Source organism: Strongylocentrotus purpuratus, unplaced genomic scaffold, assembly GCF_000002235.5.
Source record: "Strongylocentrotus purpuratus isolate Spur 01 unplaced genomic scaffold, Spur_5.0 spur5_scaffold_2, whole genome shotgun sequence".
Taxonomy (NCBI): domain Eukaryota; kingdom Metazoa; phylum Echinodermata; class Echinoidea; order Camarodonta; family Strongylocentrotidae; genus Strongylocentrotus; species Strongylocentrotus purpuratus.
In genome coordinates this window covers 10,888,004-10,960,092 of record NW_022145605.1, presented here as the reverse complement: position 1 = coordinate 10,960,092, position 72,089 = coordinate 10,888,004, and the positions used below count along the sequence as shown (strand labels likewise).

Genomic DNA, 72,089 nt, shown 5'->3' with positions numbered 1-72,089 from the left:
ACGTTCGTTGGTTTAAAAAATCTAAAATTTCTTGATTTCAGCAGGAATTATAAACCTCTTGATATATCCGATGATGCCTTTGATGAAACCAGTTCGTTAGAAAAGATCACAATGAAAGATTTGGTCGAATTCACCATGACTGGTTCTTTCAGAAACATGAATCATCTAGTATTCCTCGATATGTCCTATCTTCATAGTCGCTTAAAAATTATTTCTCGTGGCCAATTTAGTCATACGTCGGCGCTGAGGACTCTAGACATGTGCAAAACGTACATCAATGCCGAAGATCTAGTCCAATTTGAAAGTAATAGATCACTTTTTTCAGGACTGGTCTCGTTGCACAAACTAAACCTGCAGAATAACTTATTCAAGAATTTACACCAGGTTCCTAACGCATTTGACACACTTTGGAATCTTCATGAGCTAGATCTGTTTAACTGTCGCATACAACAAATTAACCCGGGGATATTTAGGAATCTCACGTCACTAACATATCTCTCGTTGGCCGCAAACAATATAAGAATCATTCCCGGGAAAGCTTTTCAGGATTTACAGAATGTACGTATCCTGAAACTAAATTCTAACTCTATTACAGTTATCGAGAAGCAATTATTTTCTAGAACTCAAAGTCTCTAGAATCTATACCTCCAGAGTAATCAAATATCCACGATAGAACCTTTCACATTAATACCAACAAGTCTAAAGGTGTTAAACATTGCGAAAAATCCCTTCACATGTATCTGCCAACTTGCGTGGTTCAGAAAATGGCTGGACAAGGTGAATACAATTTTTTTTCAAAGAAATGAGACTCGTTGCTCTAGTACTTCCTTCAAATCGCTAAAAGATCAGACCATCTGGTCGTTCCATCCTAAAGATTACTGCGGAGTCAATATCTATCTTATTGTTGGTGTATCTTTAGCAATCGCGACTGTTCTGTCTCTAAGTGTCCTCGTGTACCAAAAGCGATGGTGGCTGAACCACAAACTATTTCTCTTAAAGTTGGCCATCCTTGGTTATCAAGAAATCATTGAAAATCAAGATCCTGCGGACTACGAATATCAGCTTAACCTCATGTTCCGTGAAGATGATGAGTGGTGGATTAACGACTGCATGAAACCATTCCTGCAGGGGAGGATGCCACACCTGGAGCATATCGTTTTCGGGGATAGCGGTCTTCATCCAGCGTCTTTCTATTTAAACGCCATCTATGACGTCATCGAGAACAGCTACAAGACGGTGTTGTTGCTTAGCAACCAGTCAGTGGAGGATACCTGGTTCATGACCAAACTCCGTATGGCCGTGGAGCATATGAATGACACCAAGTTGGAGAAGATCATCCTCTTATTTCTAGAGGACATCGATGATGACCACCTACCGTATCTTGTACGGCTGTTGCTGAGTCGGAACAAACCTTACTTGCTGTGGGTGGATGATGATGAAGATGCACAAGAATTCTTCTGGGCAAAGTTTGAGAAGAGCATGAGGGCTAACAGGGAAATGAATAATGTAATTCCAGTTTAGTAACATATTAAAAAACGTAGCGTATTACACTTTGTAAAAGATAGCGTGTCGTGACGCGTGGTTATAACTAGACGTGCGTTAAAGAAAAAAAATCTTCGAGTCGAGATTAGTGTATAATTATAATATGTTGGCGAATCCAACGTGACATGCGTCTTTATAGTTATGTTTGTCTCATACAATTTCAGTCAAAACTTTGAACATACTTGTAAGTTGTCAAGTGTTAAACTAGTATTGAAAAAAAGCACACACTTCAAACCCCCCCCCCCCCGCATCAAGATGATGATTTATTTGTGGAAGTGAAGTAGTTCGTTCTTTGTCAAGAATATAAAGAGAACATCGTTAGGGTTAAAATGAGAATTTGACCCCAACACACGCATACACATCACATACACGCATGCATCTCCCAAACTCACACATACAGAGCATAACTTTCAAATAATATTTTCAGTTCTGTGGTCAGGTATAATCACTGCATGCTTCTAAAAAGATAATGTATATTGATTCGTAATCGAGGTAATAAAGATTTCTCTATGATTAACGAATTGAATAGAGAAACTGTATAATATCATTTTGGGTCTTTTCTGATAATGAAAAGGTATTATTTATGATCTACTCTTGAAAAGAATTAATGAAGAATGCAGTCTAGACATTTGTATTAAGCGCTATATAAAAGCTTATTATTATTATTATTATTATTCGATATAAGAGCCAATTGAAATTTATTTAACAAACGTTCTTTTGCTCAGTGGTAGAGCACTGGTCTCGTAACCAGAAGGGGGCCAAAGGATCGAAACCAAATCGATGCAAAGGTTTTACTCGTTGTCGATGTATGAAGTAAGAGAAATAAAGGCCATCAAATGACGAAGTTATTCTATTTTTCTCTCTCTCTCTCTCTCACACACAGACACACACACCCTTCTCTATTGATCACCCCCTCTCTCTTATCCCTTTATGCTATGTGATGGGAGGAGGCAAATCGATTGCCTTCACATGAGAAAGAATAATGTTAGATGAAATGTATTGCAATGTACACACCCTACGAAGTTTCAGGATCGTCAGTCTCGATCCTGATGACAATACTTGGTTGCATAACAATTATGTAGCTTTCAATCTCCATTTTGTACAATAAGAAATTAAATCATGAACTTTACATTTCAACACGACAATCTGTATTTGTATTGCACTAATATGCATCTTGTTGTATACAATTTTATACATTTTTGTTTTCTTTCTTTAATAACTGTGTTTCCAATCATTGGATAATGTCATTTTGGGATTCTGGGTAAATCTATAAATTTTCACCCATGTCTCTAATCGCTGGTTATTTTATAAAATGTCAAATTATTTAATATCCATGTATTATATATATTTTATGTTGGCTTATTTCATTGTTATTCTGTATGTCAGGACCAATGTGAAAAACAGCTTTGTCATCATGTATAAATATTTTTGAATAAATGAATAGATCAATCAATATTCCGTGTTGATTTAACAGTACAACTTTTCCTGTAAAGAACTCTATTTTTGAGAATTTTTTTTATAATCACGGACTTATGAAATTATGAAATATTTATGAAATATTGTTTTCTCATTAAGTTTATCCCCGTTTCCCCGTTTTGCCTTCACTTTTTAATCTGTAAATAGTTTGTTAATGTACAATTCTCACAATAAATCCAATATTTGCTATTGGTTTAGTTAGAGTAATTATGTTGTTCTTCAAGTATATGTCATAAAAACCCATGAATGCATTCTCACAAAAAAAATTGTAAATATGCATGTATACCCATACGTACATACACAAGTACTGTGATGCGATATTTCGATATTCGAATAATCTTTAATCAGATGTTGATCCCGATATATTGATTTCTTGTCTCACTCCCATTGAACTTAATTAAAATATACAAAATGATAATATCAACGTTATTTTTATACATTTTAATGCCCGTAGTCTCTCTAGTAACTTTGAAAATATTCACATTTGGGGGAATACACTTTCACCAAAATTCTCTGTTATTGCTATATCAGAAACTTCGATTTTTGATACCCATATTGTTCCTTTTTGTTTTAATAGATGGTTTCATTTGTATACATTCAGGAAGAGGAGGTGGTGTTGCATTATTTGTACTGTTCGCACAGAAATATTCGATTCGTAAGATGATTATGTGAATATTTATGTATAGATCTTATGTTTGGATTGAACTTTAATTATACAAGGTGTTTTTTTTTTACAGAAAACCTAACTCTGTTATTTTGATTTTTTTTACAGTGTTATAATGATGCACTTGGTACTTTATCGCATGAAAATGTTGTTATAGCCGATGATTTGAATAAAGATCTTCTTAAATTGAATAATGCTCAAGTGATTATTTCTGACGCTTGTAAATTTGTAAATATGAACCCCTCGTTTGGGCTTCAAAATTTAAATACAATCCTAACTCGAATTACAGGTAATATTGATAATATGTTTACTATTAAGTGGAACTATATGTTCTGACAAGTCAGATCTATTAACTATATTATCGTTATTTGAGTTAGTTAAATAATTTAACAATAATAACCTTATAATCTCATGATCGTAAAATCACCAATAATCTGTCAATGCATTGAGAAGGGGGTTAAATAATATAGATTGGTCATGTTTGTGTATGTATTACGATGCAAAACAAATGTATAATGTTTTTTTAATTATCTTGTTAAGTAGATTATATGATAAATATTTACCTCTTGTACCTAATAAATTTAAAAGACCTGGATATTTATTAAGAAGATTTGAGAAGAAAATAAATTGTACAAAACATTTATTCGCAATAGGTCTCCTGGAAATGAATATAAGTTTAAATCATACCGAAATAGAGCAAATAATTTATTAAAGCAAAACATTTTTATTATTGTGCTCAATTTGGGGGAAATGAACGGTGATGTTAATGGTACAAGAAAAATTATGAAGACTTTATTGAACAAAAGAATAACATCATTGTCTTCGTATTTTGTAAATAATGATGAATTGATACAGAATGAACGAACTATCGCAAATGAATTTATTTCGTATTTTAGTTCTTGTTGTTCTACTTTGCATTATAATATTGCTCGAATTGATTCTTTGTCCCATACTGATTATTTGTGCGATCCTGTATCTGAAACATTATATTTTCATGCTAAAACTGAAAATGGATTGTTTGAAGTTTGTAAATTATTTAAAAAAACACTTGTTCGTGTGGCTATGATAATATAAGTTGTAAACACTATGAATATGACGGACAAAGAAAGAGGACAAAATATACAGTTCCTCATTCTACCCTGAACAATTGTTGTGGTGGACAAAACAACATCCCTTCACTGCTATTATGTAAAAATGTGTAGAACAGTTGAATATGCATGTGACACCTGTTCTACACATTTTTGCATAATAGCAGGGAAGGGATGTTCCTTCGTCTACCTGAAGAACTGTATATTTTGTCCTCTTTCTTTGTCCGTCATATTCATAGTGAAAGTATTTAAAAAGATAATTTATTCAATAACTAAACCTTTGTAATATTCTTAATAATTTGTTATCAAGTGGTATTTTTCCTGGCAAATTAAAGATTGCAAAAATTATACCTGTCCATAAAAAAGATGATTGTCATTTCAAAAATTATCGACTGATATCTTTATTGCCTTGTATATCCAAACTATTAGAAAAATGTGTTCATAAATTTCTATCTAAAAATGATGTACCTTCTGATTGTCAATTTTATGATACTATCCATGATTTAATTGATTTACAGGATGAAATAACTCAAGCAATTGAACATAATTTCTGTATTGGAATATATTCATGGATCTATCGAAAGCTTTCAATATTGTTGATCATTCAATTCTTTTGTCAAAATTGTGTTTTTATGGAATACGTGGGATCCCATTTAATTGTTTAAAAGATTATTTACACAATCGTCTCCAATATACTGTGTTTAAATATTCTATAACCGATTTTCTGTTATGAAATGTGGAGTTCCCTAAGGGTCTATCCTATGTCCCTTGTTGTTCTTAATACATATTATTGATCTATTTAGATCCTCTGAAAACTTAGAATTTGTGATGTACGCCGATGACTCTTATGTTAAATCAATCGTATACTAGTAATGTGAAACGTAATTTTAATGAAGAAGTGAATAACGTGGTTAAGTGGCTTAAAGCTAAAAGATTGATTCTTAATCTGAAAACCAACTATTGTATATTTCATTAAAAAAACATACTGTTTCAAATTAATTTAGTAACAAGCCTATATCACTTCGAATTGACTTGACTTGACTTAAGCCGTCCACACCATCACTGGGATCTCAGTCTTTTTGTGGCAACCCTGTCGATGATGGTTTCTTCCATATTTAGTTGTGTTCGTATGTGTGTGTTCCTTAGCCTGTCAAATCTGGTCACACCCATGATTCTCCTGAGGCATGCCATCTCAAAAGTGTGAAGTCTATTTCCGTCGATCTTCTTTAATGTCCATGTTTCTGCACCATATAACAGAATAGACAACACCAGGACTTTGTACAGTTCTACCTTTGTTGAGCAGCGTATATCTTTTGATGTCCGGATTTTCTTGAGTGCTTGGAATGCTCCTATTGCCTTCCCAATGCGGTGCTTTACCTCTTCCGAGCAGGATCCTGTCTGGCTTATTGTTCCTACCAGGTACGTGAACTTATCTACTTGTTTTAGCTGTTCTCCTACAACGTTTATATTCAATAGTTGAGGTTGTTTGCTTATGGCTTGTAATTCTGTTTTGGTAATGTTTATTTTCAGTCCAAAGTTTGAGATGCTATGATGTACTAGGTCATCTATTGTTTGGAGGTCTCTGTCATTGTCAGCTATAAGGACTACGTCATCAGCAAATCTTAGGTTGGTGATCAGCTGTCCCTGTACTCTTACGCCGATCTTGGTGTCATGTATTGCGTAAAGCATCACAGCTTTGAGTAAGATGTTAAAAAGTTTTCGGGAAAGGGCACATCCATGGCGTACCCCAACTGTGGTTTTAAACCAGTCGGTCAGTTCACCATTCACTCTGACTGCATTGTTTGATTGTTGGTAGAGTGCTTGAAGTAGGTGTGTGTATTTTGATATATATCCGAATTAATTATGTATATATATATATCTAAGAAAGAAGTTGTTAATTCTCTTGGTAAATTGTAGATATTTTGTTGGGATGCACACATAATAATGTTATATTAAGTAAAGTGTCAAACTGTATAGATATATTGCATAAATTAAAGACTTGTGTAACTTTCTCGATATTAATTACACTATATAATTTATTCACATTGTTTCATTATTCATATTGTATTGTTATTTGGGGAAACTCAAGTCGAATGAAAATGAACACTCTTTATAAGTTACAGAAAAGTTTACAGTTATACATTTCATTCTGGTCCATTATTCTTAAGATGTAAGTGCTTGAATCTTTTCGATTTGTTTATATATCACAAAACATTAGTTGGCTTCAATTTTGTCTCTTATTGCTTACATGTAAGGTAGCTGCACTGTTTTCATTTACTAATGAAATTCAAGCTTAAAATAATACATTTGTAAATCATTTCACTTTAATATGGAAAGTAAAAACAACTTTTGCCAAAAATATCTGTTAGAAATGCCTCACATTCCATTTGGAATAGTTTACCACAGTGCACGCGATGTTTTAAACTTCATACGAAGAAGAAGAGATATATAGTAATGTGATTGCAGACCAACTGGGAGAGTCGGAGGGAAAGAAAAAAGGTAGAAAGCGACGCAAAGTAGAAGTGTGTGTGCACATTAAAGAGATAGAGAGAGAGAGAGAGAGGGAGAGAGAGAAGGGGAGAGGGTGGGGATCACTGAGAGCCCCTGAATAAAGTGTACTCGGACCGAGACTACAATTAAAGTGCGTTGAATACTAGACTACGATCCCTAAGCGAATGAGTGTCTTGACTGGGCATCAGTACATGTATAAGAGGAAAAGGTCTTCATTTTTCATAATTATAAATCAGAATAATTTTCCTGGAAAAAAATGTTTTATACCTGGTTTACTGTGCTTATTCTACCGTCTTATCAAAGAAGGATATTATACGACGAATGAACTATCTATAGTAAATTAATAACAGCGATATGTTTTGGCTGTTTTTCCTAATAACGTGTATTATAGTTAGATCATACATGTAAAGGTGTTTCTAAGCTTACAATTATAATATATACTACAATTCACATTGCATACACACACTGCATTTACAATGTTCCCATTCATACCGAAACATTGCCACACACATACAAATCAATTTGCTCCGCTCATTTGTTTAGAACACAATTTGTTTATATAAAGTATCCAGTCACTGGTTCAATTTAACTAATATTTCCACTTTTTTTACTCAGCTTATTTTCAAGAGGCACTTGATACTCTGCTTAGCATAAAGGATTTGAAGAGTAATGATACGACATGCATGCTATATATTCTTGTATGATATATCTGTCATGGGGCATTGAGTGGAAATATGACTCCTTTCTGTATTCTTCATTTAAAAATGAGGAGATAATTTTATACCAAAACCACACACCAACATGGAATGAATATTTGAGAAAGAGAGAAGAGAGGGACAGAGAGGCAAAAATAAGAAGACTAAACGTGGTAGAATGAAGGAGAAAGAAAGAGAATATGCATGGGAGATAGAGAAAGAAAGAGCAATAGAAGAGAAATGGAGATAGACATTAAGAGCACCGAATCAATAATTATTTGATAATCAGGTATATAAGCTTTAATAGGTTTACAGGATAAAATAACTTTAGCAATTGAGACACAGAAGATTTTTTTTTCTGTTGGGGACCGGGGGGAAATTCAATGGATTATTGAAAATTTATTGCATTTTCTTTGTTTTGTTTTATTTGTGAGAACTGCTGCCCCCTACCCAAGCTCTCGCTGCGTACAGTCATGGTTCAATGGCCAAGCAATGGTCTCGTTACTGTGAGGCCCCAGGATCAAAACCGTGTCGATGTGCCATATTAGTGCCCTTTTGTGGGGCATTAATCGTCATTACTGTCATTTATGACTTAAAGGCGTAGGTCCCCTAGTTGATAAGCATAGTAGCATACACATGCTTTAGCAGTCACGCAAAACAAACACTGGAAAATTATTATTCAATAAATTCTGAGAATTTATACTATTATCTACATTTATTAGGAATAAATCATTGTCAAAATAATTCCATAAATTGGGGTAAAAGAAATAATCCACCTATATGAGCGACAGTATAGTTTGGATTTACAAGGTACTAAAGATATCAATCGATCATTTTTGAATAAATGTCAATCATCTTTTTTTATGGAGAGGTTTAATTTTTGCAATCTTTGATATACCAGGAAAAATACCACTTGTTAACAAATTATTAAAAATATTCCAAAGGTTAAGGTTTCGAACAATCGAATCATCTGTTGAAATACTTTACAACTTATATTATCAAATATCCACACAAATAAGTGTTCTTTTAATAATTTTACAAACAATTCATTTTCAGTCATATCATTAAAATATAAGGTTTCCGATACAGAATCACACAAATAATCAGTTTGGGACAACAAATCCTTTCGAGCAAAATTTGCATGCAAAGTAAAAGGAAATAAATTCATTTGCGATAGTTTGTTCATTCTGTATAAATTTAGCATTATTTACAAAATACTAAGGCAATGAGGGCATTCATTTATTCAATAAAGTATTGATAATTTTCCATGTACCCTTACCATTATATTCCATATCCCAAAATTGAGCACAATAAGGCCAAAAATAAAAAGTTGTTGTATTGCCCTTTGCGACTGACCCACAAATTTGAAAATCTACGGTCGGCAATTTTTTTTTTTTTTTTTTTTTTAAACCGCTTTTTAGATTTCTTTTTATTAATGAATACAAAAATATGTATTTTGTTTGTTTAAATTGGAATAAATGCATAAAATCAAATTATTCCCAAATTCTCACTCGTCTTCTGCCCTAGTTTCAAATAAATTCAAAATCCTACTAGCGTAGACCCCGGCCTCTTTTACGTGTTTATAGTACTGCACCAGCTAGAAAACTGATAAATATCAGCCAAAAGAGGGCGAGGAAAAAAAACAACAAAAAAAAACATCCTAAACTGAAAAATTGTTTTAAAAAAAATCTCTTCCGACCGACCGACCCATGTTTTGGCACCTGAAGGTAATACAAAAAGTTTTTATTTTAGGCCTAATAACGTTTCTTTGCCTTCTTTAATGAACTATTTACTATATTTCGATATGATTTAAACTTATGTTCATTTCTATAAGATCTATTACGAATAAATGTTTCATACAATTTATATTTCTTCTCAATACTCCTTAATAAATATCCAGTTACCAATGGCTAAGGTATATTAGTTCTTTTATAATTATTAAGTACAAGAGGTGAATAATTATCATAAAATCTACTTAAGAGAGTAAATACATTATACATTTGTTCTGCACTGTAATACATATACAAACATGACCAATCTATATCGTTTTAACCCCCTCTCAATAAAGTGACAGATTTCTTGGTGATTTTACGAACGTGAGACTATTAGATTATTATTGTTACTGTATTTAACTAACTCAAATAACTACAACATAGTTAATATTTCAACAATGTCAGTATTTACAGTTCCACTCGTGCATTTGCAATTTGTTACAACTTTGAAGCCCGAACGAGGCGTTTATATTTACAAATTTACAAGCGTCAGAAACTATCACTTAAACATTATTTAATTTAAGAAGATCTTATTAAAACCAACGGTTATAACAACATGCCCATGCGATAAATTACCAAATGCATCATTATAAAACTGTAAAACATTCTCAATAACAGAGTTAGGTTTTCTGTTAATAACACCTTTTGTATAATTAAAGGTAAGTATAAACATAAGATCTACTATATATATTCACAGAATCATCTTAAGAATCAAATAAATCAGTGCGAACAGTAGAAATAAAGCAAACACTACCTCCTCTACCGATTACTCTATCTGAATGTATAACAGTATAACCATCTACATGAAAAGGAACGATAGGAATACCACGAATCCAAGTTTCTGATAAAGCAATAACAGAGAATTTTGGTGAAAGTGTATCCAAAAATATGTGAATATATTCAAAGTTTCTAGCGAGACTACGGGCAGTATGTATAACACTAACGTTGATATTATAATTTTGTATATTTAAATAAAATTCAGTGGGAGTGAGACAAGAGCAATCATAATGCGAATCCAAAATCAATATATCGGGATTAACATCGGTCAATAGATTACTTATTCATTAAAAAATATCGAATCAAAGTTCTTTTGCATGTGCGTAGAAAAATATATAAAATACACATTTACACATGTGTTATGTGTGAGTGCATTCATGGGTTTTATGACATATATTTAAAGAACGACTAAAATTACTTTAACTGAACCAATAGAAAATAATTGATTCATTGTGAAATTTTTCATTAACAAACTATTTACAGGTTAAAAAGTGAAGACAAAAAAAAGAAGAAACAAAAGCGGAGGTAAACTTAAAGAGAAGGTTGAGTTCTGGGAAGAGGTGAAAACTAACTTGTGAACGTTAATCATTGCTAGTATGCAAATGTGGAAGACGATCAGATAAAACATGTTCCCTGAAAAGCATGGCTCTTCAAATGCCTTCATATTATAAATATGGCATGTAACATCGTAAAAATCGGGACGGATTTTTACTTCACGTGTTTGTGTAATCCCATATACATCTTTCTGTGTACAGTGCTTGTAACTTTACCAAGACTTGGTCAAATTTCTTATCATTTTGATGATTCCAGAAAATTGCAATACACACGAATACTTATATGCTAAATGATCAACCTTTTCTGATCGGTTCCACACCGTTTCTTTCATAATGCAATCCCATGACCAGAACTCAACTTTATCTCTAATGAGAAAACAACATTTCATAATATTTCATAATTCCATGTGTCCGTGATTATGAAAATCTTCTCAAAAATAGAGGTCTTTACAGGAGATATTGTACGGTAAAAACCGACAAGAAATAGAAGTTTATACAACAAGACGAATATAAGTGCAATATAAGTACAGATTATATTTCATGTTGAAATGTTAAGTTCATAATTTGATTTCTTATTGTACAAAATGGAGTTTGAGAGCTACATGCTATCAAGTATTGTCATCGGAATTGACTATCCTGAAATTTCATAGGGTGTGTAAATTACAAGAAATTTCATCTGACATTCTTTTTTCTCATGTGAAGGCAATCGATCGGACCCCTCCCGTCACATAGCATAAAGGGGTAAGAGAGAGAAAAGGATAGAAAGGAGGTGATCGAGAGAGAGAGACAGAGAGAGACAGAGAGAGAGTGTGTGTGAAAGGGAAAGAGAGACAGAGAGAGAGTGTGTGTGAAAGAGAGAGAGAGAGAGGGAGAAAGACAGGGAGAAGAGGGTGTGCGTATATGTATGTGTGTGTGTGTGTGTGTGTGTGAGAGAGAGATAGAGACAGGGAGAAGAGGGTGTGCGTATATGTGTGTGTGTGTGTGTGTGAGAGAGAGAGAGAGAGAGAGAAAGAGGATAGAAAATTGAAAAACTCCGTAATTTGATGACCGTTATCTCTCTTACTTCTTCCATCGACAACGAGTAAAACCTTAGCATCGATTTGGTTTCGAACCCGGGGCTTCCCGGTTACAAAACCACTGCTCTACCACTGAGCCAAAGAACGTTTGGTAAATTATTGTCAATTGGCTCTTATATCGAGTTAGTCTAGACTACATTCGTCATTAATTCTATTTTAGAGTAGATCATAAAAATACCTTTTCCTTTATATCAGAAATAGACCCCAAATAATATCCTACACTTTTTTCTTTAATCTTTAATTCTTTAATACCCCCGGCTACAAATCAATTTACATTCTCATTTTAGTAACTGCTTCGATTATACCTGACCACAGAATTGAAAATACATATTTTCACTTCTGTGCACCTGACCCATCGCGAAATTGAGGTCACACACAGAGTGTCGGATCAAGGGGGCGGTCCCCCCTCCCCTGGCAAAAAAACAGATAAAAACACGTTAATTTCACCTTTCTATGTTTAAAGAAAGGAGACGGGGCTACTCCCCTGGCATAAAAGAAAATAAAGGGGGGATGGGTAGTACTCACCACCCCTACCCCCCCTCCACTAAGCGACATATTCGTCGGCGCGATTTTCAATTTTTCAGGGGAAAAACAAATCACACAAGAAACAAAAATTAGTGGTCACTAGTGGGCACGATCCAGAAACTGGAATATGCGTTTCGAAATTCCACTCCCCCACATAAATTTGTTCATTGTACATCGTTATGCTTTAATACTTCAACAAGAGTTATCATGACTCTTTATATCAACATAGGGAAATGCTCAAGGCCACGCTTTATGTTACTAAACTGGAATCACATTATTCATTTCCCTGTTAGCCCTCATGCTTTTCTCAAACTTTGCCCAGAAGAATTCTTGTCCATCTTCATCATCATCCACCCACAGCAAGTAAGGTTTGTTCCGACTCAGCAACAGCCTTACAAGGTACGGTAGGTGGTCATCATCGATGTCTTCTAAGAATATGAGGATGATCTTCTCCAACTTGGTGTCATTCATATGCTCCACGGCCATACGGAGTTTGGTCATGAACCAGGTATCCTCCACTGACTGGTTGCTAAGCAACAAGACCGTCTTGTAGCTGTTCTCGATAACGTCATAGATGGCGTTTAAGTAAAAAGATCCTGGATGAAGGCCGTTATCCCCGAAAACGATGTGCTCCAGATGTGGCATCCTCCCCTGCAGGAATGGCTTCATGCAATCGTTAATCCACCACTCATCATCTTCACGGAACATGAGGTTAAGCTGATACTCGTAGTCCTCAGGACCTTGATTTTCAATGATTTCTTGATACCCAATGATGGCCAACTTTAAGAGAAATAGTTTATGGTTCAGCCACCATCGCTTTTGGTACGCGAGGACACTTAGCGACAGAACGGTCACGATTGCCAAAGATACACCTACAATAAGATAGATATTGACTCCGCAGTAATCTTTAGGATGGAACGACCAGATAGTCTGATTTTTTAGCGATTTGAAGGAGGTACTAGAGCAACGAGTCTCATTTCTTTGATCGGTTTCTGTGTTCACCTTGTCCAGCCATTTAATGAACCACGCAAGTTGGCAGGTACATGTGAAAGGATTTTTCGCAATGATTAACACTTTTAGACTTGTTGGTATTAGTGTAAAAGGTTCTATCGTGGAAATTTGGTTATTCTGGAGGTATAGATTCTGGAGACTGGAAGTTCCAGAAAATAATTGCTTCCCGATAATTGTGATAGAGTTTGAATTTAGTTTTAGGGTACGTAAATTCTGTAAATCCTGAAAAGCTTTCTCGGGAATTATTCTAATAAAGTTTGCGGCCAACGAGAGATATGTTAGTGACGTGAGATTCCTAAATACCCCCGGGTTAATTTTTTGTATTTGACAGTCAAACAGATCTAGGTCAAGAAGATTCCAAAGTGTGGTAAATGCGTTAGAAACCTGGTGGAAATCAACAAAGGAGTTATGTTGCAGTTTCAGGGTGTGCAACGAGACCAGTCCTGAAAACAGTGATCTATTGCTTTTAGAATGGACTAGATCTTCGGCTTTGATGTAAGTTCTGCACATGTTTAGAGTCCTTAGCGCCGACGTATAACTAAATTGGTCATGGGAAGTAACTTCTAAGCGACTATGAAGATATGACATATCGAGGAATGTTAGTTGATGCATGTTTTTGAAAGAACCTGTCATGGTGAATTCGACCAAATTTTTCATTATGATCTTTTCTAAAGAACTGTTTTCTTCAAAAGCATCAACGGATATTTTGAGAGGATAATTCCTGGTAAAATCAATACATTTTAGATTTCTTAAACCAACGAACGTATTTCTGTTCACGGAGTTAAGGTTATTATTGATTAAGATAAGAGTCTGAAGATTTGTTGCGTTCCATGGTATAGTTTTAATTTCATCAATTTTGCTCTGATAGAATGCCAAAGTGCTGAGTCTGTGGCTTCCGTCAAACCATTGAGGGTCTAATACAGAAATGTCGTTACGTGATAAATCAATGCTCTCAAGCTTTTCGGCGCAAGCAAAAGATCCTCGTGGAAGCGACTTAATTTTGTTTACAGGCAGTCTCAAATTAACCAACGACTTCAATCCACAAAATGACTCATTATGAAGACTAGCTAAATGATTGAATCCAATGTCTAGTACCTGGAGTTTTTCGAAACCATCCAGGGCATACTTTGGAATACTTATCAATTTGTTCTTTTGTAGATAAAGTTTTGTTATACCTGGAAAAAGATCTCTTGGTATTTCCGATGTATTCATGGGTACAATAGATCTTATGCCCGACCTGGTTAATGTCACCTTTACTATTGCTTTATTTCCCAGAAAGGACTCGGCGTGGAATTTAGCCAGTGATATATAGTTGATAAGTAAATGTACTGCTGGTAAATCAATGAAAACGGCACGAGGGAGACTCTTTATATCGTTATGATTCAAGTTGAATCCATCGAAGGAGCAATTCCGTAAAGCTACAAAATCTCCTTGCTCCAGTGATCCGACTTTATTAAAAGACAAATCAAAACGTGACAAATTCTTACAACCGCATGCGAACTTCCCATCTTCTGCAAACTGATTAGCTTGTAGATTGTTTCCAAAGATGTGAGGAATTCCAATGAGTCCATTATTATGAAGGATTAGCAATGATAGATGAACATTCTCCTCCAGGAGGGAAAAGGGTAGGACACTGATATTGTTGTGATGGAGCATTAATTTCTTAAGTAGCAGGAGATTATCAAACGTTTCATTCTCAATGAGGTAGATGGAGTTATAACTAGCGTCTAAAGTTTCTAGCTGTGTATAGTTCACGAACGATTTGTCGAGGAGCATAGAAATGTTATTATTAGAAACGTTGAGGGAACATAAGTCGTGTGGAAGATTCCGGGGAACCGATGTAAGACCGCGATATGAGCAATTGGCGCTATGGTACCTCGAGTTTTCCGAGCAAGTATGATTGAGAATTATGCTGGTGTGATCCATCACCACACCATATTGCAAGGTGAATCCACACAGTACTACGAAGCATATTGCATGAGCGTACACAGCCATCATGAGTTCCAACTAACAGGTCACTGATACTGAATTGATGCGAGTAAACTAAAAGAAAATCAAAGTAGCACTCGGTCCCTAAAGATGATTACGATGAGTCATCATTTTTGTTCTTAAAATGGAGCCATGGTCTTTCATAAAGAGAAATATCCGCGGTAGAACGATGAAGTCTTTGAGGGTGCTGTAGAAATCGTGTTTGATGCCTTCTCAAAATGTGCTTTTTTTGTTAAAGTTGACTGCTAAGAAAGTATATTTGAATCACATACCTAGAATATCACCACTTGATGTATTATAGTGCAGGTATTAAAGCACCATTTCAACCTTAGTCAATAGTTCCTAAAACTGTGCTCTTGACTGTCCCTCGGTGTTCTTTTTGTCCATTTGTCCTATATGGTACGCGCTTTTAAGTCTCAGTTCTCTGTAACACCATTTCATTGACTCATTTCCATTTTTGTCATTTTTCTTTGACCTTCGAAACAAGCATCTAACTTCCTTTCGCCAAATGTACAGTGTCCATGAACATTATTCACCTATGTAAAATTGCAGTCCAGAGACTCGGTTCTCGGCAGAGAATTGAGGCTTGCCCAAAATAAGATCCTTCATCAGCAGACTTGTTTGAAGATTGTTCCCATCAAAACGACCTTTCTCAAGCTCTATGAGCAAGTAAATTATTTGTTTATTCCGTTTTTCTTGATGACCCTAACCAGCATTGTTCCTCTCCCCTCATCTTGGTGTATATTATTTAGGAATTAATCCGTACAAATCAACGTGTGCTGAGTCAAAGGTGCTTTAAATTGGAATGAGACAAGAGTCGAGATTGTGAAACACCGCGAGATGCAACATGAAATGAAGCGTCGATTATTAAAGACATGTGATCAGTTTGTTAATTATATCACGTGATTAGTGAACACAAATAATAGAAAAACAACTTCAATGGGGCGGTCGGTGATAGATAAGAAAGTGGCGATGCTTTGAGCAAACAAAGAACTGTGATATAAATAGCTCTCGAGGAGAAAAACACCCCATGGATTCAATCAATGGATTCAATAAAATTGATACTTAGGTATCTTAATATTTCAAGAAACGATTACTTTACGGCCGGTGGCTATTATTCTTGGTCTTTATCTGGATTTTATAGGCGATTTTCAAGTATCGATATGTTAATTACTTTCGCCGACAAATCACCTGTCTTAAAGGTACTATGTCCCATTTGCAGGCCAAAAAAATGAAAATGGTTAAATTCCAACGGCATTTTAAAGATAATACTAATTTAGAACTTCCTTAAAAAAGGTGGGGCTTGAAAATGTCTTCAATTGGGAAAATAACGACTATTAGTTGTCAAATCGACTTAGGAGCTATAGAGCCAATAAGTAATAGTCTTGATTTTCTGACCATTGTACCGAATGGTCATACGTGTTATGCTGCGCAAAGATTCAATCAGTTTAATTTTGGCCATCACAAGAAGTGGGTTATTGATGTAGACAAATGCTCATGTACCCTTTACAGCTCATTTTATGTATGTTATTACCAAAGAAGAAAAAGAGCCAGTCAGTCACTCAATAGTGTCTGACAGTGAAGTCTAGCAAGTAAACGGGTTTCCTTGTATAATTTGAATATTAGGACACTGCTAACGTTTAAATTTCACAGATAGGACATACATGACATATTCATAATTCCTGCAAAGTTCTAGAGAATTTGTGGTTGGCTGCAAAAGGGACATAGTACCTTTAGGTGATGTTACTGTACTAATTTGTATCGAGTGAAGTGCGATATGTTCTGTTTTATTTAAAATACTTTTTGCCTTTATTTTCTTGAGGTTTTTACAATACTATTTTGCATTTATAACCAAAATTGATGTTGCTTTGTTTTGTCTGTTGGTATGTATGTTAAATTGAATTGAATTGGATTGGATGTATCTATTATCTATCTCTCTCTCTCTCTCGCTCTCTCTCTCTCTCTCTCTCTATCCTCATTCTTCCCCTACTCCTTCCTTTCACAATTTTCTCTGTCACAGCAAGATTCTCTAGGCCTTCTTTACGTGTAATGTGACCCATGATCTTCAATTGCCTAATCAACATCTCATGTATCATTTTTCTTTGCACTCCATCTAAGAACTTCCTGATTCCTAACTTTGTCAGTTCAAGGGATTTTCATCATTCTTCTTTATAACCACATTTCGCAACTTTCCAAACGCTTTTTAGTATCCGAGGCTAAAGTCCATGTTTCACTACCATACATAAGTACAGGGTAAATGTAACAATTCAGTACTCTTATTCTGGTCTTCATACACATTGTCCGATTTGTCAGAATTTTGCCTAACTTTGAAAATGCAGATTTAGCGAGAGCTATCTTTCTTGATCTTGATCTATTCATACACGGTTAAAGTCCACACAGTGACAAGACTGGATTTCGTTGGGGCCGTGCCATACATTAACAAAATAGATAAATCGAAAACATTGAAAAAGAAATACTGATATACTTATAGGCTATATGTACGTGTAGTTCAAATAATTTATTTTTTAAGTGATGGTATAAGAATTGATAACATTATACAATCTAAGAAAAAACAATAAAACACAAAACATTATTACTTAATAGATCGGGAAAAAATTCAACATTTTGGGAAATTTCGAAAGTTGTATAAATATAAAAAAAAATGTCAAGGGAAGGAAAATACACTAACCTATGAAACTTTATAGCAACAAAATATGATAAGAGATCGCACAATCAACATAACAAACACTTATGAATAACGCTTTTCTATCTAAAATACCCGGAAGGATAATATTATTCAAAATACCAATACGGAAATATCAAAAATTGTAAATGAAGAAGATTTCTTTAAAATAATAACACAACAATGAAAAACTCAAACATCACACGGGCAAACGTCTTCCCAACAGTGCTTAGGAGGGATATTCCACGATAGTTATTGCACTCACTGCGATCCCCTTTGTTCTTGTACAAGGTAATGATGTTAGCATCACGCATATCATGTGGAATCGTTCCCTCTTTCCAGCATTGGCAGAGAAGCTCATAGAGATGGCGTAGAAGACCTGTGTCCTTTCCGACTTTGATTATGTCCGATGGTATGCCATCTTTTCCTGGGGCCTTACCCGAGGAAAGGGAGTTCACAGCCTTTTTCAGCTCTTCTATGGAGGGTTCACTATCAAGATCTTCCATGACAGGTAGGCTTTCAATACTCTCAATGGTAGCTTAATTGACCTCAATATCCCGTGAGTACAGCTCTTGATAGTGCTCAATCCATCTTTCCATTTGAAGCTCTTTGTCTGTGATAACCTCCCCTGTGGATGCTTTGAGTTGTAATGTCTTCTTGATGGTTGGTCCAAAGACCTTTTTTTATGCCTGCGTACATACCCTGGGTGTTGCCGTTATCTGCAGCCAGTTGGATGCTCTGGCAAAGGCTCAACCAGTAATCGTTGGCATAGCGTCTAGCAACCCGTTTGGCATCCATCCTTGCTATTCGTAGAGCTGTGAGTGTCTTCACAGATGGATCACTCTTGTAGTTAGCGAGTGCTGCTCGCTTTGCTTCGATGACAGGCTCCAATTTTGCGATTCCAGCTACAAACCAGTCTGGGTTTTGCTTTTCTCTTTTGCCATATATTTCCATGGCTGAGTGATGGATAGCATCGCGAATGTGATTCCATCTCTCTTCAGCACTAGTAGAAGGACAGTCCTGGAGGGCCTGTTCGATGGAATCGGCGAAGAGATCATGCAAGTCAGGATTCGATATCTTGGCAGTGTTTATGCGGGGGCGACCTTTCTGCTTTGAGCGATGTATTCGCCTGGGCTGAAGGCGCACCCTGCTGGCAATCAGTGAATGGTCTGTGTCACAATCAGCGCTGTGGTAACTACGGGTGACTTGGACGCTGTTTAAGGATGAAGTTCGTGTAATAACAAGGCCAAGCTGGTGCCAGTGATGAGACCTGGGATGTCTCCAGGATACCTTGTGGCATGGTTTTGTGGAGAAGAATGTGTTCGTAATGCATAGGTCGTGATAGGAGCAGACTTCTAGCAATCTTTGACCATTTTCGTTCAGTTTTCCAATGCCGAAGTGTCCGATGCATTTGGGCCAGGAGTCATGATCCGTGCCCACCCGTGCATTGAAATCTCCTAGTAGGAATAGGTTCTCGTTGGCAGGAATGTTCGCAATGACAGAGTCCAGGTGCTCATGAAGTTCGTGTAATAACAAGGCCAAGCTGGTGCCAGTGATGAGACCTGGGATGTCTCCAGGATACCTTGTGGCATGGTTTTGTGGAGAAGAATGTGTTCGTAATGCATAGGTCGTGATAGGAGCAGACTTCTAGCAATCTTTGACCATTTTCGTTCAGTTTTCCAATGCCGAAGTGTCCGATGCATTTGGGCCAGGAGTCATGATCCGTGCCCACCCGTGCATTGAAATCTCCTAGTAGGAATAGGTTCTCGTTGGCAGGAATGTTCGCAATGACAGAGTCCAGGTGCTCATAGAATTGATCCTTAGTCTCCACAGAGCTGCAGAGGGTTGGTGCGTAACAGCTCAGGATGTTCACTGGACCTGAGGCGGTTTGCAGTCGAAGTGAGAGGATGCGTTCTGTGCCTCTGCTTGGTGGTTCAATTGAGGAGAGTAAGGAGTTCCTTACTGCAAATCCAACACCATGCTGTCGCCTTTCCTGCGGTTCTCTGCCCTGCCAAAATTTAGTGTAGTCTTCCTCTCTAATACTGCCATCTGAAGAGAGTCTTGTCTCTTGCAAAGCAGCAATGTCAATGTTGAGCCTCTTTAGCTCACGGTCAATGATCGCTGTTTTGCGGGTGTCATCAATGACAGTCGTTTACCTACGTTGATAATAATTGTTACATCGTGAACTTAGGTTCGTATTAATGGGGATATTCGTAATCTTTGACCAATCAAAATATGTGCTCCCTCTTTTTCAATTTCTTTTTTGAACCCAAACCAAACTTGAGGAGACAATCCATGAGGAGACTAATACCCTCTTTTTATATGCTTTTCTTGATAGATTTATCTGGAATGTATCCTCCTACCCCTTCTTTACAAAAGCTTTACAAAATCCTGGATACGCCCCTTTGTTTAAGTAAGTATACTAGTGACCTGTCCACGACTAATTAACGAATACATATGATTATGATACTGAAAAGAAACATAAGTAATGGACAATTTGGTTAATGAATAGTGGAATAGCTTCATTGCACGTAAAGGGCACCAACACCAAAAGGCCATTCGTCATATAACTAGATGGACGAAATGCAAATGGACAAGGCCACAACAAAGGGGAGGGAGTGGTAGGGGTCCTATCGTTTTCATGTTCACGTTTCTTTTCCTCTCTCTCTCTCTCTCCTCTTCCTCCTTCTTCTCTATCTTTTTTCCCCTTTCTCTTTTTTTTAAAAATTCGCCATGTAATAGGGAGAGGGGGAAGGAGGCCACGTACCCGCAATTGATTCACAATATATATATTAAATTAGCTATCATTCAAATTGACTAGCGTACAGATTAGAATATTTTTATTGTACTACAAATCATTTAAAGAGTATGTCCTAATTTTGGGCGGATGGAATGGAAAAGGTCCACTTTGTTATGTAGGGGTATGAAATGATGAAAGCTAAGTTATTATCCCATTGACTACTTAATTCCCTCAATCCCATAGGTTTTATACAGGAGCCATCCGGTTCCTGTAGACAATGGGGTAACAATATTTGTTCGGCTTTGAACCTAAACCTTCCCGTTCTCAAAGGTTTAAGAACAGTAAACCTTAATTCATGATATAAAAAAAGATTGTGATCCAGTTTAAGTGGCCACTTTCATTGTTTCCTTTGTATGGCCTTCAACAGATTTGACTGTACATCCAGTGTCCCAACATACATCGGGGAGACTGCTGTTAGCTATTTGGAATACCTCGGCACCCATTGTCATATCACAATTTCCTTTCGAGCCACTGTTTGGCATGCCTGATATCATATTGAATTTAACAATGTATTGCATTATTTATTTATTGAAAATTGTGAAATAGTTTTGTTTCCAAAACCTGTAATGGTATGGCAGACACGCCCTTCTGTGATGTACATCATCAACCGTTATGATCCACCAATTACAAGGAGTTTACTACTAATTTCATTCAAGTATTCAGTCCCTGTTCAATGTTCAATTTTAACTAATATTTACAATTTCACAAGACACTTAATAGTATATTTCCATAAGGGAGATGAAGAGTATTGTATATTTATGTCACAGGCATTGAAACTACATTGGTGCTGATTCGAAGTGTCAAATCGCTAAGAAGATTTGCCCTTGTCATTCAGTTGTTCAAGACCGAAAGTAGCGATAATTGTTTTAATAGTTTTCTTCCAAAGTTGATAGCGCCATCTCGTGGCCGATTCAAATACCTCAAGTAATTCAGTCACTATTGTGATCACTTAAACGCAGGGGCGTATCTTAGAATTTGTTTTAAAAAAAGAGGGGTAAATTCAAGATAAATCAATCAATAAAAGCATATAAAAGGAGAGTATGAGTCTCCTCAAGTTCGTATTGGTAACCAAAAACAAATAGAGAACATATTTTATTGGTTTACGAATATCTCCATTAAAACAAACCTAAGTACACGATCCAAAATAGTTGCCAATAATGGTTAACGACCCCTACTTACCCTAAATTGAAGTACAGTTATTCTAATGAGATGTCACACTATTGGCCTACCAAATAATATATGCTATTTATATGAATCTTCTCCCCTCCTCCCTGCCCCCTCTCTCTCTATCTCTCTCTGTCTTTCTTTCTCTCTCTCCCCCCCCCTCTCTCTCTGTCACACACACACAAAACTGTGCCTCTAATAATGAATAGGTTCAATGCTCTTCAATTTACCCCCTCCCTTCTTTACAAAATCCTAGATAAGCCCCTGTGTTCAATTGATCACACTATAGTGACGTGCCAAGATTAATTAACCGATGAATATGATCATGACATTGAAGAAAAACAAAACTAGTTAATTGACATATAATTATGATTAATGAATAGTGAAATAGCTTAGTTTCATGTGTAGAGCACCAATACCATGGAGGCATCGGTCTTATTACTAGATGGATAAAATACAAATTGACAAGGCCGCAGAATAAGGAAATGAGCTTCGTTGTCTTCTTGTCACGTTTCCTTCTATACCTTTTTCTTATTTTTTCGGTTTTGTTTTTTTCGCCATGCGATGGGGGAGGCAACGTGCCGCCCCCATATGCTCGTCACTGCTTGTGATTGTACAGCTGTTAGTGAGTGTAACTGCATGAAGAGCATTGACCCTATACCTTTGGCCAGTAACGTCATACACTTGTTTTCAGAGGATATTAAGTATATATTAACAAAACAAAATAATAAAAGAGGTACGATATCAAAGACGAGATGCGTGCCACCAGAGTCAACCATAGTTCCCTAGAGGAGCCTCAATTATATAAAGGGAACTATGGTTGAATCTGGTGCCACGCAACTCGTGACTCGTTCTTGATATTGTCCCCATTTAATTTTTGATTTTGTTATGTTAATATCGTCTGAAGAAAGGGTGTATGAGGTTACTGGCCCAAAGTATAGGTACAATGCTCTTCATTCAGTAACAACTACAAACAGCTGTACAATCCCAAGCAGTGACATATATATGTGTGACAATGTAATGATTTGAATGTTAGTCATTTAGTAGATTTTAACAAATACTGACATACACACTCACTCAGTTTCACTAACAGAGTGAGAAAAAATTATTTCTTTGCTCTTTTCATTTAAACAAAATTATATTACAAACATACAAACAGGACCACAAACGTACACACAAGCAAACAAACCGACATAAATACATACAGATTTCCACAAAACATAATAACATTTCGCATGAGGCATCAGTTTGTGAATCTTATCTCTGTTTATTATATCAACAGCCTGATATGTCAACATCACAAATTGAATAAACCATAACAAAACAAAACACGTCAGTCTGAAATACCTTGTAGTAGTACAAACAAAATTACAAGCAAGAATACAAAATAAAGTCAAAGAAACACTTTTTTTTCATGAAAAAAATAAATGTGAGAACGCACACATGTAAACAAAAATAGCATTTTCCTTCAAAATAATAATCAATACCTGCCAAGTTTACATCCAGTTATATACCAAAACAAATCTTTATACGTTTTTAATGCTTCGTCGGACTGGCGTAGGGTAGCATATTGTTGCGTAGGCTTGGCGTACAGTTGCGTAGTGTTGCGTAGACTTGCGTACAAATTGCGTACTGTCTGCGTAAATTGTCTACGCCGAAGGTAAGTGAAATGCGTTCTTCTTGCGTACCCATTTGCGTCCCTCCGCGTACAGTTACGTAGGGTTGCGTACGATCGGCGTAGTCGATACGCAACTCTACGCAACTCTACGCAACTCTCTACGCAACTCTCTACGCAAGGCCCGGTGTGAAAGCCCCTTTAGAGTTTTTAAAAATACAAAATATAAAGGGGGGAGTACATTCCAGATAAATCAATCAATTAAAGCAAATAAAAGGAGAGTATTAGGCTCCTCAGGTTCGTATTGATAACAAAACTATAATAAGAATAGATAATTTATTGAATTCAAACCCGAAAATAATAGGATTATCATAAATCAAACAACTATCTATCATGGACAGGCCACATGCAATTCTTACAGAAGAAATACAGTAGTGAAAAGAAAAAGAAACAGCATGCCACAATAACAATGTTCAATATGCTTCATTATTACGCCCCTTCTAATCTAATCGATACATTTTCATTCAGAGAAAGACCCTCTTTACCGTATGACACGCAAGCTGCACATAACAAATACAGCTGTATTACATTTTTATGTTGATTATGCCATCTCTTACTATATTACGTTGTTATAAACGTTTTACCAAATGCAGTGCAGTAATACCACTCAAGACAGGATGTTGATAGGCGAAAGTAATTGTAAATATCGAAACTTAAAAATTGCCTATTAATAGAAAATCAGCCACAGGCCGTAGATTAATCGTTTCTTGAGATAATGAGATACTTAAGTATTAAATCTATTTCATTGACCTATGGGGTGTAATTTCTCGAGAGCTTTTCCTTCATAGCGTCCTTTCTTTAAAAAAACTAAGTATCAGAGTTCCTTATTGGCTCAATACTTAGCATCGTCATTTCCTTCTCTATCAAATAACGCCCGATTTTGTTTTCACTGATCACGTAATATAATTAACAAAGAGATCACGGGGCTTAACGGACGCTACATTTCATTTTGCATTTCACGGTGTTTCACAATCTCGACTCTTGTCTCATTCGAAGTAAAACCTGAACTCAAAGATAAAGACCAGTTATTAGTGCGGTATGGTATGTAATCCCGTAGGATTTTTTTTTGCCAAAATTGTTGTTGTCTTTTTTTTTTTTTTTTTGCTCTTTTGGCTTCAAAAGGGTCCCAATTGGCCAAAAATGATGAGGTTCAAATTTTCAGACCCCTCCTTCATTTCGTGGGGGGGGGGGGGGGGGTCCATATTGGGCGCCAAAATGGCTTATATAACGCGCAATAGGGAAATTTGGTGTCTTCGGGGAAATTTGAACCCCATCAATTTCTGATAACTTGGACCCCAATGAATCCAAAAATGCAACAAACAAAAAACAAAAACAAAAAATCAACTTTGGCACAAAAATCCTACGGGAGCTAATTCAGTGACATACCGTACCACACTATATGGTTACACGATAACATTGTGAAAGAAACGTTGTTAAATCGATCAGAAAAGGTTAATCATCTAGCATATAAGTATTGGTGTGTACTGCAAGGTTCTGGAATCATCAAAATGATAAGAAATTTGGTCCATCTTGGTAAAGTTACAAGCACTGTACACAGAAAGATACGTATGGGACTACGCGAGACGTGCGTTACATCTATTAGGTCCAAATAGATATAATAATGGATCAAATACATCATTTAGTTTCTCGGCAAAATTTGTATGATCACGTATTAGTCCAAACATATTCTTTCACATGATTGGTAATTAGAGCTTCCATTTCATTTTAGAGAGGGGGGCGTTCCCAAAACTGGTCTTTACCTTTAAAGCATCTTTGACTCAGCACACTTGGCTTTGAGAGGATTTATTCCTTAAATATTATACACCACGATGAGGGAAGAGGAACAATGTTGATCAGGGTCATCAAGAAAAGCGGAATAAAGAAATATTTGACGTGCTTAAGAAGCTTGAGTAAGGTCGGTTTGATGAGAACAATTTTGAAACAAGTTTGCTGATGAAGGATTTAATTTTAGACAAGTCTTAACTCTGCCAAGAACCGAGTCTCCGGACTGCAATCTAACTAGGTTTTTATCATGTTGATAGACACTGCACATTTGGCAAAAGGAAGTGAGTTGCTAGTTTCAGAAGTCAAAGAAGAATGACGAAGCTGGAAATGAGTCAATATAATGGTGTTTACAGACATCTGAGACTAAAAAGCGCGTACCATCTAGTAGGACAAATAAACGAAAAGAACACAAAGGGACAGTCAAGAGCACAGTTGTAGGAACTACTGACTTTTCATTCCTGCGGATATCTCTTTGATGCAGTCCAGGACTTGGCCTATCGACCTTATTGGGAGGCAAATAAAAGACCATTCAGTCAACTCTTGGAGCAGCTTGGTAGGCCTAGACCAAAGGTAGAAACAGGGCTTAAATCACTCTAACTGTTACACCAAATTCTGATATTCTGGGTACGTGATACAAAAATACTTTCTTAGCAGTCAACAAGAAAGCACATTTTGAGAAAGCATGAGAGACGATTTATATATACAGCAGCCGCAACGACTTCATCGTTCTACCGTGGACATGTCCTTTTTAAGATAGGCCGAGGTTTAATTTTAGGAACAAAAAGGCTGACTCATCGTAATCATCTTTAGGGACCGAGTACTACTTCGATTTTCTTTCAGTTTTCTCGCATCAATTCAGTATCAGCGACCTGTTGTTTGGCACTCAAGATGGCTGTGTACGCTCACGCAATAAGCTTCGTAGTACTGTGTGGATTCACTTTGCAATATGGTGTGGTGATGGATCACACCAACATAACTCTTAATCATACGTGCTCGGAAAACTCGAGTGACCATAGCACCAATTGCTCATATCGCGGCCTGACATCGGTTCCCCGGAATCTTTCACACGACTTACGTTCCCTCAACGTTTCTAATAATAACATCTCTATGCTCCTGGATAAATCGCTCGTGAACTATACACAGTTAGAAACTTTATACGCTAGTTATAACTCCATCTACCTCATTGAGAATGAAGCATTTCATGCTCTTCTGCTACTTAAGGTATTGATGCTTAATCACAATAATATTAGTGCCTTACCAATTTCCCTCCTGGAGAAGAATTGTCATCTATCCTCGCTAATCCTAAATCATAATAGACTCAAGAGAATTCCTCGCATCTTTGGAAACAACCTGCAAACGACTAAGTTTGCAGAAGATGGGGAGGACGCATGTGGATGTAAGAATTTGTCACGTTTTGATTTGTCTTCTAATAAAGTCAGATCACTAGTACAAGAAGATTTTGTAGCTTTACAGAATTGCTCCTTCAAAAGATTCAACTTGAATTATAACGATATAAAGAATATATCTCGAGCCGTTTTCACGGATCTATCAGCGGTTCACTTGCTCATCAATTATATAACATTGGCTGAATTCCACGCCGAGTCCTTTCTGGGAAACAAGGCAATATTAAAGGCGACCATAACCAGGTCGGGCATAACATCCATTGTACCCATGAATACATCGGAAATACCAAGACATCTTTTTCCAGGTTTAACAAAACTTTATCTACGAAGCAACAAATTGATAACTATTCCAAAGTATGCTCTGGATGGGTTCGAAAACCTCCAGGTACTAGACATTGGAAACAATCAGTTATCTAGTTTTCATAACGAGTCATTTTGTGGATTGAAGTCGCTGGTTAATTTGAGACTAGCTGCAAACAAAATTAAAACGCTTCAACGAGGATCTTTTGCTTGCGCCGAAAAGCTTGAGAACATTGATTTATCACGTAACGACCTTTCTGTATTAGATCCTCAATGGTTCGATGGAAGCCACAGACTCAGCACTTTGACATTCTATACAAGCAAAATTGATGAAATCAAAACTGTACTATGGAACGCAACAAATCTTAAAACCCTTATATTAGCCTTTAACAACCTCGTCTCCGTGAACAACAAAACGTTCATTGGTTTAAAAAATCTTAAATTTCTTGATTTCACCGGGAATCATAATTATTTCGATTTATCTGTTGATGCCTTTAAAGAAACTATTTCTATACAAAAGATCATAATGACAGATTTAGTCAAATTCAACATGGCCGGTTCTTTCAGAAACATGCATCAACTAGTATTCCTCGATATGTCCTATCTTGCCAGTCGCTTAGAAATTAATTCCTGTGGCCAATTTAGTCATACGTCGGCTCTGAGAACTCTAAACTTATCAAGAACTAAAATCAAAGCCGAAGATCTAGTCCAACGTAAAAGCAATAGATCATTGTTTTCAGGACTGGTCTCGTTGCGCACCCTAAGACTGCCACATAACTTCTTTGAAGATTTCCACCACGTTCCTAACGCTTTTACCAAACTTTGGAATCTTCATGAGCTAGATCTGGCTGACTGTCGCATACACAAAATTGACTCGGGGATATTTAGGAATCTCACGTCATTAACATATCTGTCATTGGCCTTAAACTATATTAGAATCGTTCCTGAGAAAGCTTTTCAGGATTTACAGAATTTACGTACCCTGAGGCTAAATTCTAACATTATTACAGTTATCGAGAAGCAATTATTTTCTAGAACTCTCAGTCTCCAGAGTTTATCCCTCCAGAATAATCAAATATCCACGATATATCCTTTGACTTTAATACCAACAAGTCTAAAGTTTTTATTCATTGCGAACAATCCCTTCACCTGTACCTGCCAACTTGCGTGGTTCAGGGAATGGCTGGACAAGGTGAATGCAGCAATTGATCAAAGAAGTGACATTCGTTGCTCTAGTACTTCCTTCAAATCGCTAAGAAATCAGACTATCTTGTCGTTCCATCCTAAAGATTACTGCGGAGTCAATATCTATCTTATTGTAGGTGTATCTTTTGCAATCGTGACCGTTCTGTCGCTAAGTGTCCTCGTGTACCAAAAGCGATGGTGGCTGAACCACAAACTATTTCTCTTAAAGTTGGCCATCATTGGGTATGAAGAAATCATTGAAAATAAAGGTCCTGAGGACTACGAGTATCAGCTTAACCTCATGTTCCGTGAAGATGATGAGTGGTGGATTAATGATTGCATGAAGCCATTCCTGCAGGAGAGGATGCCACACCTGGAGCACATCGTTTTCGGCGATAATGGCCTTCATCCAGGGTCTTTCTACTTGAACGCCATTTACGACGTCATCGAGAACAGCTACAAGACGGTCTTGTTGCTTAGCAACCAGTCAGTGGAGGATACCTGGTTCATGACCAAACTCCGTATGGCCGTGGAGCATATGAATGACACCAAGTTGGAGAAGATCATCCTCATATTCTTAGAAGACATCGGTGATGACCACCTACCGTATCTTGTAAGGCTGTTGCTGAGTCGGAACAAACCTTACTTGCTGTGGGTCGATGATGATGAAGATGGACAAGAATTCTTCTGGGCAAAGTTTGAGAAGAGCATGAGGGCTAACAGGGAAATGAATAATGTAATTCCAGTTTAGTAACATATTACAAATATGTTGCTTCTTACACTTTGTAAAAGATAGCGTGTCGTGACGCGTTGTTATAACTAGACGTGCGTTAAAGAAAAAAAATCCTTGCGTCGAGATTAGTGTATATAATATGTTGGCGAATCCAACGCGACATGCGTCTTTATAGTTATGTTTGTCTCATACAATTTCAGTAAAAACTTTGAAAATACATGTAATTTGTCAAATGTTCAACTAGGAAGTATTGCAAAGAGCACACACTTCAACTCCCCCCCCCCCCGCACCAAGATGATGTTTTATTTGTGGAAGTGAAGGAGTCTGTTCTTTGTCAAGTATATAAAGGGAACGTCGCTAGAGGTGACGTCATAATTTGACCCTTCCCGAACACACACACACACACGCACACACGCACACATACACGCATACACGCACACGCGCGCGCACACACACACACACACCCACACCACCTCCACTGAAAATACATATTTTCAGTTCTGTGGTCAGGTATAATAAATGCATGTTAATATATGATTCGTTATCGGTGTATTAAAGAATTCTCTATTTGTTAACGAATTGAAAAGAGAAAGAGAAGGATATTATTTTGGGTCTAATTTCGATAAGGAAAGAGCTTTATTTATGATCTACTTTTGACAAGAATTAATGAAAAATGTAGTCTAGATTAATTTGATATAAGAGCTCATTGACATTTATTAAACAAACGTTCTTTGGCTCAGTGGTAGAGCAGTGGTCTCGTAACCAGAAGGGGGCCCCGGGTTCGAAACCAAATCGATAGATAGGTTCTACCGTCGATTAATGAAGAAAGAAAGAAAGGCCATCAAATGACGGAGTTATTCAATTTTTCTATATCTCTCTCTCACACACACCCATATACACACACACATACACACCCCTTCTCTCTCTCTCTCTCTCTCTCTTTCCTTTTTGTTTCTCTCTCTCTCTCTCTCTCGATTACCCCCTCTATGTTTCTTTCTCTCTCTTACTCCTTTATGCTATACAATGGGAGGGGTCAAATCGATTGCGTTTACATGAGAAAGAAGAATGTCAGATGAAATTGTTTGCAATGTACACACCCGAAGAATATTCAGGATAGTCAATTTCGATGACAATACTTGGTTGCTTAACAATTATGTAGCTTTCAATCTCCATTTTGTACAATAAGAAATTAAATCATGAACTTTACGTTTCAACACGACAATCTGTACTTGTATTGCACTAATATTCATCTTGTTGTATACACTTTTATAAATATTTTTTTTTTTCTTAACTGTGTTTCCAATCATTGGATAATCTCATTTTGAGATTCTGGGTAAATCTATAAATTTTCACCCATGTCTCTAGTCGCTGGTTATTTTACAAAATGTCAAATTATATAATATCCATGTATTATATATATTTTATGTTGGCTTATTTCATTGTTATTCTGTATGTCAGCACCAATGTGAAAAACAGCTTTGTCATCCTGTATAAATATTTTTGAATAAATGAATAGATCAATCAATATTCCGTGTTGGTTTAACAGTACAACTTTTCCTCTAAAGAACTCGATTTTTTAGAATTCTTTTATAATCATGGACCTATGAAATTATGAAATATTTATGAAATATTGTTTTCTCATTAAGTTTACCCCCGTTTCCCCGTTGTGTCTTCACTTTTTAACCTGTAAATAGTTTGTTAATGTACAATTCTCACAATAAATCAATTATTTGCTATTGGTTCTGTTAGAGTAATTTATGTTGTTCTTCAAATATATGTCATAAAAACCCATCAATGCACTCTCACAAAACAAATTTGTAAATATGCATGTACGTATACCTTACGCACATACATAAGTACTTTGATGCCATGTTTCGATATTCGAACAATCTTTAATCAGATGTTGATCCCGATTTATTGATTTAAGATTCGAATGGTGATCGCTTTTGTCTCACTCCCACTGAATTTAATTAAAATATACAAAATGATAATATCAACGTCAGTGATATACATTTTAATGCCCGCAGTCTCTCTAGAAACTTCGGAAATGTTCACATATTTTGGGATAGGCCTACACTGTCACCAAAACCCTCTGGTATTGCTATACCCCTATTGTTCCTTTTCATTGTAATAGATGGTAACATTTGTATACATTCAGATAGATTAATCGGTAGAGGAGGTGGTGTTGCATTATTTGTACTGTTCGCACTAATTTATTTGATTCGTGCGATGATTATGTGAATATTTATTTGTAGATCTTATGTTTGGATTAGTACAATAGGTGTTATTTACAGAAAATGGATGTTTGAAGTTTGTAAATTATTTTAAAAAAACTTTTCGTGTGGATATGATAATATATTAGTTGTAAAGTATTTAAACGGATAATTTATTAGATAACTAAACCTTTGTAATATCTTTTTTTTTATTATTATCAAGTGGTATTTTTTCTAGTAAATAAAACATTGCAAAAATTATACCTGTCCATAAAAAAAGAAAATTGTCATTTATTCCAAAACTATCGTCCAAATCTTTATTGCCTTGTATATCCAAACTATTAGAAAAAAAGTGTTTATGATTTCCTTTCTAAAAAATGATGTACCTTCTGATTGTCAATTTTATTTTACTACCCATGCTTTAATTGATTTACAGGATGAAATAACTTAATAATTTTTGTATTGAAATATATTCATTTATTCATTTATCGAAAGCTTTCAATATTGTTGATCATTAAATTCTTTTGTCAAAATTGTATTTTATGTAATGCGTGGGATCCCATTTAATTTTTTTTAAAGATTATTTACACAATCGTCTCCGATAAACTATGTTTAAATATTCTATATCCGATTTTATGTTATGACATGTGAAGTCCCCTAAGGGTCTATCCTAGGTCCCTTTTGTTCTTAATACATATTAATGATCTATATAGATCCTCTAAAAACTTAGCATATGTTATGTACGCGATGACACAACTCTTATCTTTACTCAATCGGATTATTCGGATATTAATAACGTTGAAAGTAATGTTAATGAAGAAGTGAATAACGTGGCTAAGTGGCTTAAAGCTAATAGATTAATTCTTAATCTGAACAAAACCAACTATTGTATATTTCATAATAAAAAACATACTGTTTCAAATTTGTTTAGTAATAAGCCTATATCACTTCGAATTAATTATGTATATATATATCTAAGAAAGAAGTTGTTAATTCTCTTGGTAAAATGTAAATATTTAGTTGGGATGCACATATTAATAATGTTATAAGTAAAGAGTCAAACTGTATAGGTATACTGCATAAAGTAAAGACTTATGTAACTCTTTCGATATTAATTATACTATATAATTTACTCAAATTGTTTCATTTCACATATTGTATTGTTATTTGGGGAAACTCAAGTCAAATGTAAATGAACACTCTTTATAAGTTACAGAAATGTTTACAGTTACAGAAGATAGTTATATCATCTCATTCTGTCCATTATTCTTCAGATTAAAGTGCTTGAATCTTTTCGGTTTGTTTATATTTCACAAAGCATTAGCTGGCTTCAATTTTTGTCTCTTATTGCTTGGATGTAAGATAGCTGCATTGTTCTTATTAAATAATTGAATTCAAGCTTAAAATACTAGTTTTTGTAATTTATTTCTTTAATAGTGAGTAAAAAAAAAAGTTGTGCCCCCCCCCCCCAAAAAAAAAGGTGTAAATGCCTTACATTCCATTTGGAATAATTTTCCCAGTGCACAAGATGCATAACACCTTATACGAAGAAAAAGAGATATATAGTAATGTGAATGCAGACCAACTGGGAGAGTCGGGGGGGGGGGGGGGTAGAAAGCGACGCAAAGTAGAAGTGTTGTGTGGACATTAAAGAGAGAGAGAGAGAGAGATAGAGAGGGAGAGGGGAGGGGGAGCGGGATCACTGAGAGCCCCTGAATAAAGTGTTCTCGGACCGAGACTACAATAAAGGTGCGTTGAATACTAGACTACGCTCACTCAGCGAATGAGTGTCTTGATTGGGCATCAGTACATGTATAAGAGGAAAAGGTCTTAATTTTTCATAATCATAAATCAGAATAATTTTCCGGGGAAAATGTTTTATACCTGGTTTACTGTGCTTATCAAAGAAGGATATTATACGACGACTGAGCTATCTATAGTAAATTAATAACAGCGATATCTTTTGGCTGTTTTTCCTAATAACGTGTGTTATAGTTAGAGCATAAAGGTGTTTCTGAGCTTACAATTATAAAATATACTACTATTCACATTGCATACACACAATGCAATTACAATATTCCCATTTATACCGGAACATTGACACACACACACTAATCCATTTGCTCCATTCATTTGTTTAGAACACAATTTGTTTATATAAAGTATTCAGTCACTGGTTAATTTAACTAATATTTCCAATTTTTTCTCAGCTTATTTTCACGAGGCACTTGATATTCTATTTCCATAAAGGATTTGAAGAGTTATGTATATCGATACTACATGCATGTTAGATATTCTTGTAATTTATCTGTTACGGGGCATTTAGTGGAAATAGGACTCCTTTCTGTATTCTTCATTTAAATATGAGGAGATAATTTTTTTTCCCTCTTCAGAGGTATTTTTTAGGTTATAAAATACATTTAACAACAAAATAATTGAAACAGAAATATACATTCATTTTTACAATTAGGTAAAAATCTAGGGCTCTAATGTTGGAGGGCATTTGATATAACATCTGAAATATTATCCAAACACAGTTCATTTAAAAAAAATGCATATTGCAAGACTGTTGTAAGTTTTCCCTTGGAAATAGTTTAACATGTACATTTTATATATTGCATATTGTGCATATGTAATAATTACATTTATATCTTTAGTGTTGGAACATTTAGAATCTGAGGAGATAATTATATGCCACAACCACACACCAACATGGAATGAGTATTTGAGAAAGAGAGGAGAGAGAGGCAGAGAGGCAAACATAAGAAGACTAAAAGTGGTAGAATGAAGGAGAAAAAAAGAGAATATGAATGGGAGATAAAGAAAGAAAGAGCAATAGAACAGAAAGGGAGATAGACATTAAGAACACCGAATTAATAATTATTTGATAATCAGGTATATAAGCCCACCTTTTAATCGCAAGGTGGGGGAAGTGCACTATGTTGTGTATCAGAGGTTGACATGTCCCTTATTTGCACTTAATCAACCGAATCAGAGCAGTTTGGGTTTCTAAATCATGACCCTGTTTTCCAAATGGTAGAACATAATCCTATACAATGTATGAACAAAACAGTTTAGCTAGGACAGAGTCAAAGGAAGTTTATAAAAAAGAAAAGATTAGCAAGTGGTGAGGAAGAATACCATAATCATATATTGCGTAGTAACCGTCACAATAATATGTCGGTTTAACAAAAAGGAGACAATAAATAAGGGATAGACAGTGAATCAAACATTTAATTAAACCACATATGTGTAAAATATAAGGAATGAACATTGGCAAGGCATCAATTACATGTATAACAAAATAAACATTCTTCAATTTGCTACAAGACAAAATAATACAAATGCAACTCAAAAGTTTGTAGGTAAAGTTTTTAGCTGATATTGAATTCGAACCTTCATTGATTCTTCATTGAATCATATATTGCGTAGTAACCGTCACAATAATATGTCGGTTTAACAATAAGGAGACAATAAATAAGGGATAGACAGTAAATCAAACATTTAATTAAACCACATATGTGTAAAATATAAGGAATGAACATTGGCAAGGCATCAATTACATGTATAACAAAATAAACATTCTTCAATTTGCTACAAGACAAAATAATACAAATGCAACTCAAAAGTTTGTAGGTAAAGTTTTTAGCTAATATTGAATTCGAACCTTCATTGATTCTTTCTTTCTTCTTTTTAAGGAACTATTAACTCACATTTTAGCCATTTGATGCCCACACCGAGTCCGACTCAATTTACTCCACTAGGAGTGTTGAGCCGTATGTCTTCAGATGCAGATGTCTCCTCTAATCATGAACCTATTACGGATGGACCTTCAACGTGATTCCTTTTTTGATCCAACGAGATCCGCCGCCTTCTGATTATGTGCATCTTAATGAGAACATTCAGCTGTTTTAAAAATAACGACTGCTAAAACTCTTCCGGTCATTTACAAAGGAGCAGTGTTCACTCTTGTGATTTGTTTGGATGGTGTGCTCTGTAAGAGTGTGTCTTAAATAAAAACATGACCGACGGGGAGCAGCAAAGTGGAAAAGCAGACGATTTTGGTGATATGAAATTTATTATTACTGATTCGCACACTTTCGCACACTTTCGCCCCCACTAGGGTGACGTTAGAATCTGCCCCCCCCCCAAACAAACACATACACACACACGCATACACACACATCCTTCTCTCTCTTTCTTTATTGTTTCTTTTTTCTCCCTCTCTCTCTCTCTCTCTTAACCCTTTTTGCTATGTGATGGGAGGGGACAAATCGATTGCCTTCACATGAGAAAGAATAATGTCAAATGAAATTTTTGGCAATGTACACACCCTAGGAAATTTCAGGATAGTTTATTTCGATGGCAATACTTGGTAACTTACAAATTATGTAGATTTCAATCTTTGTACGATAAGAAATTAAATCATGAACTTAACGTTCCAACATAAAATATAACCTGTACTTGTATTGCTCTAATATTCGTCTTGTTGTATAAACTTTTATTCCGTGTTGGTTTAACAATACAATTTATCCTGTAAGGAACTCATTTTTGAGAGAAGTTTTATAATCACGGCTTATTGGCGGTGGACCTCATGAGATCAAAGTGAAGAAAAATATACGGAATGTTATTGAGACGACATTGACTGAGACAATCACAATGAATTCGTCCATCCGTAAGAGGTCCATGCTCTAAGTCTACAAATCCCCATTATTGCTCTATGTCTATGACGTCACTGGACTCCAGCAGATCCCGCCAATAGGAGAGCTTCTTATAAATGAATCCAGCTGTGACTGTTGTCAAATGTGACCACACCTGGTCGCAAAGGTTAACAAAAGGGGAGAGTTTCATTTTGTGAAATAGGCCATCACCTATATATGCTAAGTATGCAAAAGATTCTCCGGTTACGTACCATGTGACTGTTATATTCTCCAGTTTCAAAATAAATGGCTGTCTTCTTACCCTTCGCGTCCACGCGATCAAAAACAAATTTGATGTCATTTAAGTCCGTCTGAAACTCGTACCTAAACTACCCAAATAAAAGCAAATAAATCCAGCTGTGACTGTTGTCAAATGTGACCACACCTGGTCGCAAAGGTTAACAAAAGGGGAGAGTATCATTTTGTGAAATAGGCCATCACCTATATATGCTAAGTATGCAAAAGATTCTCCGGTACCATGTGACTGTTATATTCTCCAGTTTCAAAATGGCTGTCTTCTTACCTTTCGCGTCCACGCGATCAAAAACAAATTTGATGTCATTTAAGTCGGTCTGGAACTCGTACCTAAAATACCCAAATAAAAGCAAGAAAAGAACATGCCAAAACGATATCCTTCTTCACAGTCATGTGCACTGCGTCAACATTTTCTCCTACCTGACTATATGAAATAGGTCATAGTCGTAATTTAAGGCCATAATTTTTGTTTCATGTTTAGCGTTCCCGTCCGCTTTCTTTTAGGGGGCCGCCTCCTTTTTTTTCTTTTCTTTTTTAAATAATTTGTTGATTATTATTATTTTTTTTTTTTAAGAAAAAAAAGATGAAAAAAAAAATGTTAAAATTATTTAATTCTAATACATCTTGAAAAATAGTCCGACCGTCAGGGAAAATGTACCGGGCGGCCATTTTGAAAAAAGGAGAAAAAAAAGGCCTCCTCCTTCCTATTTTTCAAAAAGGCAGGACGCTCAACATGTTTTTTTAAAATTATTTGGCCTAATCGAACTTAAGACATATTCCCAAGGGGGCAAAACCCCGATTTGGGACTACCTCGAAATTATGCTGCTGAAGAAAAGAAATGGTGCTCTGAACACGTTAATAACCAACGACCTTTTACAACATTTCATGCCTCAAAAACCTACTTTGCCTCCTAGGTATATGTCTTGGTGAGCTAGCGCTTCGTTACGTATTATTTCATCCACCTGTTGCGAATAACTGAATTACAATCGTCAGAATGCAAACAGCATACATGATGTGTTGATATGGCCAGGGCAAGCTTTAATAGGGACTTTTAGATTGAGTGGACGAGAACACGACGTACGCCGACTGATCATGCGTGTCAACGTACTCAACTGCCCATGTTGACTACAATTAGAAATCTTATCTTAGATAAACATGCATGCAGGAAGTAACACTATGAACATGACGGACAAAAGAACATCCCTTCACTGCTATATGTAAAGATATGTAGAACATGTGAATATGCATGTGCCACCTGTTCTACACATTTTTACATAATAGCAAGGAAGGGATCGATGTTCCTTTGTCTACCTGAGGAACTGTAAATTTTATGCGCACGCGGCATACTAGCTAGTACCGTACTAGATTTAGGAAATCAAAGTTGACGCATTCTCGATCGATGACTGAGACGACATGACGCATGCGCAGTGCCTTAAACTGACGCCACACGTTGCAATCAAAGCTGTCGACGTGCAAATCTAAAAGTCCCTATTGTCTGTCTCTGTCCAACCTTGCAACAATTAATTTGTGCAATTTGCATTGTGACTCTTGAGATTCAGGATTATGTTCTTTTTTAATGTAATAGCTCGTCATTATAGGTAAACATATTGGTAAACTAAATGCAAACAAATGGTGTCAAATTCTCACGAATGCCAAAGAAAGAGCTGCCGTAACATTTTGAAAACAATTATCTTTCCTGGGTACCTAGTGATGATTCGTTCCATTATAAACGACGTGTTATTAATGAATAAAGTACAATACCAGTCTGCATAAAATACCTATTGCCATGTCGGGCAATGCTGGGGCAAGTCTCAGGTTGTCAAGAACAACTGGAGTGAAAGCGGATTGACAATTGTAAGTTTTACTCCTTTGGAATTAATGTTATTCGTTGGTGATTCATCACATATTATTTTGCCATTTCCAATATGTTTTCTCTAAATATTACACAAAGTCTGTGCACTTGTGACAAATTGATTCAATGTTTATAATTATGTTCCTTCAGCATTGTACATTAAAAAAAAATCACTCAAGGTCCTCAAAGTCTATATTGAAATACCGCCACCTTGGGCCCGACTCATCCTACAGTCAAACAATCATAACATGGGACTTATTTGAGGACATCCTGGAAACCTGGTATTTCAATTTAGTACATAAATGAAACAAAGAGTTTTCATGAGGTGAAATGAACAGAACAACTGATGCAAGAATTAATGTTCAACAATGGTCCCGTAGGCAGGGGCGGATCCAGCCGGCGGCAGGGGAGGGGCCAATTCGTGGGAAAATATTTAGCGGCGAAAATTTGAAAAATCGCACCCCCCCCCCCCCCCCTTGAGCGCCAGGGGAGGGGACCCATCGGAAAAAAAAGGTAAAATTAACATGTTATTTCCCTCGAAAATTTGAAAAATTGCACCCCCCCCCCCCTTAAAGATAAACTTGAGTTCTGGTAAAAAAAAAGAAAATGAATTCTCACAGAATCTAACGAAACTTATACTGAATGTTCAAGATTACAAATAAATGTCATGTGCCAAAAAAATTTAGAAGAAAATGTATACTGGCTGAGTAATGAGCATAGAAAGATAAGGAAATCAGGGTAGTATTACCCCTGACACCATGTGTGTTAAATAGTTTATATTGTCTGTAATTCTGTGGCCTTCATGCTTCATATTCAACATCGAAGCTCTTATTATTCTTGCGTGTAGATCAGAGTGGGTGGCAAAATTCCCAAGTCATTCAACCTAAAGGGCCGTGAACCGCCGCATACACTGACAACGCATGGAGTGTCAAGAGGGGGCGTCATCGAATTCAAGTATGAAGTCAAGAACGCCAACAGCGTCATGAGGTACAAACCTATGAGTTTTGATAGTTCATTACACTCATATACACTAGTCACAACCACGAGACCGATATAAGACCGTCATCAGACCGAATTAGCAAATAATTACATTGCCCCCAAGAACCAATAATCTGTCGGTGTGGAGTCGATTTGGCTGCGTAACACAGGTACAAGTATGCAACCCAGATAACTTTGAGAATACAATTATTCCTCCAAAATTAGGAACATTTTTTATAAACAAAATGCAAAAAGTAAGCTAATACTATACTATTGTGCCCCTTTTACAAATCGGCCAGTGATACATGAAACTTCTTTTAATTTGAAATTATCATCAATGCTATAGGTATGAGTTTCAGACGGATTGCAATGACATCAAATTCGGGTTTGATCGCGTGGACGCGAAAGGGAAGAAGACGGCCATTTTGAAACTGGAGAAGTACAACAGTCACATGGTACCTGAGAACGGAGAAATCCTGATCTCTGAAACTGGCACATGTAAGTAAATTTACTGAAATTACTGTCGAATACTATAATATTTAGAATTTTAGTAAAAAAATATTTGGATTACTTATCAGATAATAAGATTTATAGGAATGTTTTTTGTCAATAGTGGACCAACGATTCTAGGGCGGGGATGGGGCACAATTTTTAAAAAATCGAGCAAAAAAAGAAAGACGGAAAAAAGGCATAAATGTGTCATATTTTCGGGTGCTTTTTGTCATATGTTAAAGCGTATCTGATGGTCGGCATGACGTAGGCCATTTGTACACGATGTGTAATTTGTCTGACTTAGCACTCCGTCAGCGGCTAGTGATGTTTTTTTTTGACACCTCATGTAAGATTAATGTTGTACAAGGAATAAACACTGAATGAACAATGTCAACATCGCTTCGAATTACGAGTGTACATGCACTGAATGCTTTCATTTTGTTTCAACCGTTAATAACAACTGTTTTAGCTTTTCCAGTTAAATAATTGGCCAAAACAATTCACAGCGTATAATTACCCATGTCTTTGGATTGAAGACAGTCGAAAATAATGAAGCTCCGTGTACAGGAGAGTCACCACCCTTGCACGTTAAGAAACCATTGCACTATTCGTATAAGAGTAGGGGGAAACCCTGGTGTAATGGTCCACCTTGCACACCCCAATCAGGCCGAGTATACGGCATCTGCAAGAATCTTCAGTATTGAAGGAGGCAGATTATCTTGAAGAAGAAGAAGAACAGGCACTAGTATGCTTTCCTCACGTCACGAGGTAAAATTCATTGAAATTATCAGGTGATTACCATCAGGTGACTTTTCAATATCCTATTATCCTTTCTAACAGACGTTGCACGATTTGACAACAGTCACAGCTGGACCAAATCAAAGAAGCTTTCCTATTGGCTGGAGCTACTAGAGCCTAGTGACGTAGAACCAGAGTTTCAGGAGATGGTGGAAGGAGCAGATAGCATGAACCTCAACGATTAAAGATTCTGAAGGGGGTGGTCTACAAAATGGCGACCTCGGGAACTAATGATAGTTGGATCTATAAAGCACTTTTCCTTCATGATACAGTGTATATTAACAGCTACATCGTTCTAAAAGATGGTAATGTACTAATAAGCTCCACGGTTAAATTGAATGGAGTTGAATTGAATGTAGTTATTCACCACCAGATAAACCATTGAAACAAAAGATATAGAAATATACAAAGACAATTTCAATATAGCCTAAATATCAACATGACATAAACTAAAATAAATGGTCTACAGCGAGATGAATATAACAAACAAAAAGTTATAAGTAAATTGTTTGTCAAGAGTAAAACAATAAATGACTATTTACAATGATCTTGTAGAACTATTGCTATTATGGTCAATATGAATCCACATTCGTGAAAAAAAATAATGAATATGAAATCAATAGCATTTAGTTTACTAGTACTTGTACATATTTTTAGCAGCTTCGAGTGGGGAACCGGGAAAGTGGAGTCGGGGGATTTGTTCCCATTTAAAACCCTTGCCCATAATTTTGAAATTGAGTCTGGTGTTTTACAAATACTAAGATCGACTTGAGCTGGACTTGAACCATAGCAGGCTGTTCATGCCACTGGTTGCTCTCACCATTTCTGGCATTGGTCTCTCAAGGGACGGACAAATCGTGGTCACAAATCTACAGAATTTTAATTTTTTGATATTTCATTATTGAAGGAAAACATCTTTTTTAAATATCATAATTTCTATTAAAATATGATCTAATTTCCCATCTGGTTCAAGACTTTGTAAGGGCATAAATCGGATACCGTAGTATTAGGGTGATCACACTGCCTGTGCACACAGTCTGCCCCCACGCGCACGCACACACACACACACAACAGCAGTCAGTTGGTAGAAATAGCAATTTTTGAAAATTTATTTAAAAAAAACTAAACAATATTTTTAAATTTGTATTTCAGATATATTTCAAGCGTACATTTAACTACAATTATGTGTAGTTTCATTGTTATAGGCATGTGGGAAATATGTTAATTTATTTAATTAGAATATTGTCTTTTCAGCCATGTGTGACATGGCCCGCTGATCGCCCTTTGACTTGCACTGTTATTCTGCGTGGTGAAAATGCACCTCAATGTATAAAACTCCTCTACAAAAAATGCAATATCCTCATGTGTTTCACTCATTGAATTAATTTGTTGTTTACACTCAAGGTAGCCACAACTGTACTGGGATCACCAATTTTTTTGTTACTCTAAAATTCAGTCCCTGTGGAATGTTATGGCCTGTTCAATGGTTTCTCGGAAAATCGTCATAAATCCTCAAATCTGACATCTTTTAAAAAGACAAATTTACTGTGATGTAGCTGAAAGTCTGCAAATTTCTTATTATTTGATCGGTTTTTCTTAATAATTTGTGAAACACATGAGGAAATAGCTGTGACAGTGATCCAATTAATTTCCATCGCCACCGATGCACGCCACTGCATTGGGCCAATTTGGGTCATTTGGAATTTAAGGTTAATATTTGGTGTAAATATGATCTATAAATATATGATTACACAAATAAACAGTTTTGACTTTCCTAATTCTCGCTACCCCAAATAGCGATTCTGCCGAGATCCGGGGAAAATCCTGAAAACGCGCATTGCATTATGGGATAGCTTTTCGACATTACAGCTTCCTGTGCAGGCGGCGCGATAGCGCAAACGTAAAACGCCGTCGCCACACAACGTGTATGCACCGAATATTTCGTCTGCTCGGTCTTGTTTTTTTTTTTCCGCAAATATTTCAACGTTTATTTGAACATTTCATTCGTTGTTTTTTGCGTCTTTTGACATCAGTGACGACGGTTTTCTTTTGTGAGGCTGCACAGTGCTGGGCTCATGATTCCAAGCGTAAGAACCCTGAAAAATGGGGGTGAATGAAGGCCGTGACTTGGGATGGGACTCTATACCGGAAGTTGTAGTGACGACCCGAGAGAGTGAAAATTACCTCATCTCGCGAATTTCGAGATTTTCGTACCTATTTAGGGTAGCGAGAATTGCATTACGAGTGCGCGAATATATAATTAGCTGAAATGACCTAATTTACATATTTGATGAAGATTCATGATTTTTTTTTTCCTTCAAATAAAATATATTTCCATACCTGTCTGATATACATAGGTTTCTTTAATGTATCATGTTCGGTTTTGATTTGATTACATATGCGCATATTAATTAGGCGGACTTAGTTATTTTCACAACTTTTTCACATCTGCAGATTCGCAAAAATTGCAAAAATTACTTATTTTGTTGGCTTCTGTTTTCAAAACGGTAATAGTTATATATATTTTTTTGTTTGTATGTTTTACCACAAAGATGATATTTTAGTGTCTGATTATTTAATTTATTATTTGTGTCCTAGAAAGTGATGAATTAAGTTGTCAACCTCGTCGAATTTTGCCATTTTTGCCAATTTAACCATTTCTGGCAGGTTTTTCGGTAATTTTGCGATATCCAAAAAATGGTGTAAAATCACAACGCATTGACCGATTTCAATTTTTTTTTTTTTTTTAAAGCTTGATCATTTGCAATCATCAAATAACATGTGTTTGGTGTACTTATTTTTGGTGTGCTATACCTAGTAGTATAAGTCCAAGTCTTAAATATAACTTAAGTTTACAATGCAAGTAACTTTTTTTCTTCGACAATAAACTATAAAAAAAATGTAATTCTGTCGAGTTCTGACGTCCCTTGAGGGACCAATGGTGAGAGCAACCAGTGGTATAAATGGCCTGCCATAGTTCAAGTCTGACTTTAATATCAGTCTTTTCTTTGTGAAATCTCCTCCTGGCATATTGATATCTAAAATCAGTATAAATTATCTGTAATTACAGGGGAAAAAATTAAAAAAGTTGGTTTGGTAAAATCAGTAAAACGTGACATAAAATCGAGAAAATAAATGTAGTAGCAGTGGGTGACTCAGATTTAAGCAAAAGTGAAATGTGTCGTGTGAACCAGTTTATCATTTATAGACATTTGTATTGTTTTGTGAGTTTTATGACGAATTAGAAAGTTTGAAGTTCTTTTGTATTTGGTTTGCAGTTATTTATAATACAATGGCGTGGTATCAGAAGTTAGAACTATTGTTTTGCAAAGCTAGTTTTTACTTGTACACAATTCTCTTATACACTGCTGCGAATGTTGAATCCCTGAAATAAAATTCAATATGTTTATTGGATCTGTGTTTTTACTTTGACTCTTGATTGAGTATCACAATATAATTGTCTTTTCTAACTTCTATGTTGCTCCATACTTATTTGCCCACCTTTACCACCCCGCTCCCACACCCTTCTCTCCCATCTCTCTCTCTCTTTCTCTCTCTCTATATATATATCTATCAACATTTACTTAATGTGAGCCTGTTTCTAAGAACGCGGTCGCGAATATTTTCGAAAAATCAACTCAACTGTTATTTCAATACTCTAGTGTATATCCCATATAGTAATTAATGTTCGAAATATTTCACTGTAATTTTCACATATTCAATAAATGATGAACGAGGCTTTTGGAGTTGCTTTAGATTGGTTTTAATTTGATTTGAATGCCAATAATCAATTCCTGGGACATTCGTTAGGACCCCCCCCCCCCCCCCCCCCCCGCACACACACAAACAGAGGTATCCAAATACAGAGTATTCATTATACGGTAATCGTTTACTATTTGGAATGCATGGTCATTTTTAATAGTTTGGAAACCTTAACTGATCTTATTAAGATTGATTAATATTGTCCATAAAGACCTCCTCATATGTTATCATACTACAGATACAAACAAATTATTGTGCACTACCATCTCTGATCTTTGACCCCCTTTGCGATCACAAGATGGGTTTATCAACCTGGTTATCCGATAATTATTGACTCGTCAATGTCGTCATACTTAAACGCGATAATAAGTTATCTTTGATCTTATACCGTGGCTCAAAATTTATAACAGTTCTCAACACAGACATTCATTTGTTCGTTTGTTTGTTTCTTCGATTGATTGTTTAAGACGGTAGAGAGCTATGAATAATTCTGAGTTTTCAATTGATCGATAGAACTTTTAAAAGCAACACGCATCCAAATTTAAGGTAGGATTTTTATGGCTGATACGTGAAGCGGATCATAGTCGTTGCTCCCTGGGAAATCACGGTACCAGGATCAGTCCTACTTATAGAAGTTATCACATTAAGAATAAATCCATAAATGCTCTGAATCAACGAGGCAGTGAGTCTGTGGAATCAAGAAAGACACACATCAGAAAGAGCCGGAGAGTCTACAGATTCAGTAAAATTATGAAGCTGAAACTGGAACTTGATATCACATAAATTATTGGCTCGCTAAAGTGAGAATTTCCGTTTTAGACATGAGCGGCTTCCTGAAAGACCTCACTGAAAGTCACAAGGAGAAATTGAAAAAGGTATAGTTTGTTTTCTTCTTTTAATCATAGATTTCTTGCATTTGTATTTGTATCATGAAGCCTATGATACATATATAAAAATTATGTTGTGTATGCACACAACATAGTTTGTTATTCTAATTCACTGATATGCTCGCTTCGCAGTCAATGGGTTCAATTGAGTTTACTCTATCTAAATAACATTATGCTTGCTAAATTTGTTGTCACGTCGAGTAAAAAATAATAATGGTTGACATTTATAATGCGCCATGTCTGTGAAAATTGACACTCCTGGCGCAGTTGTGAGGAATTGTATAATTGTGGGAATCCGTCTATCAAGTAATTCAAAAAAGAAAGCAAAATACACATAATTGAAGTCTTTATTGAAGAGACATTTCGATATTACTATTTGAATTTACGCCTATGCTTTCTTTTGCAAATGATTGGGCTTAATTTGGCTTGCTCTATTGCCTCATTTGGTATCAGGTCGAATAACAATCTCTACTGAAGTGCCATTTTATGATTGTTATGCTGATTGAGACTATTGGCAAGTGGAATGGCTAAATACTATTTATGTTTGCTGTGAATAACTGAATGTCATTATTATTGGAAACTTGTGTTTGTTAATAACATTTTTGATGTTGAACTCCAGTTAAGATAATCAACATTTCAGAAAATTATTTTGTTTTTGTTTTTATTGCACTAAGGCGTTTTTGTTGTTGTTGTTGTTGTTTTGACACTGTTATTTTTCACTGACCAGTTTACAGGTAATTTGCTCTCATGCTTTCTTTGCTGTGAATAACTGAATATTATTGTTATTGGAAACCTGCGTTTATTAATAACATTTTTGATGTTGAACTCCAGTTGTTTCACTGATATGCTCTTCCATGATAAGTTCAATTGAGTTCACTCTGTCTACAATTGTGCAGGTGAATCGTGTGATCGCTCGAGTTAGTGCCGCGTCGAGTAACTATTTCTATTCGAGTGCCATTTGAGGATTATTTTGATTTACTAAAGTGCCTTTCTTTTGAAAGTTGTTGAGTTTTATTGGGCTTGCACTATTTAGTTAGTTGCAGGTGAGTCATACGTTTGCTTTATTAAAAACTGGCCGTAACACTCGCTGATTAATTGCCATTTTATTATTGTCATGGTAATTAATACAAGTGGCATGTTGAAGGTCTAACTACTGATTATATTTACATGTGATTCATATGCTTGCCTGATTTGGTGTCACGTCGAGTATCAATCTGTTTTTTGTCAGTGTCATTTCAAAATTACTATTCATTAATGATAAGCTTTTGTGCTTTTAGAGCAAATTACTTATAAACTGGTCAATAAAAAAAAACAATGTAAAAACAACATCAACAACAAAAACGTCTTAGTGCAATAAAAACAAAAACATAATAATTTTCTGAAATGTTGATTATGTTAGCATTCATACAGTATGGTTTATGTACAATTGTCTCTTTTTTTCTCTTGCATGCATTCATTTAAATTAGTTCAAGGAAATTGTCGCAGATATCTTGAAACCAGAGCATAATGATGTATTATTACTGCGATTCTTACGGGGTAAGTCGAAACGATCATTTGTTTTTCTGAAATTAGTATTGATACGAACGCAAATATTTTCGAAAAAATCAACCTGAGGTGATTTCAATAAGCTTGTGCGTTATCTATTAAAATGTCCGAAAATTGCACGAACATGATGACTACTATGCAAATGATTCTGTTTTTGTTTTATTCTATACATTCATTGGCGTATCCAAGGAGGGGGCACTGTCACGATAGTTGGCAAAATCTGATCTGGGAATTTACTTTTTTTTTTAAATGTGCCCCTATTTTGTGTCCCGACAGCGTTTTGAGACACAGAGGGTACCCAACATTTTTATTATTCCCCTCTTTGTGTATATATTGCGGACGTGCGTGTCCCCTCCCCCTGATATTCTACAAGGTTTGCTATACTGTTCGATTCATGAACTTGTGTAAAAATATTTTTCTGGTCTTTTTCTTCTCTTTACTTCTTTCAGCAAGGAAATTTGACCTCAATAAGACCGAGGTGATGTTCAGAAACGTAAGTTAATTGGCCTGACTTCATGCCAGATAGTCCAAAGTTGTGTGCACAGTAAGATATTAAAGATAAAGATCATGATATATATTTCTCATTAAGAAAAAAGTTATAGTCAATTGACTCAACTTGTGTTAGGTTAAATTTCGTGTGAAAGTGCGTGGCAGTACGTTTAATTTTTAAGCGCGTGAAAAGTTTTTAATTTTTTGTTGTTGTAATGGACTAAACAAAATACAGTTTGGTAAAACTTTGTTTTACCCAAAATTCAAACAGTTCGATTTAAATGAAATTAAAAGTTGAGAGTGCTTGAATCCCCCCACCCCCACACCCCCCCCCCCTCCCGATCCAAGATAATTCTTGATCCGGTACTGAATTTCTACATATCTTCCATGTTTTTTCTATTTTTATGAAACTTATTTTGTTCGATTATTCCAATTATTTAGGATGTTACTTGGAGAAAAGAGAACAACATCGACACCATTTTGGAAACGTTCGAGGTCCCTGAGGTAAAACTTTGCTGTCATTTTTCTTCTGATATTCAACAATTTGACTACTTTACTTTAAAGTAAGCTTACAGTCGCACATAGGAACATTTATATAAACCTACATGTTGTATTAACAGGACCGTTATATATAACACTACATGGTGCATTAACCGGACTTCATAAAAATACTGGTATGTTAACCCTAACCCAAACCCTAACCCTAAATTCAAAACAATTTAACTAATTAAACTAATGACTAATGATGAACAATTTTGTTTCCTGGCAGGCCTTTAAGTTCCTCTGTCTGCAAACGTACGTAGAGGGCAATACTTCTTTTGGTCAATCGTTAACAGGACCCGAAAATGTCCGTCTTATGACGCTGTAAGTTGTATATTACTTTAGGCATCTTAAGACGGACATATGGAGTCAAAAAATGAGTCATTAGCATGACAAGTTCGTGTCCCTTTTACGACTGCACAAAAGAAATATTGCTCTTTACGTACGTTTGCAGGCACAGATAACTGTAAGTCCTCCAAAGAAATAAAAGGTTCAATAATTAGTTTAATTGTTTATATTGTTTTTAATTTAGGGTTAGGGTTAGAGTTAGGGTTAGAGTTAGGGTTAGGGTTTATAAACCAGTTTTTTTTATGATGTCCGGTTAATATACTATGTATGGTTATAGTTAAAGATCTCGGGTAAATAGAACAAGTTGCTATATATCTCTCTTTATAGGTATTTACATTTTTATTTTTATTCTCGCCTCATTTAAATCATTACAATCATCTAAAGAAAATGTGTGATGAGAAAGTGTCATCTTTGATATTTGCTTTTATTTTCCCTCATTTTCTTAAGGCCTTGAAAACACACTGGTGTGGAGGAGTATCTGGATTGGACAAAGAGGGCCATGGTGTTTATATATCACCAATGGGTAACTTCGATCCTAAAGGTATTCATTGTAAATTGAGAATGTGTGAAATATGTCAAACTTCTACATAGGGGGTTAGAAACACTCATGTTTGATCACAAACTTATTCAGTCATATTGCTACCAATGCCATCACGAGATCACAAAATCAATCACAAGAAAATCATGTCTGAATAATATGATGACATTGTGTGATCCTAGATCGAGGGCACAGGGGGACTTCCCGGCAAACCAAACCTACTTTTGATACTTAGCTGTACAAACGTGTAGGCCTATACCTACACATATGCATCCCTCCTCAAACAGGCAAACTATTTTTATTTTATTTTTTTTTGGGGGGGGGGGTTGGGGTGGATATATGGATGATGAATCTTCCACTGAATAAACCACTTAAACTGGTTTTATGGTTGATTTTAGGAGTGTTATATTCAGCCAAGACCAGTGATATCCTCAAGACCTATGCCCATTCACTTGAGGACCTGATGCACAGCCATAAGCGTCTTTCAGAACAGGTATATTTAGTGGCGTAGAAATGGGGGGGGGGCGTCCCCCATCGAATACAAAGAGAAAAGAGATAAAAGTAAGAAAAGAAATAAAGACAAACATGCAGAAGGGAATGAGGAAACGCAACGTGGAAAGAAGACACCCAACTACACCCGACCTTTACTCTATGAACATGTTGTCTTTGACTATACTTTCTATTCTCTTCGGCTTTATTTTGTCATCCATATCAATACCACTCTTCCTGAAGGCCCTGCATATAGATGAAATTTTACCGAAAAGAACGGACAGTACATAATGCATTGTTATTATATTTCTCTTAGAGAGAATTGAAGCATACTGAGGGATCTTTGATGATCTTTGACATGGAGAACCTTGGAGTACATCATCTATGGAAACCTGGTATTGATATCTTCCTCAAGGTAACTACCTTCATTCATAATTTTTTATATTTTTCTGGTGCGTTTTGATTGATTGATTTTATTATATTGTCCTTGCCTGAAATCTTATGGAGAAAGAAATCAATCTTTCTTTCGAAAAAGAAACGACATGAGTATGACATGATGGATATGCCTACAATCGAATTTGATTCAAATCATTAATAATAAGGGGTAGCATAAATAAACGAAAAAGGGACCTTAAAATGTCATGGTTAGGTCAGCAGCCCACTAAGTGGCGATATCAACAGTGAAAAGATTAACAGTTATTAATGATTTTCTCTGTGCATTAATATAAAATGGAAAAGAGGCTCGATTAACCATGTTCCTTGACCGTGGGGCATTGTCAACACAATGAGGGGGTAGGGGGAGGGGTGGTGGTGAAACCGGTCTTAGGATGTGGATGAAATGTCAATTGACAGAAACACCGATTAAATGGACGGTTCGGAGGGGATCTTTCATTTCCCACCCTGTGTGCGTATGTGTGTGTGTCTGTGTTTCCCGCTCTCTCAGTGTCGGTGTCTCTCTGTCTGTCTTTCTCTCTTCTCTTATTCATTTTTTTTTTTTGGCCTTTTGATTTGGCCTCCTGCCCAAGTATCTACGCCACTGATCCTTAACAATTGCGAACACTTTAAAGGGGTTAATTGCTTGAATATCTTCAAAAATTCTCATGTTTTATCTTATCGAAAGATGGCTGTCCTAGCTGAGCAGCATTATCCTGAGCTCATCCATTGTATGTACATCATTCGTGCACCTATGGTATTCCCGGTCGCTTACACCATCTTCAAACCATTCCTACAAGAGGAGACAAGGAAGAAACTACACGTTTTAGGAAGTGAGTTTAAAATCAATAAATGTTTACAGAAATTAACAAAACTTTGATGATGATGATGATGATGGTGGTGGTAATGATGACGATGATGATGAAAATACGATTAATTGATGGTGGTGCCATCTTATTTTTACTTGACTGTTATGAAAAAAGTATTTGCGTTTAGATAATCAACCAGTGGGCTACAATTTTAAGTCCTATTCGAGGGACTTACCGAAGCTTCCTTTCTGATTAACAAGTTTTACCAATTTCTCCAATTCTATAAGGGAACATACTTAGTTTAAAATTGGATCTATTCTCAACAATACTTGGGGTTTTATCTTACATTTCCAGATAACTGGAAGGAAGTTTTGTTGAAGCAGATAGACCCCGATCAGCTGCCGGTTTACTGGGGAGGAACCAAGACAGATCCTGATGGAAACGAGATGTGTATTTCACTGGTAAATTGAGATATCATTTTTAATCCTATTGGTAGGCGATCCAAAATCAATAAATTAATAATTTGCCATAGTCATTTGCTTCATGGGTACGTAGGATTATCTCCAATATTTCATCCCACATGAAATGTTTGTATTATCTCACCTGGTTGTTATGTGGATAGGTGATACTTTTTTCTTTGAATTTCCCTTTAAATTAACACATATCAAATTCTAGTATTGGAACAGTTTATTCCAAACTTATTGCCATCTGGTATATTGTATTACATTGATTGTTTACTGTCTTTGTTGAAGCCCCCCCCCCCACCCCCACGTAAAATAAAACCGCAAGGGAGGGGGTACTATTAAACGAGAAATGCAAGTGAGGAGGAATTTATTTACATCTATTTGTCAAATGCCTTGTTCATATAATTATTATGTGACCTAATTATATTAAATCTACTATTCTTGGTTCATTTTTGTTATGTTCAATTTTTCCTATGAACATGGCATAGATCAGGACTGGAGGCAAGATTCCCACCTCTTTCTACCTAAAAGACCGGGAGCCGCCCCACACATGGGCTACCCACCAGGTATCTAGGGCAGGAGTCGTGGAATTCGAGTACCAGGTTACAAAGCCCAACAGTGTATTGAGGTATTAGGTATAAGTTCCACCAATAGACAATAGGCATAAGTTTCAAACAATGGTTGTACTTGAAAAATTGAAAGCATACACGGTGCTTGCCAGACACAGCAACAAGTAATGTAAGCAGACTTGGTTCCAAATATTGTAGTTCATTCATTAACCAACAGCTTAATGGAATAACTCGTCACTAGGTTCCCAGGAAATAAATTTCAATAAACTAGAATATGTTAGTGAACCGGTCTATTGTTTCAAAAATGTTAAAGCAGCTTTTTCTTTGGCATTCATGGGCATTTGACACCTATCTAGCCTATAACGGACATCAGCCGTGTTCACACGATGGCAATTTTGGCTGGCGTTAAACTAGAGCTAGTCGGCAATAGTATGGTAAGGTCGGCGTAAAGGTCGGAGTAGTGATCGTCTGAACGATAGTCGTGTTAGCTACGCCGTCCTTTACGCCGACTGATTTACTCCTGGATTTTTCCAGGAGTAACGCGCTTACACGACTAGAGGATAGCGTAAGTTGACCGTGTGAATGCTCTCACTAGGCACTCGGAGTATATACCAGGGTTGTTTGTTTACAATCGAAAATGAAAAAGTAGATTTCGTGCGGTTTCGATGCAGAAGCTGGGTTGAGGTCGGCTAGTGCGGGCGCCACCACTTCCAGCAGTTATGCTGAGATATTACCTTTCAAACTGAATAGATAATACATTTTATATATATACGTTAACCTAGCGAAGAGCTATTACATTCACCTGTCATTTTTTTTTTTTTTTTGCATCTCAAAAGTCAGAATGCACATCGCATAAAATAGTTGTTGCTAGGTAGGACAAACATTGTAGATTGACCTACCAATTAGCACGTAGTGTATGCTGTTTGAATTCTGATTATTTCAATACGATTATTCGCAACAGGTGAATGAATTAATAAGTATCGAAGTGCTAGCTTATCAAATACTTATGACGATAACATATTATTTGTATGCGACCATGTGGAGGTAAATGCTGACGCATTGCACACGTGAATAGCTATATCGTTTTGACATGGTCTTTTCTTGCTTTTATTTGGGTATTTTAGGTACGAATTCCAGACAGATTGCAACGACATCAAATTCGGCTTTCATCTCGTGGACTCGAAGGGTAAGAAGACGGCCATTTTGAAACTGGAGAAATACAACAGTCACATGGTACCTGAGAACGGTGAAGTCTTGATAACCAAACCCGGCAAATGTAAGTGGGCGACTGTTTCATTATTTTGATAGTATTTTGCATCATTCCACATTTTCTTCCTTTGCATGAAGCCCATTACACAATGGAAAATAAAAATCGGAAAGTAGAAAGTCGTATGTTCATATATAAATTTTACCTTCATATTCTCGTTTATAAAGGATCGGATTTCTTATTTACAATGAGTCTTTATCTTTTTTGATCACATTTTGAGAGAGCATACAGTTTGTGAATGTATTATAACACCTATATTACCTAACATAAATTACGAAGCATATAATGCGGATATATACGCCTACTTGATCGATCTTCGGCTTTTCTTGTTATTGCATCTTTTGCATACTTGGGGCCTATTTAATAAAATACAACTTGTTCCGCTTTTTCCCCTTTACTACCAGGTGTGGTCACATTTGACAACAGTCACAGCTGGATCCAATCAAAAAAGCTCTCCTATTGGCTGGAGCTCCTGGAACCCAGTGACGTCATAGACATGAAGCAAGAATAGCGGGATTGATAGACCTAGAGGAGACATCTGCATATGTAGGCAATAAAATAATAAAACAATAAACCTACTTTTCAAAATTCTGTAGCACATGAGCCTTGAATACCTTAGGATCTTGAATGAAAAATATGATTTCAACTGATTGTATCAATAATTAAACTTCCCTATCGTTTCCAGTTGATCATTTCTCTTCCGAGTTTAAGTACATTTACACAAGCGTTGGAGAAATTGCTGAAATATGAGTTAATAGTTCCTTAGAAAGAAGATAAGAAACAAAAGATGAAGAATCTAACTCAATATTAACCAAAAAACTTATAACTAAATGTATAAACTTTGAGTTGCCTTTGTATTTATTTTTCTTCCAGCAAATGGAAGAATGTTTAAAAATACAAAATATGTAATTGATATCTTGCAAATGTTTATTCCTTATATTTAGCAAATATATGGTTTAATTTAATTTTTGATTCACTGTGTATCGCTTTACTATTGTCTCCTTATTAATAACAGAAATATTGTGACGATTACTACGTAACATACGATTATGGTATTTTTCCTCACCACTTGTTAATCTTTTTTTTAAAACTTCCTCTGATTCTGTCCGAGACTGATTTGTTTTCTGGCACTTCTGTTCATACACTGTATAGGATTATGCTTACTATTTGGTCCGCCCCCCCCCCACTCCGGGGTCGCAATGACCGCATGCGTGTTACCAAAATGTCCGGTAAAGGTTTTTTTTTTCCTGCGACAAAGTCCGGCCCGAGAATTGTAAGAAAAGGGGTGTATTTGACTTTCACCCGGAGATTTCTTCAAAAAGGGGGTGTTTTTTCTTTTCTTCTCTCATCTCTTTGGACTACTGAGAAATTATTCCGATTTTAGGATGGTAAATTGAGCATTTTTCCGAATTTAGGGGGGGGGGAACATTGAGCATTTTTCCAAATTTAGGGGGGTCTCCAAAGCAGGAAAAGCCCGCGAAAAGCCCGCGAAAGGGGGGTTCGGAAATGTTGGCAGTCCTCAGATAGGGGGTGCTTTCAAAAAGAGGGAACAAGCATATGCGTACCCTAAATAACACTGAGTGGGGGTGATACACAAAATAGTGCACTTCCCTATCTAAACGTTGACCCCCCTCCCCTTGCGATTACAAGGTGGACCTATGTACCTAATTATCAAATAGTTATTGACCCTATCTCTATTTATCTCTCTGCCCCCCTCTCTCTATCTCCCTCTCTCTCATATTGCTCTCTCCCTTATGCTCTTACTTTGTCCATCATTCTACCGCTTTCAGTCTTCTTATTTTTGCCTCTTTGTTTCTCTCTTCTATGTTGGTGTGTGAAAAAAAACATCTACTAATATTTAAATGAAGGATACAAAAAGGATTCATACTTGCCCTCAATACCCCCATCACAGATACATTACATGCACAGATAACATGTATTTAGTATAGCTCTGACAGAAATAAATATTACTCTTCAATTCCTTTATGCCAAGCAGAATATTAATTGCCTTGTGAAAATAAGCTGAGAAAAAAATGGAAATATTAGTTAAATTGAACCAGTGATTGAATACTTTAGATTTTAAAAAATGTGTTCTAAACAAATGAACAGAAATAATGGATTTGTGTGTGTCAATATTTCGGTATGAATGGGAACATTGTAAATGCATTGTGTGTATACAATGTGAATAGTAGTATATATTATAATTGTAAGTTCAGAAACACCTTTATGCTCTACTTATAACACACGTTATTAGGAATACAAAAACCAGAACATATCGCTGTTATCAACTTACTAGTTCAGTGGTCGTCGAACATCCTTTTTCCCAGGAAAATTATTCTGATTTATAATTATGAAAAATGAAGACCCTTCTCTCTCATACATGTACTGATGCCCAATCAAGACTCTCATTCGCTAAGTGATCGTAGTCGAGTATTCAACGCACCTTTATTGTAGTCTCAGTCCGAGTAAACTTTATTCAGGGGCTCTCAGTGATCCCCCTCCCCCCCCCCCTCTCTCTCTCCCTGTTTCATGTCCACACAACACTTCTACTTTGCGTCGCTTTCTACCTCCCCCCTCTGATTCTCCCAGTTGGTCTGCATTCACATTACTGTATATCTCTTTTTCTTCGTATAACTTAGCTGTAATGCATCTTGTGCACTGGGTAAATTATTCCAAATGGAATGTAAGGCATTTCTAACTGATTTCTTTTGGCAAAACTTGTTTTTTACTTTCCATAAATGAAATAAATAACAAAAACTAGTATTTTAAGCTTGAATTTCATTAGTTAATGAGAACAATGCAGCTATCTTACATGGAAGCAATAAGAGACAAAAATTGAAGCCAACTAATGCTCTGTGATATATAAACAAAACGAAAATATTCAAGCACTTTTATCTTAAGAATAATGGACCACAATGAGATGATAAATACCTTATGTAACTGTAAGGTTTTTCTGTAACTTATAATGAGTGTTCATTTTCATTTGACTTGAATTTCCCCAAATAACAATACAATGTGTGAAATGAGACAATGTGAGTGAATTATAAAGTATAATTAACATCGAAAGAGTTACATTATTCTTTAATGTATGCAGTATACCTATACAGTTTGACACTTTACTTATAACATTATTAATATGTGCATCCCAACAAAATATCTACATTTTACCAAGAGAATTAACAACTTCTTTCTTAGATATACATACATAATTAATTCGAAGTGATATAGGCTTGTTACTAAACAAATTTGAAACAGTATGTTTTTTATTATGAAATATACAATCGTTTTGTTCAGATTAAGAATCAATCTATAAGCTGTAAGCCACTTAGCCACGTTATTCACTTCTTCATTATTTTTTTTTATTTTTATTTATTTCATTTCCAGGCAAGATGATAACATACAAAACATCACAAGGTTAACAAATGATAGAACATACTGTAAACATAATGATATTTAGCACCAGCCAATGCCTGAGGATCACCTAAAAGAATTTAAAAAATTCTGTCGAGAGGCTCTCCACATTGGCTCATTAACATTACTTTCAACGTTACTAATATCCGAATAATCCGATTGAGTATAGATAAAACTTGTTTCATCGCGTACATAACATATTCTAAGTTTTCAGAGGATCTAAGTAGATCATTAATATGTATTAAGAACAACAAGGGACATAGGAAAGACCCATAGGGGACTCCACATGTCATAACAGGAAATCGGTTATAGAATATTTAAACATAGTATATTGGAGACGATTGCGTAAATAATCTTTCTTTTAATTAAATGGGATCCCACGTATTCCACTGAAATACAATTTTGACAGAAGAACTGAATGATCAACAATATTGAAAGCTTTCGATAAATCCATGATCATATTCCAATAAAAACAATATTACTTTCAATTGCTCAGATTATTTTATATTGTAAATCAATTAAAGCATTAGTTGTAGAATGTTTTTTTCTAAAACCAAATTGACAATCAGAAAGTACATCATTTTCAGAAAGAAAATTATTTGAACAATTATAAACACATTTGTCCAATGGTTCGGATGTACAAGGAAATAAAGATATCAGTCGATAATTGTTGAATAAATGACGATCATCTTTTTTATGGACAGGTATAGTTCTTGCACTCTTTAATTTACTAGGAAAAATAGAACTGGAAAATTTAGTTTTATCGAATAAATTATTTGTTTAAATACTTTACAACTTATATTATCATATCCACACGAATAGACGTTTTTTGATAATTCACAAACTTCAAATAATTCATTTCAGTTATAGCATTAAAATAAATCAGAAATAATCAGTATGGAACAACGTAATTATTCGAGAAATATTATCATGGAAAGTAGAACAACAAGACATAGAATTAGACAAAAAAAATCATTTGCGATAGTTTGTTCATTCTGTATTAATTAACTCATTATTTAAAAAATACAAAGGCAATGAGGGATTCTTTTGTTCAATGAAATATTCATAATTTTCCATGTACTCTTTACATTACTTTCTATTTCCCCCAAATTGAGCACAATAATATCGTTGTTTTGCTATGATAAATTATTCACCTTATTTCGGTATGATTTAAACTTATATTCATTTCTATGAGATCTATTGCGAATAAATGTTTTATACAATTTATTTTTCTTCCTAATACTCCTTAATAAATATCCAGTTCTTTTATATTTATTAGGTACAAGAGGTAAATATTTATTTTATAATCTACTCAACAAGAGATTTAAAAACATTATATATTGGTTCTGGAGTGTAATACATATACAAACATGACCAATCTATATTATTTAACCCCATCTCAATGCATTGACAGATTTATTGATGATTTTACGAACATGAGATTATTAGGTTACTATTCTTAATGTATTTAACTAACTCAAATAACGATAACGATTCGATGATTCTACTGATTTTTTTTCTCATGCAAAACATAATACAATTTTTAATCATATTACAAAAATATGCAATGAAACGACAAATATAATAGATCTGCAATGTCAGTATATATAGTTCTACTCGGGCATTGTCATATTAGTAAATCGGAGAATAGCGTTGAAAGGAACCATACTAAACACTATGAACATGACGGACAATGAAAGCGGACAAAATATACAGTTCCTCAGGTAGACAAAGGAACATCCCTTCACTGCTATTATGTAAAAATGTGTAGAACAGGTGAATATGATGTGACACCTGTTCTACACATTTCTACATAATAGCAGTGAAGGGATGTTCCTTTGTCTACCTGAGGAACTGTATATTTTGTCCGCTTTCATTGTCCGTCATGTTCATAGTGAAAGCTTTTCGACTTGCACTCATCAGAGCAAAACGCAAGAATGAAACAGAAAGCCGAAATTGATCAATATAAACGAAACTTGTTTCTTTTAGTTTCCGTTTATATTGATCGATTTTGGCTTTCTGTTTCATTCTTGCGTTTTACTCTGATGAGTGCAAGTCGAAAAGATTTAGTATGGCTTTTTTCAACGCTATTCTCCGATTTTGTAATACTAATCATTTTTCATATTAGTAAATATATTTTCACTATTATCTGTAATTCGAGTTGGGATTTAAATTAAATTTTGAAGCCCAGACGAGGCGTTCATATATACAAATTTACAAGTGTCAGATATAATTACTTGAGCATTATTCAATTTAAGAAGATCTTTTTTTGAAAACAACGGCTATAACAACATTTCTATGCGATAACGTACCAAGTGCATCATTATAAAACTGCAAAAATTCCCAATAAAAGAGTAAAGTTTTCTGTAAATAACACCTATTGTGCTAAATATATTACTCATTGCGGATTAAGTATATCGCTAGTGACATTCGTTTGTCTCGCAATGTTAATACTTTAACAGCAGTTGCCATAACTGTATCAACACAGGAAATGCTTTATGCTCTAGACGTGCAGCAGAATATAAATTGAGGGAAGTGCGACTCTAATTATCTTCACTAATTACAATTTCTTATTGCTCATTAACTATTAACACATTTAACTTTAATTGCCCTTAACGAATTGCCGCGACATAATTTTTCACAGTAATGCTCTGTGTGTGGGGGGTAGGGTGCATGCGTGGATGAAATTTGTGTGTGATATGTCGTGGTGTGTGTGTGTGTGTGTGTGTGTGTGCGTGTGCGTGTGTGTGTTTGTGTGTGTTTTGGGGTCAGATTCTTACGCTACCCCTAGCGACGTTCCTTTTATATTCTTGACAAAGTACGAAATACTTCACTTCCACGAATTAAAACATCTTCGGGGGGGGGGTAAAATAAAAGCTCTTTGCAATACTTTCCTGTAGAAAATATGACAACTTACATGTATATTCAAAGCTTTGAGATAAACTCAATTCAAATGAAACAAAAATAATCATAAAGACGCATGTCACATCGGATTTGCCTACATGAATAAATATAACGCTAGTCAAATTGCAACAACGCATTATGACACGCTCTCTTCTGTGAAAGTGTAAGAAGTCACGTTTGTTTGATCTGTTACTAAACTGGAATTACATTATTCATTTCCCTGTTAGCTCTCATGCTCTTCTCAAACTTTGCCCAGAAGAGTTCTTGTCCATCTTCATCATCATCCACCCACAGTAAGTAAGGTTTGTTCCGACTCAGCAACAGCCTTACAAGATACGGTAGGCGCTCATCATCGATGTCCTCTAAGAATATGAGGATGATCTTCTCCAACTTGGTGTCATTCATATGCTCCACGGCCATACGGAGTTTGGTCATGAACCAGGTATCCTCCACTGACTGATTGCTAAGCAACAAGACCGTCTTGTAGCTGTTCTCAATGACGTCATAGATGGCGTTTAAGTAGAAAGACCCTGGATGAAGGCCGCTATCCCCAAACACGATGTGCTCCAGGTGTGGCATCCTCTCCTGCAGGAATGGCTTCATGCAATCGTTTATCCACCACTCATCATCTTCACGGAACATGAGGTTAAGCTGATACTCGTAGTCCTCAGGACCTTGATTTTCAATGATTTCTTGATACCCAAGGATGGCCAACTTAACGAGAAATAGTTTGTGGTTCAGCCACCATCGCTTTTGGTACACGAGGACACTTAGCGACAGAACGGTCACGATTGCAAAAGATACACCTACAATAAGATAGATATTGACTCCGCAGTAATCTTTAGGATGGAAAGACCAGATAGTCTGATTTTTTAGCAATTTGAAGGAGGTACTAGAGCACCGAGTCTCATTTCTTTGATCGATATCTGTATTCACCTTGTCTAGCCATTCCCTGAACCACGCAAGTTGGCAGGTACACGTGAAGGGATTATTTGCAATGACTAACACATTTAGACTTTTTGGTATTCTTGTCAAAGGATCTATCGTGGAGATTTGATTATTCTGGAGGGATAGATACTGGAGATTGGTTGTTCTAGAAAATAATTGCTTCTCGATAACTGTAATATAGTTAGATGTTAGATTCAGGGAATGTAAATTCTGTAAATCCTGAAAAGCTGTCTCGGGAATGATTTTAATCAAATTTGCAGCCAACGAGAGATCTGTTAGTGACGTGAGATTCCTAAATATCCCCGAATCAATTCGCTGTATGCGACACTCAAACAGATCTAGCTCATGAAGATTCCAAAGTGTGGTAAATGCGTTAGAAATCTTATGGAAATCATAGAATAAGTTCTTTTGCAGTTTTAGGGTGTGCAACGAGACCAGTCCTGAAAACAGTGATCTATTGAGCTTTTTTTGGACTAGATCTTCGGCCTTGATTCTAGTTCTGGAAAAGTTTAGAGTCTTCAGCGCCGACGTATGACTAAATTGGCCACGGGAATTAATGTTTAAGCGATTATGAAGATAGGACATATCGAGGAATACTAGTTGATGCAGGTTTCTGAAAGAACCAGTCATGGTAAATTCGACCAAATCATGCATTATGATCTTTTCTAAAGAACTGTTTTTTCCAAAGGCATCAAAGGATATTTTTAGAGGATTATTCCTAGAGAAATCAAGAAATTTTAGATTTTTTAAACCAACGAACGTATTTCTGTTTACGGAGTTAAGGCTGTTATAGGTTAAGATAAGGGTGTGAAGATTTGTTGCGTTCCATGGTCTGGTTTTGATTTCACAGATGTTGCTCTTATAGAATGTTAAAGTGCTGAGACTGTGGCTTCCGTCGAACCATTGAGGATCTAATACAGAAATGTCATTATGTGATAAATCAATGCTCTCAAGCTTTTCGGCGCAAGCAAAAGATCCTCGTGGAAGCGACTTGATTTTGTTAGCAGCTAGTATCAAATTAACCAGCGATTTCAATCCACAAAATGACTCGTTATGAAGACTAGATAAATGATTGAATCCAATGTCTAGTACCTGGAGTTTTTCGAAACCATCCAGGGCATACTTTGGAATACTTATCAATTTGTTATATTGTAGGTAAAGTTTTGTTATACATGGAAAAAGATCTGTCGGTATTTCCGATGTATTCATCGGTACAATAGATGTTATGCCCGATCTCGTTAATGTCACCTTTACTATTGCTTTATTACCCAGAAAGGACTCGGCGTGGAATTTAGCCAATGATATATTATTGATGAGTAAATGTACTGCTGGTAGATCAATGAAAACGGCACGAGGGAGACTCTTTATATCGTTATGATTCAAGTTGAATCCATCGAAGGAGCAATTCCGTAAAGCTACAAAATCTCCTTGCTCCAGTGATCCGACTTTATTAAAAGACAAATCAAAACGTGACAAATTCTTACAACCGCATGCGTCCTTCCCATCTCCTGCAAACTGATTAGCTTGCAGATTGTTTCCAAAGATGCGAGGAATTCCATTGAGTATATTATGATGTAGGATTAGCGATGATAGATGACAATTCTTCTCCAGGAGGTAAATTGGTAGGACACTGATACTGTTGCGATGGAGCTGTAATACCTTAAGTAGCAGGAGAGCATGAAATGTTTCATTCTCAATGAGGTATATCGAGTTAAAACTAGCGTCTACAGTTTCTAGCTGTGTATAGTTCACGAACGATTTGTCGAGGAGCATAGAAATGTTATTATGAGAAACTTTGAGGGAACGCAAGTCGTGTGGAAGATTCCGGGGAACCGATGTAAGACCGCGATATGAGCAATTGGCGCTATGGTACATCGAGTTTTCCGAGCACGTATGATTAAGAGTTATGCTGGTGTGATCCATCACCACACCATATTGCAAGGTGAATCCACATAGTACTACGAAGCTTATTGCGTGAGCGTACACAGCCATCATGAGTTCCAACCGACAGGTCGCTGATACTGAATTGATGCGAGAAAAATGAAGGAAAATCGAAGTAGTACTCGGTCCCTAAAAATAATTACGACGAGTCAGCCTTTTTGTTCTTAAAACGAAGCCCAGGTCTGTCGTAAAGAGAAATATCCAAGGTAGAAGGATACAGTCTTTGAGGGTGCTGCAGAAACCGTGTTTGATGCCTTCTCAAAATGTGCTTGTTTGTTTTAGTTGACTGCTAAGAAAGTATATTTGCATCACATACCTAGAATATCACCACTTGTGTATTATAGTGGTGTTATTTAAGCACCATTTAAACCTTTGGCCAACCAAGCTGATCCAAGAGTTGACTGGATGGTGTTTCTTCGCTTCCCAAGAAGGTCGATAGGCCAAGTCCTGGACTGCATCAGAGAGATATCCGCAGGTATGAACATTCAGTAGTTCCTACAACATTTACTGTGCTCTTGACTGTCACTCGGTGTTCTTTTCGTCAATTTGTAGACTTGCTTAGCATTAGGTCCTTCATCAGCAAACTTGGTTCAAGATTGTTCTAATCAAACCGACCTTTTCAAGCTTCTTCAGCATTATTATTTCAGGAATCAATCCTCACAAAGCAACGCGTGCTGAGCCAAAGATGCTTTAAGTTCGAATGAGTCAAGATTGTGAAACACCGTGAGATGCAACATGAAATGAAGTGTCGGTTAAGACATGTGATCAGTTTGTTAATTGTATCACGTGATCAGTGAACAAAAATAAGATAAGAAAGTGACGATGCTTAATATAGAACAAACACAGAACTGTGGTATTCAGCTCTCGAGGATTTAATCAAATTGATTTCATGCTTAGGTATCTTATTATTTCAAGAAACGAATACTTTACGGCCTGTGGCTATTATTTTTGGTTTTTATCTCGGAAATTGTTCAAGTATCGATAATTATGTTCAATTACCAATATCCTGTCTTAAGTGGTATTATTGTACTAATTTTCATCGAGTGTAATGCGATATGTTCTGTTTTACATTTTGCCTTTGTTTTCTTGAGTATTTCACAATTTTATTTAACATTCTCCAAATTTATTTTGCTTTGTTTGGTCTGTTGGTCTGTTTGTTAAATTGAATTGAATTGGATTGAATTTATCTATTCCCTCTCTCTATCCCTCTAAGTGCCATATCGATTGACTTTGGAGATCATGCTGTTACACATCCCTCGGTTCCTAGCCCTCTCTATTAGCACCACTCCCAGTTCTTTTACTCCTCTCTCTCTTCCAACAATTTCTGCAGATTGTCCATCCAAAGTGTCCCCTCCTTCCTCTACACCTTATTCTTCCCACAATTTCCCCTTTACGTGTAATGTGACCCAAGAACTTCAACTGCCTGATCAACATCTCACGTATCATTTTCCTTTTCACTCCAGCTCGTCTAAGAACTTCCTCATTACTAACTTTGCCAGTCCAAGGGATTTTCCTCCTTCTTCTTAAAAACCACATTTCGCAACTTTCCAAACGCTTTTTATCAGCTGAGGCTTAAGTCCATGTTTCACTACCATACATAAGTACTGGGTAGATGTAACAATTCAGTACTCTTATTCTGGTCCTCATACGCATAGTGCGATTTGACAAAATTTGGCCTAACTTTGAAAATGTTTTAGCGAGAGCTATCCTTCTCTTGATCTTGATCTATTCATACACGGTTAAAGTCCACACAGTGACAAGACTGGATTTCGTTGGGGCCGTGTCAAACATAAACAAATAGATAAATCGAAAACATTGAAAAATACTGATATACTAATACATGTACATGTAGTTCAAATAAAAGAACATCAAAAGTGATGGTATCAGAATTGATAAAATTATTCAACCTTAGAGAACAAATAATAAAACACAAACAATTATTACTTAACGGATCAAAAAGATCAAAATCTTGGGAAATTTCAAATAAGCTGTATAAATATAAAAACAAAGGTTAAGGGAGGGAAAATACACTAACCTGCAAAACCTTTATAGCAACGAAATATTATAAGAGATCGCACATTCAACATTAAAAAACACAAATGAATAACGCTTTTCTATCTAAAATAACTACAGGAACGATAAAATCATTGAAAATACCAAAACAGAAATATCAAACATTGTAAATGAAAAAGATTTATTAAAAATAATAACACAAGAATGTAAGACTCAAACATCACAGAATGACATACCCCATAATGTACACATTTTACGCTGTCTAGATAGATGATAGATTTTCGATTGATTTATGATATTCCTATTATGTCCGGGTTTGATATCAAAAGAATTATTCATATTTATTTTTGAGAGAGACAGAGAGGGAAAGAAAGAGAGAGGGGGATGAAGGAGGTAGGAGGTTCATAGAAATACCATATATTATTTGGTAGGCATGTAGTTTCTCATAGCATTAAAATAACTGTAATCCAGTTTAGGGTAAGTAGCAGTCGTTTACCTACGTTGATAATCATTTTGTATCGTGTACTTATGTTCGTATTAATGGGGATATTCGCCATATCTTTAATCAATCAAAATATGTGCTCCTTTTTTTCAATTTCTTTTTTTTTTTTTACCCAAAACAAACTTGGGGAGACTATCCATGAGGAGACCAATACTCTCTTTTTATATGCTTTTCTTGATATAAATATCTGAAATAGATCCTCCTACCCCCTTCTTTACAAAATCCTGGATACGCCCCTTTGTTTAAATCAGTATACTAGTGACGTGCCCACGACTAATTAACGAATTTATATGATTATGATGCTGAAAGGAAACATAAGTAATGGACAATTTAGTTAATGAATAGTGGAATAGCTTAGTTGCATGTATGGTGCACCAACATCAGGGGGCCATTGTCATATTACCAGGTGGATGAAAGAAAAATGAACAAGGCCTCAACATAGGGGAGGGAGTGTATGGGTCCTATCATTTTCTTGTTCACATTTCATTCCCTTTCTCCTCTTTCTTCTTCTCTATCTTTCTCCTCTTTCTCGTTTTTTTAAATTCGCCATCCGATGTGGGGGGGGGGGGAGGAGGACACGTCCCCCAATAGTTGCGCCACTACTTGTGATTGTACAGCTGTTTTTATGTGTAACTTAATGAAGTGCATTAGACCTATACCTTTGGCCAGTTACCTCATACACCTTTTTTCAGAGGATATCAACAAAACATAATAATACGAGGGTGCGATATCAAGAACGATATGCGTGGCATCAGAGTCAACCATAGAGCCCCAGAGGTGTCTCTGTTATGGAGGGTTAAAGGTTGAAGGGGCGATTCAGGGATGTGCATCCCCCTTTTCAGGACATGCCCTTAGAGCCTTGTCAGTAATTTGCAAAACTAATTTGTCTTTCTTTCTTTATGTATGTATTTAAAAAAAAAATGTTCTATTGGAAAATGCTTGATGATGTTACATAGGTAACACATTGGGTCTGGAACCCCTCCCTTTCCAAAAAAGACTAGCTTCGCCCCTGCAGGACACAAATCATTCCGATATCTCCGAGATTGAAATCTTTCACCCCACTTGTTTTGAACTTCGTTGCTTCTTTTCTTCCCTTCGATGTGTTAGGTGTGAAGAGCAGTCCTCTGTGATGGACTTTGACCTCCTCCATCAGTTATAATTACATCTGGCGTACGATAATTACAGATACGAGTTCGCGTAATCTGACGTTATGGTAAATATAATTATATGAAGCCCTAGAGTACAGGAGCACCAGATTGTAAGATTTTAATGATCTGTTATGATAAGAAGTGCATCGCAACACACATCCAAAAAGTACCCGGTCTTGCTTCTCTCTGCTTCCATGTTTTTCGATCCTGTAGTTAAGAGTTTTATGAAAAGTGGTTCGTAGAGTAATTGATGGTAAATGCATTTGAAATGGTAAGCTGTCTGTGATCCAAGCGTCCACATGCAAATACAAAGTGTATACATGAGAAGAGGATTTGAAGGAAGTGAGCCTAGTCGTCAAAGCTTTCCGTAACCCTACGAAGTGTTGCCATTTTTAAGGTCAATATGAGCGGCTTCCCGGGTAACCTTTCAGATAGCCAGAAGGAGAAATTAAGAAAGGTAAAGAATCTTTTTTTTCTTCATTACACTGTATCATAAACATGCCTTGTTATTATCATCACATAAATACATTTAATGCACCTTCGTTCGGTTAAAGGTCCACTTAGAGTGCATTTATGGTTTCAAGTTCAAATTCTAAGTCTATTGATGCTATCGAATAATGAAGTAAACTACATATTTTTTTTTTTAAAGCAGAGAAAACAATACGAGCTTCGAAAAAACATGTCTTACATTTGTGGCATCAATTATTGATGCTGCGTATAAAATAAACATGTTATTTATGGGGCATTGATATTTATCTCAACTACGGTTTTTATTGGGTTTGCTAATATTAGTGCGTCCCAGAAAAAACGAAACCGAGAAATATCGATGTTTTATCATAACTTAATCACAACCATAATTAATGAATGATACATATCTGGAAAGCTTAGAGTCTCCTCTTTCAGTTGATGCTACTCACGTGATGCATGTTTCACGCATGAGTGACTAAAAGCAATTTGAAGGAAGGAAACCAAAAAGTAATTTGGCAGGCGGTATCTGAATTCCAAAGTAAAAAATTCATATTTCTAGGAAGTTCATTTTCTGCTCTTTCATATGATACCTCAATCAAGAAAAATGAGCCAGGAATAACAAAGTTCTGTTTGTTTAAAGTAGCCCTTACATTTTCATAATTTTAACAAACGAATTCGTTTTCACTGGGTGCCTGCCGTAGCAAAAAGTAGATTTGACAAAAGACTTAACTCCGTTTCGTTGACAATCAGCCATGCATAAAGACTCTCGTCTACGGCTGATTGTCAACGAAACGGAGTTAAGTCTTTTGTTAATTTCGTTTATTGATACGGCAGGCAGCCAGTGAAACGAATTCGTTTAATGCGTGAAATATGCATTATCTGAGTAGCATCACATAAAAGAGGAGACTCTAAGCTTTCCAAATATGTATCATTCATTAATTATAGTTGTGATTAAGTTATGATAGAACATCGATACTTTTCGGTTTCGTTTTTTTCTGGAACGCACTGTAAAGTATTGGCGTCACTTGTGTCTGAGAGGCGAAAAGCGAACCACTGTGACCCTTAGGTCTGTCCTCCAGGTATAACTAAATGGGGGTGTGCAGGTGGACCACTAAAACGGGGTTTCCACCTAGTCTTAAACGAATAGTGCAGTTTGTTCTTTTACGTACAAAGGTGGTGACGCTCTTGTACACGGGGTTTTCATTTAACGTCCTTTACGAGAGACAGGGTGTTTTCCACTTAACATAGCATGCGTCCGCCTGGTATATGGATTCGAACCCTGGAGCTTTTGTTCGACATGCATATGCTTTACCCACTGAGCCAACTCGCCTCCTCACTGTTGAAATGATTCAGTGTTGAAATTATGATATTTAAACAACGAGAAATCAATGTCCTGTAATGAAAAGTTCAGCTTGCTAAGACAAACAATCGAATCCCAGAATCAAACGCTGTGTTGTATTGATAAAATGAGTTAAATGTTTGAAGTTGTCACGAACAATGCCGTAGCTTAGTTTCCCTGTCATCTTTTTTTTCCACTCAGTTCAAGGAAAATGTTGCAGACGTTCTTAAGCCAGAGCATGACGATGTCTTACTCTTGAAGTTCCTTAGGGGTAAGTATATTGCCCCGCCCCTCCCCCTCAAGCATGTGAATATGAAGGCGGGGTGCAGAGTGTGCCCCCCACCCCACCCCCACAGACATTAAGAAGTCAAGATTAATTATAGAAATTAAAGTGCAAGGAAATCATCTTTCACAAAAGTTGGGAAATTGCTGGTTGAGAAAGGTTGTGAAAATAATATTTTTAACATATACCATAATGAGCTGCAGCAGAGTACCGTATTTGTATTTGTGCCTCCGTAAATATGGTAAATTATATTTGAATATACTATGTGTCTGTTGTATGGAGCGTTAAACAATTATTCATGCATTTGCATCCCCCATCAGGGAAGATAGATTAATGCTCGACCCCTCCCCCCCCCCCCTCATCCCTTCCTTCTTTTCCCCTCGGATGATGTCGTAGTGAGCATATAGGCCGAGAGTATATCCCGAAGGTGTTTCACTAAGCATGTTCATAACACTTACCTAGACAATCTATTTTTTCGCAAAAATTTGATCAGTCTAACAGCCGGCGGGTATAGTTCCCAGAACCCCGTCCAACTCCACCCCCCTTAACAGTACCAAAATGATCAACTTTATGTTTTAGTCCCTAACAGCAAGAAAATTTGACCTGAAAAGGACAGAGAAGATGTTAAAAATGGTGAGTTAGTACTATCAAAAGTTATGTAAAATAATGTTCATTCACATTAAAACATGAATATTTTCTTTAATCATCTCTGTCATTCCCATATAAATATGTCTAGTTGTCAAAGTACAAGCGTAAACTAATGCTTTATGAGCCAGTGACTAGCAACAACAAAAAAATATCATCTTTAGTTTGTTTGTTTTTGTTTTTGCTCGCAAACAGTTAACCATTGGTTACCATAATGTGCACATAGGAAATGCCCACCTGTTACATCATTTTCGTTTAGCTTTTCAATTTCTTTTTTTGTTTTAGGATATCAAGTGGAGAGAAGAAAATAAGGTCAGCACCATTTTTGATTGGTACAAGATCCCAGAGGTAATAATATTAATATTGATATTAATAATAATAATAATAATAATAATAATAATAATAATAATAATAATAATAATAATAATAATAGCAATAATTATAAAAAATAAAAATATGTCTCTCCCAGAGGGCCCTGCAATCACCTTACCGGGTACTCATTTAATTCACTTGGTTGGAGTATCGCAAATTTAGATTAATATCTTGCCAAAAGGCAATATTTAGGTAACTTGTATATTTTCTTAGGTTTGATATGTTCTTCAGAAAGTCAGATATAACTCGTACAACATTTTTATCAGGGATAATTTTTATTAAAGCAAAAGATGAATGCAATTTGGATATCTCTTTAACAAAATCCCATTGCTCATATTTAAACATTATCTTTTTGTTCAATGGAGAAAAATGTTCATCTTGAGAAAAACAGAGTGAGAGTTGGGAAGACAGTAACATCTAGGCATCTTGCTTTGAAAAGTATTTTCTCGTACTGCACTGAAAAAAAAATCAGGAAATTGCCTTTAAAAAATAAAATAAAAATCTTCCCTACCCTTTTTGGCTATCCGATGGTAAGGGTAGGGGTGTGCCCTGTTAATACACATTTGTTTGTACGAGGAAAGTGTTTCCTTGATTGTTTAATTTATCGGATTTTATAACTTTCTTGGATGGAATTTCCTCAAAATATCACTCATCTGGTTTTCCCCACACTTTTAGATTTATATTGAAACATGGTATTTACCATGATTGACATTCCTCTTCAACAATCAGATACAATAGGCAATAGATTTGATCGATATTTGCATAATATTGACACAATACTTTACATTTTAGGTTTTCGAGAAGTACTGGTGCGGCGGAGTGTGTGGGTTGGATAAAGAGGGTCATGCTATCTACATATCACCGGTTGGAAACTTTGATCCTAAAGGTATTCATTGAGATAAATTTGATTTTGAATTTTGATAATTATCAATATTTCTTTCATGAATCAATCAAAATTGACTTGAATGTTCAAGAATCTACAATTAACTGATTCCTGCCAAACAATTAAACTCAGCTGAGGAACAGCTGAGGAATGAGCACAACTAGTTTGTGCGTGTGTGTGTGTGTGTATGCGTGTGTGTGCGTGTGCGTGGATGTGTGTGTAATTTACAGCAAGGTTTCGTTCATTTATATTCATATTTTCGCTGTCAGTGCCTACATATATTTTGGAATCTATACTTACATTTCGATTAATACAAAAATCATGTGGAATTAAGGAAAGATATTATTTTTTTCTCTGTATTGATTCCTTGTACACCGCATAGAGAAACGTATGTTTATTATGCGCTATATAAATATTGTATTATTATTATTATTGTTTATTATATCTTTCTATATTTTAAATAATTTTTTATTCAAGGGGTCTTATTTTCGGCGAAGGCCAGTGACATTCTGAAGACTTACATCCATTCAATTGAATACCAGTTCAGGAGTCACAAGCTGTTCTCTGAACAGGTATGAGATCTACTCCTAATAGGGACTTTTAGATTGAGTGGACGAGAACACGATGAACGCCGACTGATCATGCGTGTCAACGTACTCAACTGCCCAGGTTGACTACATTATACCATTTTCGTAATGTAACCAAATTTGCTGCATACGTCTTTGTAAAGTGCCTCAATTCAAATTATTTTATTCACCTGATAAGAATAATAGTATTCTACTAGACAGAACCCGAACTGCATACATTAGTATTGCCAGGTTGGACAAACATTATGACTTGACCTACCTAGCAACACTTAATATATGCAGTTGCATTCTGACTATTGAAATACTATTATTCCTACCAGGTGAATGCAACAATTTGTATTGAGGCACTTCACAAAGACGTATGCATTAAATTTGGTTACATTACGAAACTGGCCTATTAGATTGCACTCGACGATATACATGCATGCAAGAAATAACACTATGGACATGAAGGACAAAGAAAGAGGATAAAATATACAGTTCCTCATTCTACCCTCAACAATTGCTGTGGTAGACAAAAGAACATCCCGTCACTAATATTATGTAAAAATGTGTAGAACAGGTGAATATGCATGTGACACCTCTTCTACACATTTTTACATAATAGCAGGGATGGTCCTTTGTCTATCTGAGGAACTGTATATTTTATGCGCACGCGGCATACTAGTACCGTACTAGATTTGGGAAAATCAAGGTTGAGGCATTCTCGATCGCCGACTGAGACGACGTGACGCAAGCGCAGAGCAATACAATGACGTCACACGTTGCAGTCAAAGCTGTCTACGTGCAAATCTAAAAGTCCCTATAATCACCCCTTGTGCCCGTTGTATAAACAAGGCGTCATTTATTAACGCAAGACTGTGTCAATGACTGAGGGAGGCATCGTATAAAGTCAAATGCGAAAAGAATAGTCCAAGCATTGCATTTTAATAACTGTTTAATTACTGGTGCATGAGCTAAATTACCCAAGAGATTATATTAACATAGGTAATGATAATTAAGATCACTTGTAAAGTGCTTTGAAACGTCGTATTAAGTGTTATCCAAATGTGACTATGAATTTTATAGGTTAGCTTCATCTAAAATGGTGTGTGTATTCGTGTCCCCTTGACTACCAACATGTTTGTATTATCTCAGAGAGGATTGAAGCATACTGAGGGATCTTTGATGATCTTTGACATGGAGAACCTTGGAGTACATCATCTATGGAAACCGGCTATTGATATGTTCATCAAGGCAAGCATTTAAAATGTTACCATCTTTTACCATACAAAATTGTGTCCTGGTTAATAACATGTCTGCTGAATGAATTGTTATTGATAATATGTTTTCATAATTATATTGCATATTTCTACGTTCATAACATGGTGGGATGATTAACGATAAAAACCAATGTGTGCTTCCAAAACCAAGTCTGTGCACATGTAGTGCACTTTGGCAAGCTTTGATCCTCAGTTGTCTACCCCCACATTGATAGGAATGGCGTAGCTACTAGGGACACTATCAAATGGCGAAAAATTAAGGGAGGGAAAAATGAAAACAGAGAAAGAGAGAGGAAAAAGGAGGGAGGACTCCATGACACCTCGAACCCCACCCCCTCCAAATGACAATTGTGCTTATTTGTCTTCCTTTTCCCTATATATGATATTTTGCCAATATATATGCTTCTGATCTACTCCCACTTGCTACAGGATCCAATTGCTTAATGCCTCCAATACCTAAGTTAAACTGTCCTGTCTCGTTAAATCATGCTTACACAGAAATAGAAATGTTGAAGAAGAAAAAAGTTATATAATGAACTATTTTCTTA

The 72,089-nt window shown here is 36.0% G+C and overlaps 5 protein-coding genes across 5 annotated transcripts in view; 4 read left to right on the top strand and 1 right to left on the bottom strand.

Moving 5' to 3' along the window:
- Positions 1-12,934: 12,934 nt before the first annotated feature.
- Positions 12,935-19,317, bottom strand: LOC105441886. Its single transcript, XM_030991014.1, has 2 exons — positions 19,065-19,317; positions 12,935-13,672 (listed from the first exon to the last, which is right to left on the bottom strand). The coding sequence occupies exons 1-2, from the start codon at positions 19,315-19,317 to the stop codon at positions 12,939-12,941; spliced, it is 987 nt and encodes a 328-aa protein (XP_030846874.1). The 3' UTR covers positions 12,935-12,938.
- A 7,358-nt stretch (positions 19,318-26,675) lies between these two features.
- LOC105436704 (toll-like receptor 3) lies at positions 26,676-29,426 on the top strand. Its single transcript, XM_030991013.1, has 3 exons — positions 26,676-27,766; positions 28,103-28,442; positions 28,905-29,426. Exons 1-3 carry the CDS (start codon positions 26,676-26,678, stop codon positions 29,424-29,426), a joined length of 1,953 nt encoding a protein of 650 aa, XP_030846873.1.
- An 8,936-nt stretch (positions 29,427-38,362) lies between these two features.
- Positions 38,363-40,885, top strand: LOC115926360 (SEC14-like protein 2). The gene is made up of 4 exons (XM_030991012.1): positions 38,363-38,380; positions 39,276-39,415; positions 39,753-39,904; positions 40,739-40,885. The coding sequence occupies exons 1-4, from the start codon at positions 38,363-38,365 to the stop codon at positions 40,879-40,881; spliced, it is 453 nt and encodes a 150-aa protein (XP_030846872.1). The 3' UTR covers positions 40,882-40,885.
- Positions 40,886-48,786: 7,901 nt separating this feature from the next.
- LOC576127 (SEC14-like protein 2) lies at positions 48,787-53,564 on the top strand. Its single transcript, XM_030991011.1, has 8 exons — positions 48,787-48,808; positions 49,207-49,298; positions 49,611-49,709; positions 50,415-50,559; positions 50,890-50,996; positions 51,488-51,627; positions 52,693-52,844; positions 53,240-53,564. The coding sequence occupies exons 1-8, from the start codon at positions 48,787-48,789 to the stop codon at positions 53,344-53,346; spliced, it is 864 nt and encodes a 287-aa protein (XP_030846871.1). The 3' UTR covers positions 53,347-53,564.
- Positions 53,565-66,105: 12,541 nt separating this feature from the next.
- LOC753507 (SEC14-like protein 2) overlaps positions 66,106-72,089 on the top strand; it is an 8,570-nt gene continuing 2,586 nt past the window's right edge. Inside the window, exons 1-5 of the mRNA XM_030991010.1 lie at positions 66,106-66,159; positions 67,711-67,780; positions 68,382-68,425; positions 68,723-68,785; positions 71,417-71,515. Of these exons, the coding sequence (XP_030846870.1) occupies positions 66,106-66,159; positions 67,711-67,780; positions 68,382-68,425; positions 68,723-68,785; positions 71,417-71,515 (330 nt within the window). The remainder of the gene's footprint in view (positions 66,160-67,710; positions 67,781-68,381; positions 68,426-68,722; positions 68,786-71,416; positions 71,516-72,089) is intronic.

What these genes read in the sequence shown, in the direction of transcription:
- LOC105436704 (XM_030991013.1), top strand. Translation starts at nt 26,676, where the DNA reads ATGGCTGTGTACGCTCACGCAATAAGCTTCGTAGTACTGTGTGGATTC. An exon ending in TCTGTATTAGATCCTCAATG is followed by an intron (nt 27,767 to 28,102) that starts GTTCGATGGAAG and finishes CTATCTTGCCAG; the next exon opens with TCGCTTAGAAATTAATTCCT. An exon ending in TTAGAATCGTTCCTGAGAAA is followed by an intron (nt 28,443 to 28,904) that starts GCTTTTCAGGAT and finishes TTTCTCTTAAAG; the next exon opens with TTGGCCATCATTGGGTATGA.
- LOC105441886 (XM_030991014.1), bottom strand. Translation starts at nt 19,317, where the DNA reads ATGGAAATATATGGCAAAAGAGAAAAGCAAAACCCAGACTGGTTTGTA. An exon ending in AGATAACGGCAACACCCAGG is followed by an intron (nt 13,673 to 19,064) that starts GTATGTACGCAG and finishes AGGTGAACACAG; the next exon opens with AAACCGATCAAAGAAATGAG.
- LOC115926360 (XM_030991012.1), top strand. An exon ending in AACGCCAACAGCGTCATGAG is followed by an intron (nt 39,416 to 39,752) that starts GTACAAACCTAT and finishes TCAATGCTATAG; the next exon opens with GTATGAGTTTCAGACGGATT. An exon ending in GATCTCTGAAACTGGCACAT is followed by an intron (nt 39,905 to 40,738) that starts GTAAGTAAATTT and finishes CCTTTCTAACAG; the next exon opens with ACGTTGCACGATTTGACAAC.
- LOC576127 (XM_030991011.1), top strand. Translation starts at nt 48,787, where the DNA reads ATGGGTAACTTCGATCCTAAAG. An exon ending in GTATTGATATCTTCCTCAAG is followed by an intron (nt 49,710 to 50,414) that starts GTAACTACCTTC and finishes TCTTATCGAAAG; the next exon opens with ATGGCTGTCCTAGCTGAGCA. An exon ending in GATAACCAAACCCGGCAAAT is followed by an intron (nt 52,845 to 53,239) that starts GTAAGTGGGCGA and finishes CTTTACTACCAG; the next exon opens with GTGTGGTCACATTTGACAAC.